The 72,089-nt window shown below is 35.3% G+C and overlaps 4 protein-coding genes across 4 annotated transcripts; 1 reads left to right on the top strand and 3 right to left on the bottom strand.

The window, feature by feature from the left end:
* Window positions 1-28,470: 28,470 nt before the first annotated feature.
* LOC133332521 (NPC intracellular cholesterol transporter 2) lies at window positions 28,471-39,141 on the bottom strand. Its single transcript, XM_061540925.1, has 4 exons — window positions 39,071-39,141; window positions 28,931-29,038; window positions 28,641-28,810; window positions 28,471-28,569 (listed from the first exon to the last, which is right to left on the bottom strand). The coding sequence occupies exons 1-4, from the start codon at window positions 39,099-39,101 to the stop codon at window positions 28,471-28,473; spliced, it is 408 nt and encodes a 135-aa protein (XP_061396909.1). The 5' UTR covers window positions 39,102-39,141.
* Window positions 39,142-43,703: 4,562 nt separating this feature from the next.
* On the bottom strand, window positions 43,704-47,559 carry LOC133332415 (exocyst complex component 5). Its single transcript, XM_061540821.1, has 6 exons — window positions 47,519-47,559; window positions 46,504-47,450; window positions 45,204-45,800; window positions 44,935-45,127; window positions 43,996-44,313; window positions 43,704-43,802 (listed from the first exon to the last, which is right to left on the bottom strand). The coding sequence occupies exons 1-6, from the start codon at window positions 47,549-47,551 to the stop codon at window positions 43,704-43,706; spliced, it is 2,187 nt and encodes a 728-aa protein (XP_061396805.1). The 5' UTR covers window positions 47,552-47,559.
* A 1,028-nt stretch (window positions 47,560-48,587) lies between these two features.
* LOC133332510 (ADP-ribosylation factor-like protein 6-interacting protein 4) lies at window positions 48,588-49,013 on the top strand. Its single transcript, XM_061540914.1, has one exon. It carries the CDS (start codon window positions 48,588-48,590, stop codon window positions 49,011-49,013), a length of 426 nt encoding a protein of 141 aa, XP_061396898.1.
* A 15,050-nt stretch (window positions 49,014-64,063) lies between these two features.
* On the bottom strand, window positions 64,064-65,779 carry LOC133332499 (uncharacterized). The gene has a single exon (XM_061540903.1). The coding sequence runs from the start codon at window positions 65,777-65,779 to the stop codon at window positions 64,064-64,066; it is 1,716 nt and encodes a 571-aa protein (XP_061396887.1).
* Window positions 65,780-72,089: the final 6,310 nt, after the last annotated feature.

Raw genomic sequence — 72,089 nt, 5'->3', positions numbered from 1 at the left:
TAAACAGCAGCAGCAGCAACAACATCACAGCATCACCAGCAACGCCACAAGCTATAAAATTGCGTGCACGCGTCTTTTAATGCGGGTCACGATCACGACCACGAACCAAATATTGTGAATATCTATATTTTTTGTTGTTGTTGTTATTATTGTTGTTGTTGGTTGGTTGTGGTTTTCTTTCTTTTATTTTTCTGGTTGATGTTGAAATTTTTTCTTTTTGTTTGTTTTGCATTCTCGTCATGCATTATTTGTTGTTGGTTGTTTTTTTTTGCCACAACTCTGTCGGCAAGAAACGTTTTATATGTGCGAGTGCGCGCGTGTGTTTTTTCATGTGTATTTTTTTCTTATATGAATGATGATGACAATCATTACAATTTTAATGAAGATTTTTCGAATATTTTGGGCGTAAATAAATTGTCACATCTTTAGTGCGAGGCGGCTGAAGTCGACTAAAGGATGTCCCTTACATTGTTTGGGGGGATATTAAATTACCGTAGACAATTTTTTATTTCAAAAATTTTAATAAATCTTGGTTATTGAAATACAGTAAAACCTTTTAGATGTGAACTTCTGATAATTATCCCTTTAAGATAAAGACGACTTTTAATAAGATTAAATAATTTAAGCAATTCTTAACTCAAATTAAACAATAGATTAAATCAATTTAAACAATTCTTTTGAGCTATAAAATCTATTTAATAATATTTTTAACCATATGTTTATATTGGCCCTAAAACGGATTTATTTTCATGTTCATGTAGTCGAGCCATCATGAATAATGTGCATATGTGACGTATGACTAATGTAATATCTAGAAAAATTATAGACATATATATTATACGCACCATGGTTCGGCATAGATTTAGTTTTTATTTGAGAGAAAACATACCAACAGTTTATTGCACAGTTGATCATTTTGGAAATAAGCCTGGATTTATAGGGAATTTTAGGAAACCTATTGAAGGTCATTCTATAGGCGTGGCTATATAAATAATTCTTTTTAAAGGGTCAACTCTTCTATAGACTATAGTCAGGTCATAAAAATAGTTAAGGGCATAAAATAGGCAAAGCCTTTTTAAGGATTTAATATATAGTCTATGGGTTGCTTACGAATACGTGTCTACTATAAGCGTGGATTAACAAAAAATATATTTTTAAAGGGTTTTGAGAATATTTTTTTTTGGATCGTACATAAATTCATGCGTATGTGCACGAATTTATTTACCTCAAAAGTCAAAAACATGTATGTCAATGCATTGCGCATCAAAATATAAAATTTGAAAATTTTCAACATTGACATTTTTGCCGAATTCAATTGGCACAGATGCAAAAAAGGTCTTTGCGTATTCGGGTAATACGGACGTCCAAAATCCCTATAAAGGTGAAAAGGGCGGTATTTTAGTATGCAAAGCATGGAATTCGGTTCGAGCCTTTAACAATTGTAATTTTTTAGAAGACTTTAACAGTACGTTTACATTTAACCGGATTTCGTTAACCCAGTGGGTTTCAATTGTCATTTCCTTTCCATATATGTCAAATAAATCCTCATAAAGTAGGTTAACCCCGGTAAAAAGTTCTAATGTACAAGGAGTTTAAGTGTCAAATCAGTACATTTTTAATCATTTTTATACCCTTCACCACACTGTGGTACAGGGTATTATGTCTTTGTGCATATGTTTGTAACAGGCAAAAGGAAACGAGATAGACACATGGTTCCTTTTGAGAATATGCATAGAATCACTTTCTAAGTCGATTTATGCATGTCCGTCCGTCTGTCTGTCTGTCCAAAGTACAGGTCGCATTTATGATCCGAATTGGATGAAATTTGGCATAGGTCACTTATTCGGCCCAAGGACGAACCCTATTGAAATTCGGAAACATCGGTTCAGATTTAGATATAGCTCCCATATATATATTTAACCGATTTAATGTAAACGGTCCCCATATATCTTTCGATTTGCACGAATTTTGGTACAGCCTAATCATTTAGGTCTAGAATGATGTCTGCCAAGTTTCGTGAAAATCGGTCCAGATTTAGATATAGCTCCCATATATAGTTTCGTCCGATTTCATGTAAATGGTGCACCAAAGTCCCTATATATCTTTCGATTTGCACGAAACTTGGCATAACGTACTGAATTGAGCCTAGAATGATGTCTGCCAAGTTTCGTGAAAATCGGTCCAGATTAAGATATAGCTCCCATATATAGTTTCGTCCGATTTCATGTAAATGTTGCCCCAAAGTCCCTATATATCTTTTGATTTGCACGAAATTTGGCACAACGTATTGAATTAAGCCTAGAGTGATGTCTGTCAAGTTTGGAGAAAATCGGTCCAGATTTAGATGTAGCTCCCATATATAGTTTCGTCCGATTTCATGTAAATGGTGCCCCAAAGTCCCTATATATCTTTCGATTTGCACGAAACTTGGCATAACGTACTGAATTGAGCCTAGAATGATGTCTACCAAGTTTAGGAAACCTATTGAAGGTCATTCTATAGGCGTGGCTATATAAATAATTCTTTTTAAAGGGTCAACTCTTCTATAGACTATAGTCAGGTCATAAAAATAGTTAAGGGCATAAAATAGGCAAAGCCTTTTTAAGGATTTAATATATAGTCTATGGGTTGCTTACGAATACGTGTCTACTATAAGCGTGGATTAACAAAAAATATATTTTTAAAGGGTTTTGAGAATATTTTTTTTTGGATCGTACATAAATTCATGCGTATGTGCACGAATTTATTTACCTCAAAAGTCAAAAACATGTATGTCAATGCATTGCGCATCAAAATATAAAATTTGAAAATTTTCAACATTGACATTTTTGCCGAATTCAATTGGCACAGATGCAAAAAAGGTCTTTGCGTATTCGGGTAATACGGACGTCCAAAATCCCTATAAAGGTGAAAAGGGCGGTATTTTAGTATGCAAAGCATGGAATTCGGTTCGAGCCTTTAACAATTGTAATTTTTTAGAAGACTTTAACAGTACGTTTACATTTAACCGGATTTCGTTAACCCAGTGGGTTTCAATTGTCATTTCCTTTCCATATATGTCAAATAAATCCTCATAAAGTAGGTTAACCCCGGTAAAAAGTTCTAATGTACAAGGAGTTTAAGTGTCAAATCAGTACATTTTTAATCATTTTTATACCCTTCACCACACTGTGGTACAGGGTATTATGTCTTTGTGCATATGTTTGTAACAGGCAAAAGGAAACGAGATAGACACATGGTTCCTTTTGAGAATATGCATAGAATCACTTTCTAAGTCGATTTATGCATGTCCGTCCGTCTGTCTGTCTGTCCAAAGTACAGGTCGCATTTATGATCCGAATTGGATGAAATTTGGCATAGGTCACTTATTCGGCCCAAGGACGAACCCTATTGAAATTCGGAAACATCGGTTCAGATTTAGATATAGCTCCCATATATATATTTAACCGATTTAATGTAAACGGTCCCCATATATCTTTCGATTTGCACGAATTTTGGTACAGCCTAATCATTTAGGTCTAGAATGATGTCTGCCAAGTTTCGTGAAAATCGGTCCAGATTTAGATATAGCTCCCATATATAGTTTCGTCCGATTTCATGTAAATGGTGCACCAAAGTCCCTATATATCTTTCGATTTGCACGAAACTTGGCATAACGTACTGAATTGAGCCTAGAATGATGTCTGCCAAGTTTCGTGAAAATCGGTCCAGATTAAGATATAGCTCCCATATATAGTTTCGTCCGATTTCATGTAAATGTTGCCCCAAAGTCCCTATATATCTTTTGATTTGCACGAAATTTGGCACAACGTATTGAATTAAGCCTAGAGTGATGTCTGTCAAGTTTGGAGAAAATCGGTCCAGATTTAGATGTAGCTCCCATATATAGTTTCGTCCGATTTCATGTAAATGGTGCCCCAAAGTCCCTATATATCTTTCGATTTGCACGAAACTTGGCATAACGTACTGAATTGAGCCTAGAATGATGTCTACCAAGTTTAGAGAAAATCGGTCCAGATTTAGATATAGCTCCCATATATAGTTTCGTCCGATTTCATGTAAATGGTGCACCAAAGTCCCTATATATCTTTCGTTTTGCACGAAACTTGGCATAACGTACTTAATAGAGCCTAGAATGATGTCTGCCAAGTTTCGTGAAAATCGGTCCAGATTTAGATATAGCTCCCTTTTATGTTAGTCAGATTGACATCAAATTTTGCACACCGTACAAAATTGAGCATAGAATTACGTAGTTGCGTTTTCTAGAAGTACAGACATAGCCCAACGGATGTCCTATTTATATTTGTTTGAAGTCGATTGACATACTTTATGGATAGATCTAGGTAGATTTACATTTAGATAAATATCACATATTTTTTGTCATCCAATTTTATATTAATAGTCCTGTTTAATATAGTGGTGAAGGGTATTATATAGTCGGCCCCGTCCGACTTTACTACATTCCTTACTGGTTTAAATAATAGAAGCCTTTAGATCATATCTGAAGCCTTTTTAAAGAAATATTTAAACAGGTATAACTATTATTTAAGAATATTTATTAAAATTTGAGTATGATTGGATTAAAAAAAAACGTACTTAAAAACCAGTGAGCGGAGCAGTATAGTCGGACAGGGTAAATAATATGAAACCTTACACTGAATGTTAAATTTCTGCGGGATTTATATTCCGAGCCTGGGCAATACTTTGTCATATGTGCAACCTGTTAACCGATTAGAGGTCAACAGTTCATCTGTCTTACACTGGCATATTTTCCGAAGTAATTGTGTTCAGAGTCAACATTTACCCTATGATATTCTGCTTTTGTTATTTTTCAGATAGATCGATCATGATAAAAACAACCATTCTAATTAATTGGCCAGATCGCCTTTTCTGTATTAAACTTCAAAACGATCAGTGTGGCATTTTCACCAACTAGTATGGTAATGGTAATACCAATATACTAAACAGTATCTGAATAGGTAGATTGGTATTAGTTTAAAAGTCAACCACTCCTCTTCGATATACTGTAAACTTTCCCGGTTTATACACTCCATAAAATTCTATTTTTTTATTTTTCACACAAAAGTCCATGATTTTTCATTAGCCAAATTTTACGTGAGAAAAGTTTCGTGATGTTTGGGTCATAATTGTGGCCTATAGAGCGACTAGAAGTGCAGAAAAAATAAATTTTTTGGTTCAATAATTACCCAATAATTACCGAACCGAACATACATGCAGAATTTCGTGGCGATTGATCCATAACTGTGACCTGTACCGTGTTTACAAATTATAATAGAGAGAGAATCAAGGACCAATATTTCGCGGCATAACAAACTTCTGGAGCCACACACAGGCTTAACAACCTCACAACATAGTTGTGTAGGGTATAAATACTAAATGAACATACAGTCTAACACCCATATGTAGTCCGTCCAATTCCTGGTTTCTAAAAAAAATAATAATAATTTTGGTTTTCTATTTAATTCAAATATACACAAATGCAATAATGTCCTTTTAAAATTTCAAGTGAAAATCTGAACAAATCTTGAAGTTATGTCAGATTTATTGTGTCAGCATCAAGCGACGCTAAGGGTGCTTCTCAAACTTTATGTCCGCAATTTTCTTTAATTTTGCGATGTTAATAACACTAGTTCATAATTGAGCCGGGCATGTACTTTTTCAAATGCCGTTGGAATTTTTCCAATTGGACGTTCCAAAGAAGTACCTTTCGTTAATTACGAGAAACTCATAAAAAAGAAATCGGTAAGAATATATCGCTCATTTGCTCCATGACCGGTATAAATAAAAACAGAGTGTTCAAGAGATATTCATCTGAATATTTTACACACCATAAAGTCTGATATATCAAACACTATAATGAAGACACAATTTGTTACCTGGATCTTTGGTGCAATAACGTAAAATCGGAAAAATATATAGGGGAGCTTTATCTAAATCTAAACCGAATTCCACAAATCTTTGTCAGGGTTTTTCCTCAGGCCAAAAAACGATATATGCCAAAATTCATTCCATTCCATAATAAATGAGCCTTGTACGTTATTTACAGAAATACAGCGATATGTGGACTGAAAGACGGAGAATTATACTAAATACATTCTCAAATATAACTTCTGGGTCTGGGTCCAGAGCCACTTTTTAAGAAATTTCACTCTACCGAAAATTAGCATTTCTTATTTAACCTGCATAGATGTTTTTTTATATATGTATTATATCCTACACAACTATGTTGTTAGGCTATTATAGCTTTGTGTGGCCGTAAGAGTTTGTAACGCCGCGAAATATTGGTCCTATACCCAACATTTAGTATACCGATCATCATATATCGGCTAGTTGAGTCAATCTTGACATATGAACTCATTATAATTTTTAAACTCTGTGCAGGTCACAGTTATGGACCAACCGTCACGTAGGACCGCTCCTGGCCAGAGAAGACCGCTAGTGTTTTTGGCATTGATCCATTAATAATTTGGGGATGACATTAAACAAAAACTTTATGTTTGTCTGTTTTTCTGGACGCTCTGGAGACCACAACCATGGTCCGAACATCACAAAACGGAACAAGTATGTCTCTTTTCATGATAATCGTCATAATAGCGGATCATATAAACCCAGACTTTTGTGTTAAAAACCTACGGCTTATATATTTACCGGAGTGCTGTAGTTGCCCTTATGAAATTGATACAAATTATATTACCTGTTAGGGGACTGATATTGTTTAGTATTACCATTACCAAACTAGAGGGCATAAATATTTGTGACCAAAAAATGGACCGACAAATTAATTTTTGTGTGGTTTTTCGAGTCGTTCTATAGGCAACAATTATAAAACGAACATCGCAACATGTCATACGGAGAAGGGTATCTGGCCTACTAATAAAAAGGGCTATTTTAATGTAATTTATTTTTAGCCAAAACTAAACTGAAATTTGTTCATTTTTCGATAATTGATTTAATTATGCTCATTCGTTTTTTGAAAATATCCTTAAATCGGAATACAACATTTCTCCTCAAAATAAGTATTAAATCTCAAGCGGCATAATGAAAAACACATGCTATTTTTTTTTATTTGCGATTTGTTGAATAAAGTTGTTTATAGTGAACAAAGAAAAGAGTTTCTTATAAATACGGCGGGCAGAATTTCCCCGAAACTAAACATTTTAACGATATTACAAAGAATACATATCTGGGTCTGGTATGAACTAGGATTATGGTATGAACATTATTTTATTTATTTTTTGTTTTTGAAAAATCACATATTTCCGACCACAGATCAAGTGGAAAATTAAGGAAGATTTAGTATTGGATTTGATTGAATTATTGTGGTATTAAAAACACACGTTTAAAGCTAGACAAGCATTCTTGCCATTGCTTGATGGTGATGCTTTAGATCGGCTATATATTAAAATGTTTTTCAAAATGTTCACGTGTAATTTTAAAGGGACATTCTTGGGTTAGTATAGGTTTGCATTAAGGGGACCCCCCCATTCTCGGGGTAAAAATTTTTTTGATTTAATTCGAATCTACACTAATTCAAGATTGTCCCTACAAAATTTCAAGTGAAAATATCAAGAACTCTTGAAAATATAGCCGATTTATTGTGTCAGTATCAAGTGACGGCTAAAGGGCTTCTCAAACTTTAAACGCGTTTTTCTCTTTTGCGTATGGCGGGCACAAAATTTTTACACGTTTCTCTGTGAGTGTATAGCTATCGTATGAACTAGGATAAAGCCAATCGGTAAAGATCTTCCTTATTTTTAACTTGGTTTTTGGTCAAAAATCGGCGATTTTTCAAAAATATGTTTTCAAAGGTCCGCCATTTTGTTAATTTTAGAGCGAAGTCAATAATCCTATTTCATACGAGAGCTAGACATGTACTCTTTCAAACATCGTTGGAATTTTCAGATTCCGATGATCCAGTGGGGAGTTATAATGCCCGCCATAAAAAAGATTTTTTTAATTACAAAAAAACAACAACAAAACAATAACAAAATTGTTCTGTAAATTATTTTTCTTCTCTTTTAAATCTTCAAATATATATGTGCAAAGTTACAAACCTTCACAAGCATTGGTATTGATTTACCAGCCCATTGAAAATCTTGAAAAATTAAAATCGAGAATGGGTGGGTTCCCTTAAATAAAATAAAAATAATGATTTTATAAAAACAAATACATCTTTTTTTTTAGAAATTGTTATTTGTTGTTCAATGCTTATTTTTTACGAGACGGCGTACAACATATTTCCTCAAAAAATGTTATCTAAGGATGATATAATTACTTATAAAATTTTTTGAGGACATATGTTGTACACCTTCTTTAAAGATTTATGTATGTCAAAACATCATTTCAGGACATTGTCAAGAATAAATGAAATGAGTATCCTTTGGGAAATTATTCATATTTTATTATCCTTCTCACACAACAAGGTTAACGAAAAATTAGGGGAATAATAAAATTTAAACTGGAGTTAGACACTCTAGTCTACAGCAAACTTATAATTTTAGCCTGCCAAATACTTTGTTCATGTCCTTGACTTTCTTATGTAGTGTTATTTTTTATTATTTTACAAATTTTAAAATCCTTGACCTGAAAATCCTTTTTTATTTGTCCTTCGACTATAATCCAATAATTGTTACCTTAATTTCTTTAATATTTCCTTCGCGTTCGCTGTTCACCGTTATCCTTTTTTTGTTACTTCAAACTAGCACAGGACTTTCACTGATTTCACAGACCGATTCACCACAAACTACCGTTGGTAAGTTGTTGTTGACAAATATACACGTTTAAATTGTTCTCCTTAAAGAAAAAATATTTGTTTTATTTTTTTGGTTTTGAAAAACCGACGCACCAGATATCACTTTGCTGGGAGGGCAGCCTTAAGTGACAGCGATAATGTTGCGGATTGTTCTCTGTGATACTCGAGAGTTAAATATAGTGTCGTCGTCGTGTAAAATGTCAAATGTTCTTATATACATATATACAGATGTTTGTATTATTGTGTTTATTGTTTTCACTAGACACACACACCGTTCGTCAGCTGGGCAGCCAGCCAGCCAACAACTATCCAGCCAAGGTGTGTGCATGTGTCGGCGTTTAACGCCACAATAGGCTGTGTCAAACATACACCGCATACACGTGTGAGTATGTCGGTGTGTGTGTGTGGATATGTTTGTGTGTTTGTTTTGTAAGTCTATCATAATTTGCACAGACAGGCGACAGACATGTCTACTAGATCAACTTCAAATATTATACCCACAGCAATTATATTATATAGTGGAGAGGAGGCAACTAGAGAGTGCAAGTGCTAGACAGAGAGATAGAGAGCGAGGCCAAGAGAAAGAGCGAGAGGGAAAGATATGTTTTTTGTGTGTTATTTTTTTGTAAGGTTTCCCAAGAATATTTCAAGGTGTTACATGTGTAAGCACAAACTTAAAACACCACCCAATCGTCCAGTACATGCCCCGTCGACTTGCTCCATTGGTACCCCTCATCCTCGAACTTCCTCTGTGTGGAGTCAAAAAAAATGTAAAGGGCTCCAATCATTCATCATCGTTTGTTTTTTTTATCATCCTGTGGTGCAACAGTAAAGTAAAATGAAGAGGAAGCCCGAGTGGTGGGCAATTGGACACACCAACACTTTTTTAAAAGAGTCAATTGGTTAAAGTGTGTGTTGTTGTATTGTTGTTGCCAGTAATGTGGCGTCGTTGTCGAACAACATCATGTGACATACAACGCTTGATAACAAGAAGCCGAAGCAGAAGAAAAAAATGAAGAGAATTTCTTTTAAAAATGCAAATATTTTTGTAAACTAAACCAAAAACAATATGTTCGAAGAAGCAGCAATAACAAAAACAACACCAAGAAGAAGAACGCCAGTGACACCAGCAACAATCTTCATCATCAGTTCTTCTTTGTGTGGCAAGCACTAACAATAACAATCAGCATGATGATGCATCTGTTTATGCTTAGGTTTCGTTTGCTTGCTTGTCATCATTGTTGTTGGTGTTGTTGTTGCTGCTGCAAAAAGAAATAAGAATTTTCTTGTAAAAATACAAACATGTCGAACGTTCGAAGGAACGAAAAAAAAAGAAAACGCAGCCCAGTCAGCGAACCAGCAAGCCTGCCAACAATCATCGATCAACAGCGCCAACTTCAACGCAAACAACAACACCAACAACAAATCACACAAAAAGAAATAGATTTCAATTAAACATGCAATTTTTAAATGACACGCAACGAGCACACCGCACCGAGCCACCGACAAAAAAAAAACGTAGGTTGGGTGGGAAGTTTTTTTGGCGGAATCTTTTTTAGTTTTGAAGATAGTGATATTGCCATATCTACCGACGGGGCCGTGTTAAATATTTATTTTCCGTCCCCTATTACAACCGATAAATCGTTGGTATGTTCCGATAGTATCGGAATCCGGGAAAGAACTTCAGGAGCCAAACTTCCGCTATAAGGTGGACATTCAACATATCTAATACCAGTGAGCGAAGCTGGCCATCTGATACCCTACACAATTACCACTGTGCTCTAAGTTTCTACAGATCTATATTCCGAGCCTGGGATTTATTTGCACTCTCATGACGGATTAGTGGTTAACAGCTCCTGCGCAGCATCTTATCCAAATCATGGTAAATTGGAAAATTAGTTATGTTCGGCCTATAATTGTGGCGTCTAGAGCGACTAGAAACCAGACAAAAATAAAGTTTTTGGTCCATTTTATGCCCGAAATATCATCGGATCATCATCGAAAATTATAAGCATCGCCCTTGACTATAACCGAAAGTTTCCTAGTCATCGGCGCTACCTTTCCGTCCTATAGTGTGAATATACTCAAATAAGATTTGAATAGGCAGACCCCTGTAAATGTGCACGTATAACTCCCACATCCGAGTACATATAACAATATAATTGGTAGCAATTTTAAGGTTAAGTGATTAACCTTAATTGATTACCCTTTTGGATGTACTCCGGGATCTATGTCTTTCAGGAGTTTGGGTCCATTTGATTCGCTAAATATTGACCTATCTTCATATAAAAGTGCATGCTTTTTCTTTGTCCAGATTCCCTCGTGTAAAATTTCAAGGTGTTCGGGTCATAATTGTAGCCTTTAAAGCGGCCAGGAAAACTGACCAAAATTAAGTTATTTACCCATTTCATATTCTACATTTTAACCGATCATTGCCAAAGATCTATTCTACATGCAAAATTTGACGATTGGTCCATTTATCGTGTTTACAAATTATATTGAACAGACGGACGGACACACACAGCTAGTTGAGATTGGTATACTAATAAATGGGTCTATAACCAATATTTCGCTGCGTTACAAACTCTTAGACCCACTTATGTTAATTCCAGGACTCATCGGTCTTCTGCGCAGTTCTTCCAATTTGAAAGACAGTGTTCCGAGATGCTGTCTTCCACTTGACCTAGCCAACGTAGTCGCTGCAGCTCGATACGTCTGACCGAGAATGGATGGTACAACGCATGGTTCATTCGACGGAGATATTCACAGTCGACGCAGTTCGCCCTTTAAATCTTTCGCAGAAATTTTTCCTCAAAGAGCTGTCTCATCTGCTTGCTCAAGTACCATAGCTTTTGATACATACACCAGCACAGGTAGTATCAGCGTCGACACAGGCGAGTAACATATGCTGTGTGGTGTACTGAGTGCAATCTACGTTCACCTTTGCATCTCGTATGACCTTTTTCAGCTGGATGTTTAAAGAGTCACACGACAAAGTGTCAACTTGTCTGAACCCTCGTTCGATATTAAAGGTCTCCGAGAGGCCTGTCGATGCGTTTTTCGTGGGTCTTTTCCAGTATTTGGTGCAGAGTTAACCCTCACAAAGCTATAATATTTTACGTGAGCTATATTATAATTTATACCCATCTAAAAATTTTGTGCACTGACATTTTTAACCATGAAATCGAAATGCCAAACTCCAGAAATGTTGGTGGGAAATGCGTATGGGATCGTTCGATGATAGGGAATATCAGTTTACTACTCCTGGTAACTTCCTGACAAAATATTGATTTAGTAATAGCCCAGACCAACAGCCCACGAGTCATAACAGATCAACGATGCCAATGACACGCATAGAGCAAAAAGGGAATATCCTACATTATAATCAGAATAAAAGCATCGTACGAGAATGCAGAACGCTCAGTTATTTGCAAAGGGAACATAAGCCAAAGGTTTCCCAGCAATGAATGTCTTCAAGTCTAGTCTTCTCTCAGAGAAGAACATGACTACTTGACCATTATGTTATCACAAGTTGAATGTACTCAAAATTAAAAGATCTGGTGTTTCTCTTATGGGGACCCCCCCATTCTCGGGGTCAAAAAAATTTTTTTTATTTAATCCGAATCTACACTGGTTCAAGAATGTCCCTACAAAATTTCAAGTGAAAATCTCAAGAACTCTTGAAGATATAGCTGATTTATTGTGTCACCATCAAGTGACGGCTAAAGGGCTTCTCAAACTTTAAACGCGTTTTTCACTTTTGCGAATGGCGGGCACGATAACTCAAAAACTAATAACCCAATCGATTCCAAACTTTTAAACGTTTCTCTGTGAGTGTATAGCTATCGTATGAACTAGGATAAAGCCAATCGGTGAAGATCTTCCTTATTATTTAACTTGGTTTTTGGTCAAAAATCGGTGATTTTCCAAAAATATTTTTTCAAAGGTCCACCATTTTCTTAATTTTAGAGCGAAGTCAATAATCCTAGTTCATACGAGAGCCAGACATGTACTCTTTCTAACACCGTTGGAATTTTCGGATTCCGATGTTCCAGAGAGGAGTTATCATGCCCGCCATCAAAAATAAGGACTTTTCTTTGATCACAAAAAACAACAACAACATCTTTTTTGTAAATTATTTTTCTTCCTTTTTAAATCTTCAAATATATATGTGCAAAGATAAAAACCTTAACAAGCATTGATATTCATTTAACAGCCCATTGACAATCTTGAAAAATTAAAATCGAGAATGGGTGGAGTTCCCTTATGGGAGTTATTTTTTACAACCGAATTATAAGCAATTTCGTATTTAGAAAAATCTCACTATCAAAATTTATTAATATTGACTTATGTTTCGGGGTTGGACCCATAAATTGGTACCACCATTAGTCGGTATTTTGGTGAGATTTATGGAATGTTTTTCAACCGAATTGGCTCAAATATATTTGTAATTTTATAAACTCATTGTAGAGAAAATCTCCCTACAAACATTTTTTTATAATTCGGTATTTCGGATTTTAGGCACGTTTTTTAACGGAACTGTCTCTAATTTGATATTTTTGATTTTCATTGATTGTCAAACCGTCCTACCATGGCGTAGCTCCACGTAAAAATTCCAATTGATTTAAAGTATTTTCAATATTTATATCCTCAGCTAATCAGGGTATATACACTTTGGCACGGCAAAAATGTGTCGTTTCACACAATTTGGAGTCGATTTACATATATCTCTTTGTCTGCCTGTCCAGCTGGGAGTAACCGATGTCATCAAACTTTGCATCTCGTAATATTTGTTCCAAACTTAGTTCAAGTTCGAAGATGGCCAATATCGTACCACTCCTTCTAGAAATTTATTTTATAATATCATGCGAATGGACTATCCGATGTGAACCAAACTTTGTACATCCTATTATCTTTACCATTGGTCCATTTCTTCTTTTATAAATCGAATATTAGGCGAAAAGAATTGTCCCATTTGAAATAAACTTCGCACAACCTATTATCTTTACCAGTCCGAATTTGGGACTAATTGGTCCACTCCTTCTGGTACCTCCCCCACAAAGGTTCAATATCTTATAAAATTGTAAATGTAATTTGAAGCGAATTGAATAACCTGTCAACATGAAACCGAAATCTCTTGTGTCCAAATCCGAAGACCGACTATCACTTTTTTACTTGTTTTATTTTATTTCTTACCAATTAGTGTCACTTAATAACTTTCTATTTCTTTTAGTCCGGTCAACACCTGTTCTACGGTGTTTAACTCGACAAAGACTGTCATTTCATGTGTAAATGGGGGACTGAGGTAAGTCAATGTAACTACATTGTAAGAATAGTTGTTAATATGTTATTGTGTTAATATGCTTGGTAATAATGATACCATTTACCGCAGTATAAGCAGCTTTTGGTCAATCACAATGGCAATTCATTCGGAAAATAATATTTGTTAATTTAATATAACAACAACAACATCGAGGTGTTGTAAGTACAACTTCCGCAAACAAATTATGCAGGTCGTTAACTATTCAAAGTGGCTTAAAATAGGATGGTAGAAAATAGAGGAACTAATCTGATCCAAATGTTGGATATTTATAATATCAGGCAAAACTATTTCAAATTTTATTTAAACTTTTCACATTGGGAATGAGAATTACTGATGGAGTACATGTGTATCAAATCCGAGGCGTGGATTTTTTAAAGATTGTTTTTTGAGGGATTATCCGAGGCGTGGATTTTTTAAAGATTGTTTTTTGAGGGATTATCCGAGGCGTGGATTTTTTAAAGATTGTTTTTTGAGGGATTATCCGAGGCGTGGATTTTTTAAAGATTGTTTTTTGAGGGATTATCCGAGGCGTGGATTTTTTAAAGATTGTTTTTTGAGGGATTGTTTTTTAAAGATTGTTTTTTGAGGGATTATCCGAGGCGTGGATTTTTTAAAGATTGTTTTTTGAGGGATTATCCGAGGCGTGGATTTTTTAAAGATTGTTTTTTGAGGGATTATCCGAGGCGTGGATTTTTTAAAGATTGTTTTTTTAGGGATTATCCGAGGCGTGGATTTTTTAAAGATTGTTTTTTGAGGGATTATCCGAGGCGTGGATTTTTTAAAGATTGTTTTTTGAGGGATTATCCGAGGCGTGGATTTTTTAAAGATTGTTTTTTGAGGGATTATCCGAGGCGTGGATTTTTTAAAGATTGTTTTTTGAGGGATTATCCGAGGCGTGGATTTTTTAAAGATTGTTTTTTGAGGGATTATCCGAGGCGTGGATTTTTTAAAGATTGTTTTTTGAGGGATTATCCGAGGCGTGGATTTTTTAAAGATTGTTTTTTGAGGGATTATCCGAGGCGTGGATTTTTTAAAGATTGTTTTTTGAGGGATTATCCGAGGCGTGGATTTTTTAAAGATTGTTTTTTGAGGGATTATCCGAGGCGTGGATTTTTTAAAGATTGTTTTTTGAGGGATTATCCGAGGCGTGGATTTTTTAAAGATTGTTTTTTGAGGGATTATCCGAGGCGTGGATTTTTTAAAGATTGTTTTTTTGAGGGATTTTCCGAGGCGTGGATTTTTTAAAGATTGTTTTTTGAGGGATTATTAGAATTAGGTTACGTAAAAGTTTTACTACTACACTCAAAATCAAATTGCACCAAATTTAGTACAGTGTACGAATTTTAAAAAACTACCCCCTATCTCAGTTGTACATTCCAACAGTAATAATTTTTTTTTCAAATTTCAGGATCGCATCCCTATCCGTTCACACAAATCTAAATTGTACCATATTTAGTGCCATTTTATAATTTTCGTACACATACGAATGAATTACCTAAACTCCCTCAATCATGTATCTAGCATTTCATTTCTGTCTGTTCAACCGAATCAAATTTTTACCAATTTTAGTACCATTTGGTAAACATACATTCCAACAGTAATTTTAATACCAAATTTCTGGATTCCAGCTTTATCCGTTCATACAAAACAATATTTTGTACCAGTTAGTACTTGTTGTTCCTATAAGTTCGAATTTACTAAACTAACTCAATCGTACACGCCTACTGTAATATTAATTCCAAAATTCTGGAGTCCAGCTCTATCCGTTCACGCATAAACAAGTTGTACAAAATATAGTACCATTTATTACACATAAGTAATATACTTCCATATATCAATTCTATATTCCAACAGCAAGCATTATTCAAAATTTTAAATTTCCAGCTCTCTCCGTTCACTCAAATCCAAATTGTACCAAACCTAGTGCCGTTTAGTACTTATCGTACACATAAATACAAATTTCCAAGGATGTTTCTATAGCTCAATCTTCAAAAGTAATCTTAAATCCAAATTTCAGGTTTTCAGCTCTATCCGTTCAAGCAAAATCCAAATTGTATTAAATTTAGTACATTTCGTACCAATAAGTACGAATTTCCTAAACTACCTCAATACTGCACTCCAACAGTCCTTTTCATGTAGTCATCTAGATCCAACTTGCATCAAATTTAGTACCATTTAGTACGTTTCGTACACAAAATAACGATTTCTTAAAGCTACCTCAATCCTGCACTCCAATAGAAGTCCTAATTCTATATGCTCAACTAAATGCAAATAGTACCAAATTTAGTAACGTTTAGTACTTTTCATACACATAAGTACGAATTTCTAAAACAATTTCCATACATCAACACTACATCCAAAACTGCATTCCATATACAATTTCAAAATTCTAGCTATGTATGTTCAATATATATACAATTAGAACTAAATTTAGTAAAGTTTAGAACTTTTAGTACACTTATAGGTCGAATTTCTTAAAACCCTTTTGTACATTTTTCTAACATTACATCAGTGACCCACATGTACCATAATGGTACATGTACCATATTTGGTACATTTTAGTACTTCTCGTACCCTTCTATTTCGGATTTCCAAAAACTCAGCCTTATTAAAATTTCAAGCTTCTAGCTTCAGCCGTTTCGTGTGGGCGATGATCTGTCAGTGACTCACTCACTTAACACTAAGCTCTTATATATATATTAAGATTTAAACATCTGCCTTATGGCTAATGAGGGTATATACACTTGATTTCGGCAAAAATTTGTCTCATCGAAATATTGGTTTTAGACCCCATGTTTCATTGGACCAAATCCGTTTCAGACAATTTAGAGTCGATTTACAAATGTCCGTCTGTCTGCTGGCCGGCTGGTGGGTACAATAACTCTCGAAGAGAGTAGCATATTTCACCTAAACATTGCAAATCGTACTATTTATTTCAAACTCTTTATGGTACCACAAAAAGGGGTCAAAAATTTGCAAAAAAAAAAATTAATAGAGGTTGATCCATTATTTTAAATATTAAATAATAAATCAAATTTTAACTATTTTTAAACCGATTTTATTATGTCAAAAATGGACCTCGTTGTGATCTATTATCCCTTACCATATTTACAAAAAAATATCTCACCCAACCTACGTAGCCACTTCCGAACAGACCAAAAAATGAATGAGTGGTGTTGTCGTTGTCTTTGCACTGCATTAAAGAAGTACACACATTGCTGTTGCTGGCGATGATGATGTTGTTGTTGTTGCTGCTGCTGCCCGGGCATGAATCACACACATCGAATAATATGAAAAAAAGATATTGAATTGTAGTCAACAACAACAACTAAACTATAAACACTACATTTGGGGAAATTGGAACACCCACACACGCACTTCAAAATAACAGCAGCAACAACAACGATAACAGGGCCCAAAAGCGTACGCAATGCACCAACGCATGATGAGAGGAGTTGAGTTGTTGATGTCGTAGTCGTCATAGTGGTTGTTGTTGTTGGTCCCCTAAGTATTCACACATTTGCATACGGCTGAATAAATGTTGTACTCACTGCCTTACATTTGTCGGATGGGCTAAATGTTTATACAAGTGTGTGAGTGTGTGTGTGTGTTTGCATATGTTTGTCTATCTTGCTTGCTAGGTTTGTTAGCAAAAGTGCGTAAGCAAGGCGAGTAGAAACAGAAACAACAACTACAACAACAGCGCCATTGCACTACCGCCAAGTGTGTGAGTAAGGGCCCCAAAATGGGTGCGTGCAATAGAATGTGCGTACATCACCTCGATGCATGTGAGTGTGTCAGTGTGTGAATACGTGAGTGCGTGTGTGTTCATCCATTTGTGCGTATTTATTACGCAGTGTTTGCAATGCAATCAGCTTAGCTGGCATTTTGTCACTATTACAGTATTTGCGTGTTATTAAGACCCGATAATCGTGCGCCTTGAGCACTCAACAAACAATAAGCTCGATGCACGATGTCTTTTAATAACAAAACAAGCACCAGCACAACCACAATTACACTCACACACACAAAAACCACAAACTATGGCGACGTCGAACAACCACTAAGTTACCCAGCTTTCCTTCCATCCACACATCCAGTTGGGGAAACATTCATCCAACCATACATCTATCCATCTACCTATCGTTGGCTGTTGGCATCTCCGCCACCACTTAACCCAAAGATCAGTCATTGCCGCCAAGCGCGTAATAATCACCCATAGACCCCAATTCGGAACGGAATTCAATTAGAATTAGAATTAGACAATCGGCAAACGCACTTTTGCGCCTGGCCTGACTACCTTTGGCTGACTTGCCAGTGGCTGCTTGCGTTTTTGTTAATAGCCTCCATTCGTTCGGGTGATGGGATGGCTGGCTGGTTGGTTGGTTCGATGGATGGTTGGATGGCGGATGAATGAATAAATATTTGGATGGATTGCCAATACAATCCATTGATGCGATTCATGATAATTGCCATGAGTAGTGTTAACGTGGGCACACAGTGGTGTGGGTAATGCGATTTTTGTGGTAGGCTGTGGGGAAATGGATAAAATATGGATGAATGTGTTAAGAGTTCAGGTGAAACATACTGCAAAAAACGGATCCGAAACCACTGTGATAAAAAAATATACCTTATATAAGGCTCCAACTTTAGCTTGGTCCGTTTCCTAGACATAGCGATGGCCTTCCACAAATGTACAGGATTTTCCTTAATCCGAAAGTAGAAAAAAGTCAATTGAAGGATCATAGATAGTGTCCTAAGAAGCACAGGCACCCTGCAAATTAAACAGAAGCACCTACCAACTAAAAGACAATAAAAACCTTTAGTTGGACCCTATTTATAGGCTCAGTAGGCTCAATGAATATTGGTTTTAGACCCCATGTTTCTTTGGTCCAAATCCGTTTCAGACAATTTGGAATCGATTTACAAATGTCAATATTTAGAAAAAATTTGTAAATTTAATTTGAAGCGAATTGAATAACCGATTCAATCAACATTAAATCCGAAACCACTGTTTAATAATAAAACTGTGTGCTCATAGAAGGGTATATATCTCTTGTAACTGTTTTACTTGTTTTATAAGGAAGTTTCTAATCACAATTTTAGCGAATTATGTTGTTTCCATATCCAGAAAATACAACAAATTTAAGGTGTTAGTTCTAATGGTGGACCGATATTGATAATTTTGGTATAGAAATTTTAAACTAAATATACTAAAAATATAAATTTGGTTGGAGTGAATGCCCTAGGTACCAACATTTGTATGATGTCGTTTTAGGGGTGAGGATAGGATACAAAAATTTCAAATTATAATCAGTTCCGTTAGAAAAAGTGTGAAGAATCCTAAGCTATATGGGCTCCATATATATCTAAAAATCCGATATATGAACTTATGGCTTACTTAGGACTTAGGGCTTTTTACAATTGTTCATTTTTAGGAGCACAACTCAAAATATTTTGAAATTTATAATAGTACCCAATATTAAAAATAATTCCAAATGTATCTCGAGAGCATAATCTTCATAGGTCCAAATTAATCTGCTCACTAATAAACAAACATTCTAAATCCATCTAAAAGGAAGAGGAACACCTACCTCATAGTTAATAGATCTTCAGTTTTTCTTAATAAATAAACCCTTGAAACCATACTCTATGAAATTTCATGCTTCTACTGTTTATAAAATATTTGTTTTAAATATGTATCCTTTATACAAATACTTTTATAAATATCCTCGTATTTATCCCTTACAAAAATATTAATACCCTACACAACTATGTTGTCAGGATATTATAGCTTTGTGCAGCCCCAAGAGTTTGTAACGCTGCGAAATATTGCTTCTAGATCCAACTTTAGTTATACCGATCGTCATATCTCGACTGAGAAGATTTAGACATGTGTGCCCGTCAGTCCGTTTGTCTGTCAACAACTATTTGTAAACGCGACACAGGCCACAGTTATTGACCAATCTTCACAAAATATTGCATGTAAGATGGGTTCTGACCAATGAAGACCATTATTGTTTTTTGATAATGATCGGTTAATATTTAGGGGATGAAATTAAAAAACTTTATTTTTGTCAGTTTTTCTGGTCGCTCCAGAGGCCTCTATTATGCCCGAACATCGTGAAATTTTACAAGGAGAAGGGGATCGGGCTAAATATTGCCTGTTTTGATAAAGATGGGTCAATATGTAGTGGGTCAAATGGACCCTTTTTTGTGAAAAATTACAAAATTTGGCGCATATGACGCATACATAAGGACATAGACCCAAGATGTTGTTAATATATCCAAGAGAAGTGGTTGACCTTAAAATTGATACAATTATATTGTCGTATGTACTCGGATGTGGAAGTTACTCTTAAATATTTACAGGTGCTTACGTATTCAGATATTATTTAGTAACTCATTACCACACTAGAGGCGGAAATATAGCGTTGATCTTTTTGACATTTTCCATGAAGTTGCAGTTATGGTCAAGGACAACTCTTATAATTTTTCGTGATGATCAGATATTAATTTTGGAATGAATTGGACAAAAATTGTTTTTGTTTTGTTTTTTCGAGTCTATCTATAAGCCAAACATAACAACACAACCCACGGTGAAGGGAATCGGGATAACTAATTAGAAGGGCTGTACTGAATATTGGTAATATTCGGAAAATATGTTACTGAAAGGAAGAGGTGATGTTGGCCTCTAATCGGGCAAGAGGGTGCCCATATCACGAAATATTGTACAGTTGTGTAGGGTATCATATGTTCGGCCCCGCCCGAATATACTGCTCTGCCCACCAGATTTTTAAATATCCAAGCTTTTATCCTTTATAAAAATATTTTTAAATATACCGGCTTCTATCGGACTTTGAAAAATATTCTTTAACCAAACAAACCAATCTACGCTTCAGTAGGAGTTTGAAAATATTATTTTAAAATATATTCTTTAAAAAATTCACGCTTCTATAGGACCTTGAAAAAATATTATATTAAAATATATCCATCCTATAGAAGCTTGGAAAAAAGGAATATATATTCCTTAACAATCCAAGCTTCTATAGGATCTTGAAAAAATATTCCTTTAATATATATATATTTTTTTTTTTTTTTTTGAAAATCAACTTTCAAAAAACAATCTTTAAATTTTTTGAAAAAATATTCTTAAAAAATCCACGCCTCTATAGGATGTTAAAACCAGTGAGCGGAGCAGTATAGTCGGACGGGCCGACCATACGATACCCTACACAACTTCCATGAAAATCTAACTTTTTGTGGTTCTATATTCTGAGATTTGGCAATATTTGGCGATCTTTGCACACTTTTGACTGGCTAGAGGTCAGCAAATATATGAATACGTAAGTACCTGTAAATATTTAAGTGTAACTCCCGCATCCGAGTACCTACGACAACATAATTGGTATCAATTTAAGGGAACCCCCCCATTCTCGATATTAATTTTTCAAGATTTTCAATGGGCTGGTAAATCAAAACCAATGCTTGTTAAGGTTTGTAACTTTACACATATATATTTGAAGATTTAAAAATTAAGAAAAATAATTTACAAAAAATTTTTGTTATTGTTTTGTTGTTGTTTTTTGTAATTAAAGAAAAGTCCTTATTTTTGATGGCGGGCATGATAACTCCTCACTGGAACATCGGAATCCGAAAATTCCAACGGTGTTAGAAAGAGTACACATCTGGCTCTCGTATGAACTAGGACTTCGCTCTAAAATTAACAAAATGGTGAACCTTTGAAAAAATATTTTTGAAAAATCGCCGATTTTTTACCAAATCCCAAGTTAAAAAATAAGGAAGATCTTCACCGATTGGCTTTATCCTAGTTCATACGATAGCTATACACTCACAGAGAAACGTGAAAAAATTTGAAGTCGATTGGGTTATTAGTTTTTGAGTTATCGTGCCCGCCATTCGCAAAAAAATGTTTAGAGAAAAACTCGTTTAAATTTTGAGAAACCCTTCAGCCGTCACTTGATGCTGACACAATAAATCGGCTATATCTTTAAGAGTTGTTGAGATTTTTATTTGAAATTTTGTAGGGACATTCTTTAATTAGTGTAGATTCCAATTATATCAACAAAATTTTTGACCCCGAGAATGGGGGGGGGGTCCCCTTAAAGGTCAACCGCTCCTCTTGGATATACTATCAACTTCTCGGATCTATGTCATTCAGTCGTAAATATATACGCTATAGAATACAAATTTTGTAATTTTTCACACAAAAGTTAGGGTCCATTTGACCCGCTAAATATTGACCGATCTTTATCAAAACAGGCATGCTTATTCTTTGACCCGATCCCCTTCTCCATGTAAAAATTCGCGGTGTTTGGGCCATAATTGTGGCGTCTGGAGCGACCAGAAAATCAGACAAAAATTTAGTTTTTGTTCCATTTCATCCCCTAAATATTAACCGATCTTTTCCAAAAACAATATGGGTCTTCATTGGCCAGAACCCATCCTACATGCAAAATTTCGTGAAGATTGGTCCATAACTGTGGCCTGTATCGTGTTTACAAATTATAATGGACAGACGGACGGACGGACGGACACTCATGTCTAGATCAACTCAGCTAGTCGAGATATGACGATCGGTATACTTAAAGGTGGGTCTAGGACCAATATTTCGCGGCGTTACAAACTTTTGGGGCTGCACAAAGCTATAATACCCTGACAACATAGTTGTGTAGGGTATAAAAATATTTTTTAAAAATATCCACTCTTCCATAAGTCTTTTAATAAAATTCTCTAAAAAATCTACGCTTGTATTGGCCCTTAAAAATGTGGTTCTATTGGTCCTTTAAAAATGTGATTCTATTGGTCCTTCTATAGATCCTTTAGGACCTTTAGAATCCAGTATTCTATTGGTCGATTCAATTAGTACTTAAAAAGCTATCTTTAAAATACACGTTTATATAGGCTCTTTAAAAAATAAACGCATTGGTCCTTTAAAAATAATATGTTAAAAAATTTTGAATTCGGATTATTCTCCCGAAGGAACTTTTTAACGTAGTTATATTTTTGGTAAATATTTCGCACGAATCGGGGAGTTATTCATAACTTAAATTTTGTTGGGTAAGGGGTCTATGGACAGGCACACATTTCCGGGAAGACCGGCTTAAATAAAAAGTCGTGATTTTTGAATTAATGATGCAAAACTATATCAGACTTCATGTTGTGTGAAAAAGTCATATGGATATCCCTTACACATTCTGATTGAGAGGCTGTAGACGTTCCTTCGTTACTTGTAAGGTGTGAGTCGATTTAAAATATCTTCTCCTATTAATTTTTTTTATTTATGCCAGTCTTCCAGCAAATGAGTGATATGTCATCTGTTGAATATTTCGACCGATTCCATCCTACTTGTTTCTAATTCACCTCAACGTCATTATGCGATGAGTGTCGCAACATTAAACTAGCCCCACATGTAATATGTCATAAAGGTCGGCATATCAATGTCATTTGATAAGCATAAACGGACACATTTAATACCTAAGGTACGTTTAGATTTACGAATCTCGATCGATCTCAAATGTCAATTCCATTACGTATACGTCAAATATAATCCACTGGATTTGTGAACTGGATTTACGTGACGTATGCGCAATGGAATTGACATTTGAGATCGAGTGGATTTAGTAGTCTAAACGAAGCCCTAGATCTCTCTACAAAAACTGTGGGTCTTGAAAACTCAACCAAATACGGAATACCTTCTAGAGAGATTCCAAATAAATCAAAACCACTGTTTTGTTGCAACGTTTCGACGGCTATATAGAGGGGTTTTCGGATGGGAAGGGTAAATTGATAGATAAATGCATTTGGATGCATGTACGACATGATGAGGATGATGAAACATTCAGTTATTTAAAATATTTATTCGTTTGAAGCAGTCAGCCAGCCAACAATCGAACAACCCAAACAGCCCAACCTGCCTAGGACAAGTAGCCAAGGCAAGGAGGTAGGCTGTTGTATTGGTTTGCTTCTTCGTGTTGTTGTTGCAGTTTTTTTTTTTTTTGGATATCTATCCAAGAGCTTTGTTTTAGCCGTTGACATTGTTGTTCTTGTTGTTTGTGACACACACACAAAGGGGGGTATTGAAAATGCTTGGAGTGTTCAGCTGGTGGATAGGCCCATGTGTGTATGTGCGTGTGAGTGTGCGAGCTTTTGTTTCATTTGTTATTTTAAGGATTATTACACTTAATTAAAACTGTTAGGCTTGTTTTGTTGTCACTTTTGTTTTCCGTTTTTCTGTTTATTTATTTATTGCTGTTGTTGTTGTTTTTATTTAACACTTCAAACCTCTGAGCTTCCTTGCAAATTGCAATTGCAACTTGGAGTAGTTGCTGAATGAATGACGCAAAACGATGGCAATGCAATGTCGTCGCGATGAGTGAGTGAGTAAAGGTGGTCTTTAGTTTAGTGCTGTGTTATTTGTTGTTGTTGCTGTTGTATTTATGTGTGGCACTACTTCTTTGGCGAAGAGACCTCAACATTCGCACCCACAACTTAAGTGTTTGTGTCTGTGTCACAACGACGACACATGATGATGTTGTTTGTTGATTGTTAGTCTGTCTGTTTGTCTGTCTGTCCGTTTGTAAGTTGCTGTTGTTGTTGCTGGCGTGTATACTACCCCCTCGGAGGTTTTCTTTGGTAGTCTCAATGGCCCCCGATAGTGTGTCTCACTGTCGCTCTCTTAAGAAAAAATCAATAAATTGCGTTCAATTTAAATGTGTTCTATGCAAATTTACAACAAGAAACCCGCCGTAACACTACCGCACCGTAAACGAACCGTACCACACAGCGTAACGCACCGCACCACCCGGCACAATACAACATCAGAACGGGCGAACGAATGAACGGCACTACTCAGCACTGCATCATCGCCATCGCAATCACCATCATCCTCATCGCCAACATCAGTCGTTAAAAGGCATTACACATTTTTTGTTGTTTCTTTCCTTTTTTATTGTTGTTGTTGTTGTTTTTTTTTTTTTGAAAACTGAAACGTTTTATTTTGTTGCGAATTTATTGTTGTTGTTGCCGTTGTTGTTTATTTACGAATTATTTTTGATTTACAGCAATGCAAGTGTTTTGTTGCAAATTCAATAAACAGACTTTTCGGTTTCTTCGTATTTCTTCAGAGCTTAAAATGCGTGCCCACCGAATAAAGTGAGTGTGTTAAATTGGTTTGAGAGTGTGTCACAATGTGTGTGTTTGTGTGTCTTGTACTATTTAAGAAACCTCTTCTTCTTCTGCTGCTGTTGCTGGTTTGCCGCAATTAGATCGCCTTATTATTTGTTGTTGTTGCGATTCTTTGTTTTTTTTTATTTTGGGTTTGTTTATCTTGTATTTTTTTGGTTTGTTTTTATTGTGTTCTACTTGTCACGAACGTTAGTTGTTAGTTTATTTCGTACACTTTCGTTGTTGTCGTCGTCGCCGTTATTCTTCTTCACTTTTTTTGGGGGGTACTTGCAACCAACTAACCCGTTCAAACACGACCAATTTGTTGCTCCTGCGAAAACAAACTGATCGATCGCAATTTTCAAACGAAGCACTATTGCTGTTGCAGCCACTCGTGGTGGCATTCGTGCTGCTGTTGTTGACGTTAACGCACACGTCATCATCACTACACTGCACAATGAAAACATAAAGGCACCATTCAACCAACCAAGCAGCACACATGCACGCACACACAGAAACACACAACTGAGACGTTGACGTTCTGCCAACTGCACAACACAACGCAGCACACTCATGTAAACAAAAAGCCGGCATGAATGGTGCTGCTGCCGCCTTCGGGTGCTGATGTTTTTGTTTTGGGGAGCCACATGGTCTGCTGTTGTTGTTATTGCTGCTACGGTTCAAATTGTTGTTGATTCCCATTGCTGTCGTTGTTGTCATCGTTGTCGTTGATTGTCACTGCTATTTGCCGATTGCTGTGTTGTGTGTGGGGGGTTCTTCTTCGCTTCATCCGTTTTGTTTGTGGTGTTTGTTTGATTTTTGGAAAACAACTGTTAACAACAGAGACTAAACTCCACTGTTGTTGCGAAGTGTGGGTGTATGTGTAGAAATTTGTGTGCATTAACGTATGTGAGAATTGATGTGTAGGGTTTAAATGTTAACTTACAGTCATTTAATTTGTAGGCCATTGAAACGTTTATTTTTGAAATGTTATTTCAAAATATAAAATATTTTGAAATGTATTAAATTGCAATTAAAAAGGCCTTAGACAATTGCTTGAAAGCTTTACGAAGTGGATAATAAAAATTTGAAGAGTTGAATAAATAAGATAAGCTAAACAGCCAATATGTATCTAGGAAAATTGCATAGTGATGTACGCATTATTCCATATTGTTGGAAATCCGTACCAATAAGGAAGTAAAAATCAGCAGAGGCTTTTGGGTTCTGATTAGTTGAATTTAAATGAAAAAGTATTCAGGAAAAACGGAAGATTACATCCAAACTGGACATATATCGTTGATTTGTTATAAACACGTTCATATTGGGTTTAACAATTTTACAAATGTTGACCATGGTGGCGAAGGTAGTGGAGTAATAGGTTACTTCCCTTAAATTACTGATACATTGCTAATATTTTTAGAGAAATTCTGGTTTATATCTAAAGCGGTGCAGGGTGTCCTATATTCGATCTCGACGAAATTTTGTTCATTCCTTACTATTTTATTTTTTGGTTTACTGTCACTCTTTTCCTAAATATATAAAAATCAGAAAATTAAGGTATTAATACTAAATAAACCGGTGAGCGGAGCAGTATAGTCGGACAGGGCCGAACATATTATTCCCTACACAAATACCACTTAACTTTAAGCTTTTATGGATTTGTATTGCGAGCATAGATAATATTTCGCGATATTGGCACTCTCTTGACCAATTAGATTTACTGCCAGACTCACTGTGGCAGACTCCTTCTCAATTCGTTCGAAGGTGGCTGTTACTGCTCGCAATTTTCGACCCATTATTTCGATGTCAGAAATGTTCTTTCCAGATCCTCAACACGCTGCATTTATCAAATTTAGTACACAGTAGCACGAACTTCCGAAAACTTAACCCAAACCTACATCCTCACAGTAATCCTAAATCCAAGTTTCTGGATTCCAACTCTATCTGTCCACCCACTATTCAAATTGTACCAAATTTAGTACACAGTAGTACCAATTTCCAAAATTTTCGATATACAACAATCCTACACTCCAACAGTGATCCAATTTTCAGGATTCCAACTCTGTTGATTTACTCACAATTTAAATTGTACCAAATTTAGTACAAATTTCTAAAACTTTTACATATCTCAACCATACACCTCAACAGTGATCCTAACTCCAAATGTCATGATTCTAGCTCTATTGGTTCACCTAAAATTCAAATTGTACCAAATTTAGTATCATGAAGTACCCATAAGTATTAATTTCTTAAACTGAATCCTGACCCTAATCCCACACCCCTACAGTGATCCTGACTCCAAATTTCATTGTTCCCGCTCTATCGGTTCAGCCAAATCCAAACTGTACCGATTATAGTACGATTTAGTACTTTTCGTACACATAAAATAACAAAATTCCAAAACTACGTTCATATCTCAATAATACACTCCGACGGTAATGTTATTTTCAAATTTCAGGATTCCAGCTGGAATTGTATCTCCAAATTTAATTTGTACCAAATATAGTACCATATTGTACTTTTCTCACACTTGAGTAAACGCTTCCAAAAGCATCTCCTTAAATAGGCCTTACATCACAGCCCTTATTCGCATTCTAAATTTCAAGTTTTTAGCTCTATCCATTCACATGTTACGAAATTGTACCAAATTTAGTAAATTTTAGTACTTTTCACATAATTATAGTTCGAATGTCCAAAAAATCTTTTGATATTCTACAATCCATCGGTGACCCTCATTTAAAATTTAAGAGTTCTAGCTCCACCAGTTCGCCAAATACAAATACATTTAGTACTTTTTGTTCTAGTACGAATTTCCAAAAACCCAGCCTTAACTGTCACCTTTGGACCAAGAGTGACCCTCACCTAAAATTTTAAGATACTAGCTTCAGCCGTTTCGTCTGGGCGTCGATGAATCTTTAAATCAGTCAGTCCATCATTTTACTCTTTTATTAGTATAGATAGATTGTCATTGTTGGATGTCTCTTCATGGAGGCTGAATTTTCCGAAGGTGGGGGCGATCCAAGGCTGACCTACAGTCATGAACAACTCCACACTTTGTACTTCACGATATTACACCACAATTTATGTTTTTCTGATGGATGTGGATAGCCTTTCGCCCTTTCTGTTCCCATAGAAATGAAAAATCTCAAATAATTATGCTTAATTTTTTGTATATATTTGTCAACATTTATATTCCTTCGGGCATTTGTATAAAAACGGGAACTTTAAAACAAATCACATCCTGATTGTATTCGTTTTCAGCCTGCCACATCATTGTACCGCGTACCTGTAAAAGATGGAAATCAAATAAATAAATCAATATCCAAATATTCATTCCGCTGGAAATGTTTAACATACCATCGGCAGGGTATTGTTGACATGTACGACGGCATAATACGTTTTACCATCCGTATCATTTGAAATGCATTCATGATCTCCGTCACAGGGATCCGGGCTAATGTGAGCATCCGTTTTAATGGCATTAAATATCCAACGCACTTCGTGCTTCAAATATGTTGTATTATTTCCTGGGAAGAAATAAAGAACAAGTAGCGGTAAGAGAAATGGGATGGTGTTAGAGTTTTATTAGCAAGGAAAGAAGCGACGAAATTGGGTTCTAATAGTAGGACTTATTTAAATTTACTTACCATCGTCATCGAATAGCACATTGACTTTGACCGTAGTTCCACGATACATAACACATGGTATGCTATTACAGCTGGATATACTCAAATACAATATCAAATAACGTGAACCTGAAATTTAAAAGAAAATGTTTTCGGATTATAAAAGAATTCAGATGAATGTATATAAATGTGTTTTTAATACGAAAAATATATAATTCGGATGACCTTCCTGATTATCTATCCTACAAATTGGGAGAAAATCCTCTGGCGAGTATATTGGGAATGTAGTAGAATAGATTTTGGGTGACGTAGGGGGTGATAGATACCAATCAATGACTCTGATGGGCTTCAACATGGCAAAGCCTAGGCTTATCTTACCTCTCCGTGATATCGTCTGGTTAGTTAGTTATAGCTTTGGCGGATGTACTCAAGAAATACAAAGCCGATAATATTGCCTAGTAAATCAGATGATTACGCCCTGTATTATAGTTGCCATAAAATAAGAGGTGAATTTGACTGCGGATTTATGGTTAATAGGAGAATAAAAGACTTCGTCAACAGATTCACTCAACTAAATGAGCAAATTGCTATAATCCCTATAAAAGCGAAGTTCTACTCCATCAGTCTTATTTCCGCCCATTCTCCGACCAAAGACAAAAGTGAACAAACCAAAGACATATTTTACGATCGCCTAGAAACAGGATATGACCACTGTCATGTCCATGACATTAAAATTCTGCTAGGAGATTAAAAAAATCGGAAATCGGAAGGGAAAATAGTTTTGGTCCCACCGTCGGGAAATTCAGCCTCTATGAAGAAACATCTGAAACGGCATGAAGTTATTTGACTTTGCGGCAGCAAAAAAAAATAAAAACATGTTAGCAGCACCAGATAAAAGCATCTCGATATACACAAGGTCACCTAGGTATCTGCCTATCAAGCAACGAAAAATTAAACTGATCCTGTTGTGATAAACGGAAGGCATTCATCCAGTGTTTTAGACGTTCGATCAATCCGAGATGGGAATATCGATTTAGATCACTACATTGTAGCAGCTAAGATTCGAACTCATCTTATTGTCTCAGCAAAGGTGCAATCTAACATAACACGGAAACTCGACGTCGAAAAGCTGCAAACACAACAGGTAGCAGAATCACCTCAGAATCAGACTTCCTCAAAAGTCGACTTCGACTTTTTAACTTTTCAATACAAGCAGTCGACTAATCGAATAGTCGATTTACATATCCCTAATCGACATAATGGATCGGACATTGAGAGCGGTAACAGCCACTTTTGAACGAATTAAAAAGGGGTCTCCCAAACTGAGACTGGCAGTAAATGGCGAGAAGACCAGACTGATGGTATCAACGTGCAAAACGTCCAGTTGACTCGGATCAACTGCGTAACTTAAAAACTACAGCTTTGAGATAGTCAAAGGGGTCTCCCAAAGTAAGACTGACAGTAAATGGCGAGAAGACCAGACTGATGGTATCAACGTGCAAAACGTCCAGTAGACTGACAGTAAATGGCGAGAAGACCAGACTGATGATATCAACGTGCAAAACGTCCAGTAAACTCGGATAAACTGCGGAACTTGAAAACTACAGCTTTGAGATAGTCAAAGGGGTCTCCCAAAGTGAGACTGACAGTAAATGGCGAGAAGACCAGACTGATGGTATCAACGTGCAAAACGTCCAGTAGACTCGGATCAACTGCGGAACTTGAAAACTACAGCTTTGAGATAGTCAGCGAGTTTATATACCTCGGTACCGACCTAAATAAAACTGATGACATCACTTTTGAAATCCGCCAGACCAAATTCACACCCTACAAGACGCTGTACTACCCGTGCTGCTGTATGGATCCGAAGCATGGGTACTTGCGCAAGCCAAATCTACGAATTTGTCATCGAGTTCTGTTTCGTATAGAGAAACATTTCGATCGTTGTAAACGTGTGGATCACCGCATATGATCTTAATTTATTTTGTCTACTACCTTTTTTTTACATTGCTGTAAAAAATATGGTAAGAAATTGGAAGCAAAAGAGAATGTCAAAATAAGTTTTTGTAATCAACTTAAAATATATGTGTACAAATATATTATGAATCCTAGTATTTTTTGATTGATTTAATCGTCTTCTGATTCAGAGGATGTGTACAATGTGGCATTAATAAGGAATTTAGTTTTTTTTTCTGCTAGTTTTCGATAACATACTACCTATCGTATACAACTTTGAGTAGAGACAATTCGATAACGACTGCGGTGATCCGCTTGAACATTGCTATGGCGAAGTACTCGATTTCGACAGATGAGACAGCTCCGAATGATCTACGGCTCGTTCTGCGTCGAATGATGTAGGTGCTATACCATCTATACACGGACCTTGACGTAGTCAAACGCATCGAGCTGCAGTGACTATGGTGACAAATTTAAAAGCGAACCATATGATGGATCACGCAGATGGGGAAGGTCACGAATTCGATGGAAAGATCAAGTGGATGGACATATCAAAACATGGTCTTTCAAATTGGAAAAGCTTCTTAAGGTCGACTTATGGATCAAATATCCTGTCACAAGCCAGCTATGTAAGTAAGTTATATGTACAGTATTTTTCGGTTAATTGAACCTACGGTTAATTGGTTTCCACGCTTAATTGAACCACATGATGTGTCAAAAATATTTAATTTCAAAGTAAGCGGGTTCGGATAATTGGTTCCTCGGTTAATTGAACAAAAATTTGTGCAAATTTTGATGTGCAATTAACCGAAAAATACTGTAGTATGAAATTTCAAAATTAATTGTATATTAATATGAAATGAATAGATTTTCAAGATTAGCTTCATAAAGTATGGAATATTACATTGTGTGAGACGTACTAGAGGAGACTTTTATATGGATTCTATGTCATGGTTAATTTCTGCCAGAAACAATGAAATATCAAATTACAGACTCTCACTTGCTAGTTGATGGAAATTTTGGCTAGTATCTTGAAAATAAAGAAATTCTCATCAACTGGAAATATCGAATACCACAGCAAACAAATACCGAATATTAGGAATACAATTATATTTATCCAAGTAGTGTAGTGCGTTCATGATGTTATCTACCCCACAAAAAAAATATCGAAAGTCTGGTACTTGAAATTTTACGTTTTACATTTATGTCAATTACCATCGGGTATTAAATGATACTTCAATATGTCACAATAATAAATATTTGAACGAATGCTCGATATAAATTAAAAATGTTCAGACAGTTATATAGACACGTTTTAACTTAACTGATGGTTGCATTAAAAATTTGAAATTAAGTGAATAACCTCAATTTTTTAATAAAAACTTTGTTTTTTTTTAAATTGAATTGCAAGAATATTTTTTGCATTTTCTTTGCAGTTCATTTCCTCATCGATCCAGCAAGTCATTGATCTATTGGCCCAATTTCGATTTCAAATAATTTATATTTTCATTTTACGGTGTTGTTGTTTTTTTTTCTTCTATTTTGTTTTGCAATTTGTATACGGATGTTTGTTTTAATTTCTTCAAAATTTCCTTTAATTACAATTGGCACGTACATGATTTTGCTATTTTTTGTTAGAAGAACTTGTAATGATATAGGTTTTCATTTTTTTTTTTTTTTTTTTTTGCAAATATATATGTGTGTGCATGGACTCATTTATGTAGATAGGATTTGATTACTTTGTAATAGAATACAAAACACGAGTTTGAAATCCCATAAAAATAGGCGTGCGTGTAAAGAATATTTGCCATTTAATGGCCACATTTACAAACATACAAATGCCATACATTTTAAAATTAATTGAAATTGAAAGAAGCGATACAGTTTTTATACCCTCCACCATATGATGGGCAAACCAAATACCTAAAATCGATCGGGAATTTTACATGGCGCCCAAAGTGAATATTAAATTTCGATTCGTTTAAAAAATGTGTCTAGCTTGATCGAGACAGAACATTTGTTCCATAATTCGACCTTAAAAAAGATTTCCAGACGGGTCGGTCTTGTGCGCATCTCCTCCAAATTGAACCACCATGTTCCGAGATGGTGTCTTCCACTTGGTCTTTGCATCGAATTCGTGGCCTTCTCCTTGGACGTGAACCATCAGTTGACTCGCTTTTATAAGCGTTTTGAGGCATATCCATTCTTCATGTCGATGTTTGAGAATTGATGGTATAGCTCTTGGTTCATTCGACGACGATATTCACCGTCGACGTAGATCGGACCATAGATCATCCGCAGAATTTTTCTTTCAAACACCCCAAGAACTGCCTCATCTGCTTGCGCAAGTACTCATGCTTGCGATCCGTACACCAGCAGCTGCAGTTTTCAAGTTCCACAGTTGGTACGAGTCTACTGGACGTCTTGCACACTGATACCATCAGCCTGGTCTTCTCGCAATTGCAATTTCTGTTTACCTTTGCATGTCGTATTACCTTTTCCAGCAGGTTGTTAAAAAGATCACACGACAAACTTTCACCTTGTGTGAATTCTAGTACGGTATTGAAGGACTTGATCCTTTGGTCCTTTTACGACTATATCTGCTGATCTTGTGCCAGTTATAGTCATTCTGCATAGCCGTCTTAATTTAACTGGAATGCCGAATACAGACCATGTAAGCACTTCTGAGCGGATATGAGCAGTCGAATGCGGCTTTTTTTATAGTCGACGAATAGTTGGAATGTGTCAATGTATTTTTCGTGGCCCTTTTCCAGGATTTGGCGCAGAGTGAAAATCTGGTATGCAACCGCATTGGTATAGCCCGATAATGTCCTTGACTATTGACTTCAGTCGTTTACACAGTACACTGAATAGCACTTTATATGCGACACTGTGAACGGGACACAGGATGCTGAGGTTCCAATTCCATTCCATTGGGCATTAATTGCTCTAGCCAAATTGTACTAATCAGCTGGTTTTACAATCTATACCGTCATCTCTAATTTGTTCTGGGGTATCCTCCTCAACGCCACTATTTGATATCAGAAGCTTTGCAAAAATAATCCTTCCAGTTCCCTCACATGCTATCTCTATCGGTCACCAGGCTTCCATCTAAATCTCTACAGGAGGAAGTACCTACATCATAGCCTTCGGTTTGCTGTTTTACTCGTTGGTAAATTTTTTTCATATGACACCACTTTCATTTGAATAGCAACACTGTCGTCAGCGCCATCTATTGACGAACAGCTTTAGAAACCTATAACTTCTGATCAATGGCATTTCAACGAAACTTGTGTCATATAAAATTGTAAATAGTCTACTTTACTATGACCAGTAATATTTATGACCGGTATTATTTGTTAAACACAAATGTTACAGGGAGAAATTAAGGAATACCTCAATACAAAAATTTAACTATGTAGAACACAGTAGGATAATTTAAATTAGTATATAATTTTGTTTCTTTGGAATAGGACAACACTTTCTTAGCAATATTATGATTATCAATTTTTTTATTTAGTAACAAAGACTTTTTATTCCAACGAATTTTAACAGATAAAGACGAAAGCGATAATACCGATCTAACCGTGTGACTATTTTTTATGATGGTGGGAAAATCGAACACTATAATCGAAACGCTTTCGGTTTAGATTAGGCGCAACTGACAGCTGTGCGGTGATTACTTAGTCATCGTTCGTTATAAATCAAAGTCAGCCCATTAAGAAAAAAATCACGAAAATACCCACAAATAAAAAAAAACTTTGTGATTATGTATTAATCACAGATATCCAGATATGAATATTGGTTTTATTTTATTGGGGTTCTCATTACTTGTCTATATATTTTTATTATGTACCGCCACTTATTTTTTTATTTTGTTGGTTTTATTTTTGTAAATATTCTTCCACTCAACATAATCGGATATTTTTAACAAAACTCAAAACCAGGGGAAAATTCTTATCGATTGGATTATAAAGTTGAATGATTTCTTCATTTTGAAATATTTGTTGTTATTTTGTTTAGAATTTTTTTTCATTCACTTCACAATAAATAATGCGCCATAAAAAAGAAATATTTTGGTAATAAAAGAAACAAACAACAGTAACAACAATTATTGGGGGGAAAATAAATCACATCGAGAGACATGGAGGGATTTCAAATTATGCAAAAAAAAAAAAACTAAGTTAATATAAGTAACGTAATTTATGGGTAAACTTGTGTATCGACAATTAAAAATTATGTTATAAATTACAAAAAATAATACAATTTAAACTCAAAAAGAAATATGAGAAATAACTCAGTGACTCTAAATAATTTTTGGGGCGTATCCATAACCACGACCTTTCCCATAAATCAGTTTTTTTTTTTTTTTTGCAAATATAAAATATTTTTTTGCAACACAATCTCTATTTTTGCCTCAATTGCGTCACGTAGCATGTATTTACCCCCATATTTGAAAGGACCACATACTGATGATTACGTCTTTGACACATATAAATATCAAACGACAGCCAATTTTTTTTTTTTTGCTGATTAGCAATGGCAAAATTTATATAGGGGGCTTTGAGGGTCTACTACTTCTTAGAATGCTAAATTTAATACTTAAGTCATGAGCACGTCATTCGTTTTAGAAGTTATATATAGCTTAATTAAATAAAAAAGTGAAAATGATATTATGTTTACTCAGTTTAATAATACAACAACAAATAATTAGAAGAAATTAAGGAAAATGCAACTCTGTAGTGGTGTCTTATTATGTCATGTTTACATGTGTAAACACATCTTTGTTTGGTACAATAAAAATGTAGTCCATATGGAACAGCTGATATCTTGATTATCTGTCAAAACACTTATTTTTAATTTGAATTCGCCGCGCAACGCTGACAACCATACAATGCAGACAAATTAATGCTGTTTACTGTATTATTAAATTAACAATAAAGCAGCATTTTTATAAAAAAATATTATATTTATAATATTCTTGCGTTTTCTTCACCCATTTTAATGTTTATTGATACAAAATCAAAATAAAATTCACATCACAATTAATTAGCTTGAAAACAATATTGTTGATTAAATATAAGCTGATAGTTCAAGAAAATTCTTACTGTGTAACTTTCCTTGTAAGAATTTGCAAATACTCGGTGACACAGCTGTCAAATCTTCTCTCTCAATTCACTCTGTTTTATTGGACGTACAGCATTTTGTAATAATTTGTACAAAGTATTGAACGAACCTATAATCCACTGGGTTTTTAAAGAAGATTAGCTTGACGTATACGATATGGAATTCACGTTTGAAGTCGATATATTTAGTAGTTTGAACGCGCTCCTATTGTGATTCCAACCAAGGCTCATTAATAAGGTTATCCAGGGAGACCAGCTGGTTTCTCAAGTTTACTGTTAAAATCCATTATTGTGAATTGGCTTCCATTATGAAAACGAATACAAAGCCTAAATGTTTGACATTAACTGTTTTTTGCTCGCTGAATAACCTTATGAATAGATATTGCTTTATCTTAAATATTCCGAATTCTAATGTGCTTCACACCAAGACCCATTTATAAGGTCAACTAGTAAAATCAGCTGGATATCATCTGCTTCTCAAGTTTGCTTTCAAAATCCATTATTGTGAATATATTTCCATTATGGAAATGTAAACAATGTCCACATTTTTGACATGAGTCATGAGAAAAAGCAGCTGACTTTCGCTAGCTGGATAACCTTATTAATACATTTTGATTCCAACAGGACGGACTGTTGGACGACGGTCAGAAAGACAGTGCAGTGCTGCATTCAATGCAGAATTTTATTCTGTTTAAGAAGTATTTCTCTTAAGGTTTATGGGGTATTTGGGTATAAAAATATATGTGGGTTTGTTTGCCCAATTAAATAAGATAGAAATGACGCGAGTTTCAATTAATATAAAAAAAAACTTATATTTAAATTTACTTTGACAAAAATATGAAATAAGAAAGTTATCGATATGAGTTGTGTAGGTGTGAACTGCATCGCTGTCGACAGGAAATGAGATCGAGAAAGTTATCGTTTTTATGCAAATGAAAAAATGCATGTGCTTGCGCAATATCGGTTATCGTTTGTCTTTGGTAGCTGGAGGTTGTCACATATATAAAAACTAGATAATAGAGAGGATACATTTCTATTATATAGCTTTGTGCAGAGCCAAAAGTTTGTAACGTCGCGAAATATTGGTCATAGACCCACATTTAAGTATGCCGATCATATGTCGACGATCTAGACATGTGTGTCTGTCTGTTTGCCCGTCCTCTGTCCATTATAATTTGTAAACAGGCCACAGAATACCCCTATTGATTTTTAAAGGTAGGTTAATATTTAGGGGGTGAAATGGACCAAAAAAAATTTTTTTGTCTACAACTATGACCCGAACATCGCAAAATTTTGCATGGAAATGGGAATCAGGCCAGAGGAGCTAGAAGGCTTTTTGTCCCTTGACATATCCTGGGAAGAAATCTCAGTCAAAAAACCTGTCACATAGACCTAAAAACGATTGAGAATGTTGATAAAGCTGTGGACAATGTCACAGATTCTCTTCTGAGGAGCCATAAGGTTTCTTGTCCTTTTACATACCCTGGAAGGAAATCTCAGCCGGTATGGTGATCAAAAACCTGACATCTTTCAGGAAGGCTGCTAGGATAAACGTAAATCTTGGGTTCGCTATAGCGAGCGAGTCAATCGAAGGAGTAAACGAAGCGGCCAGATTTCGCAGAGTAATATCTAAAGATCCAAAATCTACAGGTAGTATTAAGCGAAGCGACGGAACGTAAATCATTAACCCACTTCCCTGGTTGTATGGACCATAACAAGGAAGTGCGGTGTGCACATTGGCATATGAGTTGAACCAAGGAAAATTTTGCATGGAGAAGGGGATCACGCTAGAGAATAAGCGTGCCTTTTTGTGATAAAGACCGGTCAATCTTTAGCAGGTCAAGTGGACCCTGGCTTTTGTGTGAAAAATGACAAATTTTGTATTCTATGGCGAATATATTTACTCCTGAGATATTGAAACCCAACTTCTTGTTTGGCTGTAATTTCAATTCTAATTTATTTATGAAATATTCTGACTTAAGAACTACATAAACTAATCTAGCTTAGCCTAATCTTATACACATAACAGCTATCAATTCTCACATTGCACGTGGGGGTTGTGTTCATTTGTCGAAATGATCGCTATGATATTTCATATGAAATTCCGGTTATGGTCCAGGACGAATCGTATAATTTCCATTGATGTTCAGATGATATTTAGGGAGTGCAATGAACCAACAACTTTAATTTCACAAAAGTCACATGAAAATCACAAAATTTACAGTCAGAAGAAAATCTGACCAAATTCTTAGACCGGCCGTTTAGATGGTGATCGGTCAATAATCCGATAGTCAAATCTAACAAAATCTAAAGTGACCACATTTTTATTTTATGGCGCAACTATTACCCTCGCCGAAACAAGATTTGGAAAATATGCCAGGGTTGGAAAGTGGAAGTGGAAATATTGCCCAGGCTGAGAATATAGAACCGCAGACAGTAAGATTTCCGTGGTAGTTATGTAGAGTATCATATGGTCGGCCCCGTTAGTCTACACTGCTCCGCTCACTGTTTTTTTTTTTTTAATATTTTTTTGAGCAGTAAATTCCAAATGAAAATTGTCAAAAAAAATCATAGAAGAATTATTCTTTGGAAAAGTAAAAGATAGATTTCATGATCAAATTCCTACCTAGCTAGGTATCTATATTTTTGTATAGTATATACTAATCTTCTGCTGCCAAAAACAAATTTTCCCACAATAGAAAATCTTAAACCCCCCAACATAAAGATTGTAATTATGGACAAATAATAAAATATCGAAATAACAACAACAAATTAATGCGGATTTTTTTACAACCACAATGTCGTTTGGTCAATAAAAAAAAGAAGCGTAGCCGTATTTTTTTATTGCCAGCCAATTAATATTTTTTTAATTGCTTTTGGCTCCCAAACAACCGAAACCGAAGCAGCCAACGAACGAACAGTAAGTCAAAGCTTATCGTGTTTGGGATTTGATTTTTTATGGGTCATTTTCTCTTTCACTTCACAAGTTTAGCGGATAAGGCGTCATATACAATATCGGGATTATAATTAGGATTGGAAATACAACAACTACAATAATTTGTTGTTTTTTTTAACTTACCACAATCTTCAAAGGGCAACGAACGGGCCATTAAAATTTTCCTATAAACGGTATTGGCATATCCGCTAACAGTTCCATTCGATATTAGCCCGCTATTGCAACAGGCAATCCAAAACGAAAGTAACAACAAAATTTTCAAATAATAAACAGATTTCATGCTCGTCAGGGTAGGTGGCGATGATGGTTAGCTTGCATAAAGACTTGTCCGGCGAATTGCAGTAGGTATTCAAATTTATACGCAAATTTTTTTGGGAGGACCGTGCAATTGATTAGAGAATTTTGATTTATGAACTGTTTTGATTTCACTGGGATTATATATATTTTGCTTGCTTTCTTTTTTCAACACTTTTTTTGCAATATTTATTTTTTTTTGTTTGTTTTTTTTTTAATTTATATTTTTTTTTTATAAAAAACTTTGCAAATAATTTTAATGCGATTTTTTGTTATTTATTTGTTTGCTTGCTCCAATTTTAAATATAGAAACGTATTGCTGCGATATTTAACAAGAATGGTCGCGAATCAACTGGCTTAACATTCAATACTGATATGGGCCAAAAACGAAATAAATGTTTCAAGTGGCTTATTGGGCTAACAGCACAGCACACCCCCGACCCGGCCCGGCCCACCTTTCTTTATATGTGATTTAGTGGCGGAGTGGTGTGGTGTTGCGGTTGCTGTTGTTGGTATTTTTTTTTTCCAACGAAGGTATGTCATTAAGTCGCGTGGTATCAATCGACGTCACCGTTTCAGCACCTAATCGCAGCTGATTTTGTTGTTCTTTCTCTGGAATGTCTTGAAGTTTTTGTTTATGTCCCCCCTCCTCGTTACTCCCAACCGCGTAGCTTCTCTGTTTTATGTTTTCTAGTCTTCGATCATTTGACTTTATTCCGATAAGTAACAGCCACTCAAGTCGGTTTTTCCGCGCAGAGATATCGAGGAACATTCATCGACATCATCAATTAAAATAACAAAATTTGCAAACCTTTTGGCAAAGTCACGTAAAGAAATCAAATCATCATTCTTGATTTAAACAAAAAAAATCGAATCGATTGTTTTCGGAAAATTTTGTTGTTAATACCCAACCGACCGCCGCCGCCGCATTTTGGTAGCATGTGAATATAGGTGATTAGTCAGTGTGTCGCCAGAATTTATATTTGATTAGTTAGTTGGTGGGAAAAGTTCCACAGTAATCTAATATAGACAGATCGCATATTTTGTTTGTATATAACAAGAACAATGGGGGAGAAGGGGCGGTGATGTAGGGTTGTTAAAAAAAAAACTGATTAGATATAGAGATTTAAAAAATCTTAAACATTTCGTAATAATTTTTTCTTTGTTGTCCATTGGGTTACAACATCAGCAATGGTGATATGACGAGAGTCAGACTACATAGGGGTAGCTCCTGACCCACCCGGACCGGATGTATGCAACCTGTTGGAGGCTATAAGTAACATTGGTGACTTAATTATTTGATACGATGCCAATGTCCAGCACTTCCACTGCGGTAGCAGTTACACCAATCCAAGAGATGAGTCCATATTTGATTTTATACTTAGATATAATCTTGGGATATACAATAGGGGCAACACAGCAACGTTCGTAAATCAAATGAGAGGCGAAGACATTGACATAATCCTCACAAACGTGGACAACTCTGGGTTTACGAACTGGAAAGTATATGAGAAATGCTCCTCTTACCATAGGATGATACTTTCCCAGATTCCTATCTCCAGAGAAAAACAGATACTTTACAGCACCATTGTCATTTGACATACCCTGGGAGGAAATCTTCGCCGGTATGGTGGTCAGAAAACCTGGCATCCTTGAGGAAGGCTGCTAGGCTAAACGTGAGTTCTGTGTTTGCGAAGCGACAGAACGTGGATCATCAACTCACTTCCCTGGTTGTATGGACCATAACGACGAAGTGCGGTATGCACATCGTCATACGGTTAGAACCAAGGAAGAGGCGAAGTTGATAGAAAACACTATAAGAAACCAAAAGCTGGTATGGACAATAAATAGCTTTCAAACCTACATCAGGTCCAGAGGGCATAATACCGGCACGCTGATGATTTTTGGGGCTTGTCTGTATTTATCGCATTTACCAAGCCTATGGAAAGAGGTAACGGCGACTTTCATCCAAAAAGGCTGGGAAGCCGAGTCATACGAATCATACTTTTTACTTAAAACTTTAGAAAAGTTACTAGACTCTGAAATTTGGAACACTATCAACCCGAATAAAATTAGCAAATCCCTGAATACCAACATCAAAGACAAATCAGTGGACACTGATTTACATGAGGTGGTCGGACATATCGAAAAGAATATGGAGACCTCCGGCTACACATTGTAGTCTTGCTAATTGATGGCAAGTTTCTGCCGACTATTTCTGATGGACACACGTCAATAGACTTTGCGTAAACCTCACGAAGACAGAAATTGTACTCTTCACTACAAATAGTAACATCCCAAATTTCATTCTCTTTAGAAGCATCCTCGACCACAAACTAACATGAGAAATGAATTTTAAAGAGGGCCTTATAGGTAAGAGTTGAGACTAAAACCAGAGATCATACACTTTATGTGACGGTTGTACTCCCCATTCTTACACATGCAATCTTGAATCTCCAACCACTGGATTTTCTGTGCAGACCAATATCAATTCTTGGATACAAAACAACGTCAAATATTATCACCCATAATCGCATCAATAAATACGTCAATATATTAATGGATAACAACAGCAACAAAATAAAAAACAAATCACAGCAAACAAATAACAACAACGATTTATATCCCCCCACGATAACCACACGAACTTTATGACACATATCAAAGTTCGATAGAAACGATGAAAAATGAAGTAAGCTATTCTATCCGATAAAAAAAATCAGATGCCTCTTTTTGGAAAGAAATTCTCTTCGCCTATGGATTTTTTTAATTATGGAATATATTTTGTGTCAAATTTTATAAGACGAATTGACATGAAAGAACATTAACAGGCCGATGAATTCATGATTCCACTCCAGTCAATAACAAAATGAAACTCGTGCTCTGGTTGCGGAAAATTTCCTTAAAGAGATTATAATTTCAATAATAAATATAATAATATGTAGAAAAATTATTTGCAAAAATAGTAATTTTATCTTTTGTAAAGAATTTATTTGAAGGACCAACAGATCAGGACCAGCAGACCTACAAGCGTGGATTTTTAAATTAATTTTTGTCAAGGACCAGCAGAATTTAAAGCGTGGATTTTTATAAGGATTTTTGTCAGGGGCAGAATTTTTGGATTGTCAGGGGCCATCTGATCTATAAGCATGGATTTTTAAAAGAATTTTTGTCAAGGACCAGCAGACCTTTAGGCGTGGATTTTTAAAATAATTTTTGTCAAGGACCAGCAGACAAATAAGCGTGAATTTTTTACTTATTTGTAAAGGACCAGCAGGCCTGTTGGAGTGGATTTAAAATCATTTTTGTCAAGGACCAGCTGACCTATAGACGTGGATTTTTTAAATCATTTTTGTCAAGGACCAGCTGACCTATAGGCGTGGAATTTTAATATAATTGTTCTCAGGACCAGCCGACCTATAGGCGTGGATTTTTGAAATAATGTTTGTCAAAGACCAGCAGACCTTTAAGCGTGGATTTTTAAAATCATTTTTGTCAAGGATTGACAGACCTATAAGCGTGGACTTTTAAAGGGTTTATGTCAATCACCAACACACCTATAAGAGTGAATTTTTAAAATAATTTATGTCAAGGACCACCTAACCTATAGGCGTGGACCTACAGACCTATAGATGTGGATTTAAAAAAATAAAATTTTGTCAGGGACCATCACACCTATAGGCGTGGATTTTAAAAAATTGTTAGGGACCATTAGACCTAAAGGCGTGGATTTAAAAAAAAATGTTGTCAAGGACCATCAGACATATAGGTGTGGTTTTTTAAAATATTTTTTGTCTGGGACCATCAGACCTATAGGCGTAGATTTAAAAAAAAATTTTGTCAAGGACCATCAGAACTATAGGTGTGGTTTTTTAAAATATTTTTTGTCAAGGACCAGCTCACCTATAAGCCTGGATTTTTAAAAGAATTTTGGTCAAGGACCAGCTGACCTATAAGCGTAGATTTTTAAAATAATTTTTGTCAAGGACCAGCAGACCTATAAGTATGGATTTTTAAAATAATTTTTGTCAAGGACCAGCAGACCTATAAGTATGGATTGTTAAACGAAGTTTTTCGAGGACCACAAGACCTATAAGCGTGCCTTTTATTTTCCTTGAGAGTTGGCAGACTTATAAAAGTGGATTTATTTTTATAAATTTTACCTACCTATTTCAAAATACTTGCAGCTTTTTATTATGTTAACTTTTATATATATATATAAACAAAAATTGTATTTTTTCTGTACATACAATGCCATTGTATTAGGGAATGCAATTTATTTTTTTATAATATCAAATAAACAAGTTTTTGTTTAACATAATACAATCCAAGATAAATAAATAAAAAGTATATATTAATAAATTATAATAAAAACATGTCACCATTTATATCTTCATATTTGCTGGATAACATGATTGATGGATGTGTCTGCTGTCAGTCTGCATTTCACCACTTTTGGGGTTTATTCGATAATGCCCCTTAAGTTGTTTGTATTTTTTATGTCACGAAAATCAGCACGTAATTGAATGAATTGACGTACTACCGATTTGTCCAAATAGTTCTAAAAATAAATCAACGACAAAACAATGGAAAATCCCATTAATAACAAAATAATACAATGCCATGAGAGATTAGTAGTATAATGAGTAAGAAAGCGCGGAATATTAATTGATTAAGGCGGAGAAATATGGCAATGTAAATAATGATATTGTTTGTGTTAATTTGTTTTTGTATTTAAAATAACAGGAACTCACCAATGTTTCTCCCGTACACACTTCCAGTAAATTCTCCGGTTTTACCAACAATAAATTACACAAAGCGTGTAGTATGTCAAATAATTGTGTTACCAGTGGACTATCCAGTTCACGTATACACTTGCGATATTCGTTCACGTCACAAATGGCGCACATTGCACCCGCCGTATTAAATTGCATTGTCTGCAAATGATCGTAGATGACACGATGTAATCGAACACCGAATTCATTGAGTATTTGTTTTTGATTTTCACCATCGAGACATTTTTTAATTTGTTTAATGACGGGGTGAATGTTTTGAACGACATGCGAACAGGCCTGAAAAAAAAAACATACAAAATTAAAAAATCGTTATATATGGAAGTGTACATTTAATTATTCGAAATAATAGAATTGTGTTTGGGGTCCAAAACGACCCAATCTCACATGACTATTAAGGGGAGTACTAGGAGGATATATATTTTTATATTAAATTTGGCAATCCGAAAACCTCGAATAATAATTTTTGTGAAGCAACAGCAGACCTATAGGCGCGGATTTTTAAAATAATTTTTGTCAAGGACCAGCTGACCTATAGGCGTGGATTTTTAAAATAATTTTTGTCAAGGACCAGCTGACCTATAGGCGTGGATTTTTAAAATAATTTTTGTCAAGGACCAGCTGACCTATAGGCGTAGATTTTTAAAATAATTTTTGTCAAGGACCAGCTGAACTATAGGCGTGGATTTTTAAAATATTTTTTGTTAAGGACCAGCTGAACTATAGGCGTGTATTTTTAAAAAAAATTTTGTGAAGGACCACCTGAACTACAGGCGTGTATTTTTTAAATAAATTATGTCAAGGACCAGCTGAAATATAGGCGTGTATATTTAAAATAAATTTTGTCAAGGACCAGCTGAACTATAGGCGTCGATTTTTTATAAAAAAAATAATACTTACTGCTGATGTTATTGTATCAAATTCAAAATCCGGCTTATTGTAATCCGTTTTCTTTTGTTCATTGGTTAAATACAATTTAACCCAACCGATTACAGCATTCAATGTACGGTCTAAACCCTGATCAAGTTTAGTCTCAATTTGTTCCATCATTGTGCGTTTTTTGAAAATATATTCCGAATATTTGGGGGTATTACTAAATAAAATTAAAAAAAGTAAAATAATTTTTTATTATTGATTAATCATAAATAAATTGCAGTTATAATACTTACATTACACATGGTACCACCGATGTATTACACTGATCCTCCAACAAATGCACAATAATATTTGTTTTCTGGACAACATCGAAAAAATACAATTGCGGAAATTGTCTACCCGTATCGGCAATTGGTATAATATTTAAACCCAAACCCAAGGCATAAATGGCATGTTCATTCATCAAATACTTTAGAAGAATATCATTTAATTTTATGATATTACTGGGTAAATCCGATTCGGAGGAGAGAACACGACACCGTTTAAGTGAGGCATTTGCATCTTGTAACATTTTAATGGCCAATTCTTCGGACAGGAAAGTTTCACCACCATAATCCTCAACTTGAGCTATATTGATATTGGCTTTGGTACGTATCAACTCTTGCATATCACGTTTTAATTCCTGAAAACGTTCAGCGGGTTTTTTTTGATGATTTTTACTGGCATAGAATTTCTCCAACTCGGTGGCACATTTACGCGTAAGAAATTGTGATTCAATTTCCGCATAGCCTATTAAATGTTTTTGGAATATTTGCTGAGTCAATTTATTGAGTAAATCATCATCCATTGCTGACATGTAATGCTGAAGTTCGGTGGAGAGTTTGAGGGTGCTGAAATTTTAGAACAGAAAAGACAAATTATTTTTTATTAAGGGCTATCAGACCAAAAGGCGTAGATTTTTTAAATAATTGTTATTAAGAGATATCAGAACAATAGGCTGGATTTAGAAATAGCTTTTATTAACGACCATCAGATCCATAGGTGCGGATTTTTAAAGTAATTTTTATTAAGAGCCATCAGAGCCATAGGCGAAGAATTTTTAAATAATTTTTATTAAGGGCCATCAGAACCCTAGGCGGGAATTTTTAAATAATTTTTATTAAGGGCCATCAGAACCCTAGGCAGGGAATTTTTAAATAATTTTTATTAAGGGCCATCAGACCCATAGGCGTGGATTTTTTAAGTAATATTTATTTAGGGCCATCAGAACCCTAGGCGTGGATTTTTAAAGTAATTTTTATTAAGGGCCATCAAAACCCTAGGCGTGGATTAAAGTAATTTTTATTTAGGGCCATCAGAACCCTAGGCGTGGATTAAAGTAATTTTTATTTAGGGCCATCAGAACCCTAGGCGTGGATTTCTAAAGTAACTTTTATTAACGACCATCAGATCCATAGGCGCGGATTTTTAAAGAAATTTTTATTAAGGGCCATCAGAACCCTAGGCGTGGATTTTTTAAATAATTTTTATTAATGGCCATCCATAGGTCTTTATGGACATGGTTTTTTTTAAATAATTCATGTGCCCACTTACCGTGAATACAACTCATACAGCGTTTTCAAATATTTCTCCTCATCACGTTTATCATCCAACTTCGTCATGGCATATTGATGTAATTTCAATTGATATATATTCAGAATGAATTTCGACATCACCTGTTGGGGATTTGAGAATACCTTCTTGATAATTTCATAGTGATGTTTACACATTGGTACAATGCCAATGAAAATATCCTTGCCACCGTATGGAGTCATTTGACTCTGTTCAATATAGGCATCTATGCACTGAGCATAACCCTTAAACTGTGATAGGATCTGGGCTAATTTCTTCATTTTTTCAATATCTTCACTTTTTTGTGCCGTAGCAAATTCCTCGATGAGACGTCTCTCCACTTCATCATATTTCTTTTCAATTTTCCTCTTGGAATCGACAAATTTTTCTGGTGGCAAATCCTGTGCAATGGCATAGAGTTTTTGTATAACATCGGCTGCTTCATAGAGTCGTGTGGGATCCGTGAAGATATCATTTACAATTGGTCCGGAAATTAAAAATTCGGTCATGTAATTTAGTAGCGTTTGGGCTTCTACCGTACGGCTACGTGGTGTATTGACATTTTCCAATTGCTCGCCCAGATGTATTATTTTACCAGCCACAGAATTAATTTTCTCATCCAATTCCCAAAATACTCCGGAGGCCAGTTGATGGCGTTCCTGTAATTTTATTATATTCTTTGCATGGGCTTCCTGTTCCTGTTTCAGTGCCACCTCTAGACGTTCGCACTTGGCCTGTTGTCGTTCCTGCAGAATTTTCAAATCTTTAATGGTTTGTATGAATGTGTCATGCAATGCCGTGGGATTGAAATCTTTAATTCCAGCTCCGATGATGCCATCCAATTGTGATTGTTTGCCGCTGCTGTTGTCACATTCGTTATTTGTACGCCAGGTTAATCTTTCGACAAAGCCACTAACTTCAAAGGGTTCCTAGTGAAATGGGGAATGCCTCAATTAATTTGGTTATATCGAATGTGAATCTCATTGCCTCTACATACCTGTTCAAATTCTTCCATATATTGGGAAAGCATTTTCAATATTTATTTTGTATTTGTTTCAGAAAAGATTAGTAATTCTCTCAATTGATAGGCGTTTCGATAAGAAAAATATTGTGAAAAGCAGTGGCCAATAAAAAATTGGATAAAAGCAAAACTGCAATGTTACGAATGAAAGTTCAAAGTAAATTCAAAGTGTTTAGAATAAGAGCAAAACGGAATAAATAACAGCTGTTGGTGCTTCTTAAATGATGACGGAAATATGATGGCAACAGTGGGCACGAGTTATTGAATCGGGGGGATAAAATATATATTAAAAAATTATTACAATACTAACAAAAATATAATTTTTAGAACAAAATTTTTAAATATTTTATTTTTTAGATCTGCAGCCTCGATATGTTCTAAAACAGAGTAGTTAAAATTTTTACGAATTTGCCGTATTTTTACGAATTTTCCTTAATTTTTATTAAGACCGCTCATACCCATAGGCGTGGATTTTTTAAATAATTTTTATTAACGACCATCAGACCAATAGGCGTGGATTTTTTGAATAATTTTTATTGACGAACATCAGACCAATAGGCGTGATTTTTAAAAAAAAATTATTGACAAACATCAGACCAATAGGCGTGATTTTTAAAAACATTTTATGAATTTTTAGAATTTTTCGTATTATGTGTGTTCGGAGATCGGGAACAGAACGAATACGAAATATTAATCGATTAGTCAAATATCGATTTCACACCCCTATTTTGTAAGGAGAATAAAACAGCTGATTGGTTACCAAAACAACATCACAATATTGTCACTATGCCTCACACTCATTCGTAAACATTACCCATTTTGTTTCGATCTGGGTTCTTATCACACATTCTCATTTGTCAACGGCAATTCGTAGCATGTGGAACGTTTTCAATTAGATTGGTTCATTCGGCTCAAGGCTCACCAAGGAGGCTTCATTCAACGAGGTGATATCGAATTGGATTCGATAATAATTAGGATTATTTAAGTATTAAAATAATAATAATATATTTAAATATATATATTTATTTTCTATTTTTATTTCAGCATGGGAAAATCACATAAATCCGAGAAAAAATCCAAAAAACATAAGCACAAGGAACATAAGGAAAAGAAGAAATCCCATAAACACAAGAAGAAACATTCAAAGTCAAAGGAAGAGGAGAAAGGGGATAAGACAAAAGACTCCATGCCAGCAGCAGCAGTAGATGACCATGAAGAAGACTTTGCCATACCATTAGATTTAATGAATAGTAAATCACATGCTCCCGAAACCCCCGAGGAATATCAAAAGCGACAAAATAGAATTCGCCGGGAAGTAGATCCCAGTACCGGTAGGGTACGTTTAATTAAAGGAGATGGTGAGGTACTGGAGGAAATTGTAACCAAGGAACGACACAAGGCCATTAACCGGGAAGCAACACAGGGAGATGGAGCGTTTTTCCAAGAGAATACTCTTGGAAAATTAAAGTGATGGTGGAATAAAAAAGACATTTTTTATTGTTTTTATTTTTACTCTATCTAGTAAACGATTTTCTTTAATAATAATCATAATAATATATAATTTTAAAATACTATTTCATTTAAGTATGTATGTACATAGACGTTAAGGAATGATCTTATTTTATTTTAAAAATATATATGTATATGCTAAAATATAACGCAACAAAATATGTTTTCTTCTTCTCATATAGATATAATATAATAATTACGGAACTTCAGATAAGTTCAACTAGGTATATAAAAATAAGTTTAAATATAATTTTTGTTTTGAATACAAGAATATAAACATGTTAGTTCGGGGTGACTTAGGTAAGAGAAGGGAGGGAGAGGTGTTCGAAGGTAAAAGTCATTTAGAACATTTGATAGAAAAATGTTGTTGCACCATCCTGCCATGTCGGATCTTCGCTAACCTTGGCACGACACATGGGACAGGTTTGTTCACGCTTAAACCATGTATTAACACAATCATCACAGAAAATATGACTACACTCCAATACAACGGGAGTTGTATAGGCATCATGACAAATGGGGCAAACAGTACCGGCCGCATCCAGTTCATCTTTGGTTGGCTTGCGATCGTAATCCTAAAAAAAAAGAATTTAGTTTTAGAATAAAATTAAAATAAAATTTGAAATTCAAAACTATTTACCATATTGCGTATGAAATTAACCAAAGCCTTTTTCAACGATTTACCACGCTCAACAAATTCAAAGCCTTTAGCACCCAAATAGAATGAGGAGAACAGTATACCGGATATCTGAAATTGGGGGATTATTATTACAAATTGAAACCTTTTGTTTTTGGGGGAAAAAATACTTACAATTTCCAAACCTGTATACGATTCAAATAAATATGTTAACCATTGTCTCATTGGAACCAATGCTCTATAAAATTGTGATACATATTCTATTAGAGCATATAGGCGAGCCTGAAAGTATATAAATATAATTGAATGAGAAAATTAAAACAAATTTTATAGACCCTAAGGCGTGGATCTTTTAAACAATTTTTATAGCCTCTTGATAGACCCTAAGGTGTGGATTTTTTAAACAATTTTTATAGCCTCTTGATAGACCCTAAGGCGTGGATTTTTTAAACAATTTTTTTAGAGCCTCTTGATAGACCCTAAGGCGTGGATTTTTTAAACAATTTTTATAGCCTCTTGATAGGCCCTAAGGCGTGGATTTTTTAAACTATTTTTATAGCCTCTTGATAGACCCTAAGGCGTGGATTTTTTAAACTATTTTTATAGCCTCTTGATAGACCCTAAGGCGTGGATTTTTTAAACTATTTTTATAGCATCTTGATAGACCCTAAGGCGTGGATTTTTTTATAGCCTCTTGATAGACCATAAGGCGTGGATTTTTTAAACAATTTTTTTATAGCCTCTTGATAGACCCTAAGGCGTGGATTTTTTAAACAATTTTTTTATAGCCTCTTGATAGACCCTAAGGCGTGGATTTTTAAACAATTTTTTATAGCCTCTTGATAGACCCTAAGGCGTGGATTTTTTAAACAATTTTTTTATAGCCTCTTGATAGACCCTAAGGCGTGGATTTTTTAAACAATTTTTTATAGCCTCTTGATAGACCCTAAGGCGTGGATTTTTTAAACAATTTTTTATAGCCTCTTGATAGACCCTAAGGCGTGGATTTTTTAAACAATTTTTTATAGCCTCTTGATAGACCCTAAGGCGTGGATTTTTTAAACAATTTTTTTATAGCCTCTTGATAGACCCTAAGGCGTGGATTTTTTAAACAATTTTTTTATAGCCTCTTGATAGACCCTAAGGCGTGGATTTTTAAACAATTTTTTTATAGCCTCTTGATAGATCCTAAGGCGTGGATTTTTTAAACAATTTTTTTAGAGCCTCTTGATAGACCCTAAGGCGTGGATTTTTTAAACAATTTTTTTAGAGCCTCTTGATAGACCCTAAGGCGTGGATTTTTTAAACAATTTTTTTAGAGCCTCTTGATAGACCCTAAGGCGTGGATTTTTTAAACAATTTTTTTAGAGCCTCTTGATAGACCCTAAGGCGTGGATTAATTCCGTCGATCAACTTCGTCTGTCAGGAAGAGGTCCTTAAGATAACTATCAATCAGCAACCATTTATCCTCACTGATAATTCCAACGGGGACGTCGGGGTCAGCCCGATCCATGACTGATATAAGACTCAAAAGCAGATCACACTTTCCAAAATTAAAATAAAAAAATTACTTTTTCTACTAGATTCCTGAATGTCATGGAACAGAACAATGATGCTATTATAACCTAATTTCATCATAAATACATATTTTTGTAATGTAAATTATTAATTTTCACAAACGCACACACGAATGATCATTACGACGTGTTTTGTTCTTCTTGTTTTTCTTCTTTTACTCACCCTCGATTTATGACGTATTACACGGGCAGGCAACATTGTGACAAATATCTTCACCAATTGTGTCAACAACTTCAATATCAAATCATTAACAGCTATATAGTAGAGCAGAACACCCAATGAGATCGATGGTGGATTAATCAGTAGACCAAATGGATCCGGTGTTGATGGAGCCAACAGGAAACGGTATGTTACGATACACACCACCAGAATTGTATCGCGTGTCAGATCAGTATAGGACTTTTGATTGACTTTGGCTATTTGCTCCTTCAGCGATTTGTTGACTTGAAACATGACCGCTTGCAACACGATCAAATCGAGAATACCCAATAAATGATCATAAATGAACTTGACCAACAGTATGCATATGAAAAGCAAATAGCGGACGAAGTGCGGAAAATTTTTATCAGTCATTTCATCCATTTCGATTGTGGGTGCATTGCTGCATTGGTTCGTCGCTCGTCGTTGTCACCTTTGTTCAGGTCGTCGTCGTCCGTTACCGCTCGACAATAATGTTGTCCGTTATTACTACAGTCGTCACTATATACTACTATTATTACTACAAATTGTTTGTTTGTACACTTTTTTGCCACTTTTGTTCCAATTTGCTTGTGGTGCTATACCCTATATCAATGCCTGATAACGAGAGAATATCTGATAAAGCAGGAATTTAAAGCGAACTAGCAAATATTTACGAATGAAGTGGTGTAATGGACATCGTCTGAGACAGCCGATTGTTAAGAAAGGAAGGGAATGAGAGATCAGTAGTCTTGTGTCGTTCGTGAACGACCTAGTTCAATTGAACGAGTCAGTCCACTGAACGAGTGAACGACATCGTTCAATGTTGATTATTGTCGTTCACTGAACGATTCTCTTTACAAAACGCCGTCACTGAACGACTTTGCTCAATGAACGTCGTCGGTCACTGAACAACATTAAATTTTACTCTGCACCTTCTGTTTTGTTCACAGGTGCACCGACTTTGACAAACTGAACGACGGTAATCAAGAAAAATTTCATAGAAAATCTGTTAAATTGAAATAAGGTACGTGTAATAAAATGAACAATCCGGTCTTATTTCATGAAATGCGGAGCTCAAAAGGCGAAATGCAAATACTGCAGTAGCTAGGTATAGTCAGTATATAAATTTAAGCAACATTTAAAAGCAAAGCAATGTGCTGCCTTACGTATTGAACTGAGTGATCATTTGAACGATATAAGGCAACTGAACGAGGTGAACGACCTAGTTCACTTCTAAAAAATTACCTAGTTCGTTCGATCACTGAACTGAACGAGATTGCCCAAGACTAGAGATCAGACAATTGAACTCAATTTAATTTGTTCAAGTGAACGATTCTCTGAAATGAGCGACGGAACTAGACAAAGAATTAATATTAACAATATATTTAAATTTAACGCAACTTCATTGTATAAATGTCAAAAAATCTTCAAAGAGGGGATTAACCAGGAGAAAAGTTCTTGATAGATCATAAGGCGTGGATTAATTCCGTCGATCAACTTCGTCTGTCAGGAAGAGGTCCTTAAGATAACTATCAACCAGCAACCATTTATCCTCACTGATAATTCCATCGGGGTCAGCCCGATCCATGACTGATATAAGACTCAAAAGCAGATCACACTTTCCAAAAATAAAATAAAAAAAAATTACTTTTTCTACTAGATTCCTGAATGTCATGGAACAGAACAATGATGCTATTATAACCTAATTTCATCATAAATACATATTTTTGTAATGTAAATTATTAATTTTCACAAACGCACACACGAATGATCATTACGACGTGTTTTGTTCTTCTTGTTATTCTTCTTTTACTCACCCTCGATTTATGACGTATTACACGGGCAGGCAACATTGTGACAAATATCTTCACCAATTGTGTCAACAACTTCAATATCAAATCATTAACAGCTATATAGTAGAGCAGAACACCCAATGAGATCGATTTTGCAAGGACATTTGTACCACCCAACGGATTCGATGTTGGATCTGCAGCAGGTATATCAACAACATCTTCAATATGTTTTGAGGCAATTCCAGGTGCGAATGTTACATCCATTAGACCACCACCACTATCCGCCTTATTGTGAGCTGCAGACGAAGTGAATGACAAATCAAAAGATAGCTTCTCCCCCGGTGGATTAATCAGTAGACCGAATGGATCCGGTGTTGATGGGGCCAACAGGAAACGGTATGTAACGATACACACCACCAGTATTGTATCGCGTGTCAGAGTAGCGTATGACTTTTGATTGACTTTGGCTATTTGCTCCTTCAGCGATTTGTTGACTTGAAACATGACCGCTTGCAACACGATCAAATCGAGAATACCCAATAAATGATCATGAATGAACTTGACCAACAGTATGCATATGAAAGGCAAATAGCGGACGAAGTGCGAAACAATTTTAACAATCATTTCACCCATGGCATTTGTATCGGGATCATCCATTTCGATTGTGGGTGCATTGCTGCCAGCCAGGGAGGCCTGCCGCTGCGGCGGCAAACGTCCATTATTTCCTGAGCCGCCACTGCCACCGTTACCAGTAGCCCCATTACTTTGTCGCCGACTACCGGCTGTTTCTAGGGGATCGCCTGTTACAGGCGATGTACTACCCGTTGGCGATGAAGTGCTATCCGCCACACTTCTATCATCCAAACGAGAACTTTGTCGTGACAGCCTTAGTCCTGAGGTACTGGTAGATTGTGTTTCAACGCCGCCGCCGATGCCACCTCCCAAATCTACTTGACTATTTCGTTGATGCTGATGGTGATTCGGTATTTCATGATCTAGGGAATTTGAATTTAGCAAAAAATGAAAATGTTCTTCAGGTGTGGGATTATCGTTTGTAGGCAAAGTATTATAGCGGAAATTACCCGAAGCTGAAGGCGTAAATAAGGCCCTTAGAACATCTGTTCGCGGTGTAACGGGTGATGCCAATACATCGTATAGATTTTCACGCCACGATCTGGGTTGTGAGTCATTTACAGTCATCGGCAGTCGAGGATCTCGTCCCGCCGCCGCCGACGTCGAGGATGAGGAGTGTTGACGATGAAATTGATGCCTAGCATCGCGTAACATTGTAAACAGATTGCGCAATCGTTGCCTTTCATCCAAGTGTGGATTATTGCCCTCCATCCCACTAATAGCACCACCAGCTGCGCTTTCAACTGGCGAACTACTGCTGTTATTCAAATCCATATTAATACGCGTCGGTGCATGACTACTTTCCCTGCGAATCGACAAATGTAATTGCCTTTGTTGACTTGTACTTGGACCCATGTCCTGTTCGATGTTAATAGTGGTGTCATCCGTTCCATGGCCATGTGATTGATCCAGAAGCATTGCCATTTCATCATCTGCCCTTGCAGCTGAATTGTAAACACTGCTGCTGCTGCGAGTCGAGTTGTTTGTGTTGTTATTACTCATGATGGTACATTGGTTCGTCGCTCGTCGTTGTCACCTTTGTTCAGGTCGCCGTCGTCCGTTATCGCTCGACAATAAAGTTGTCCGTTATTACTACAGTCGTCACTATATACTACTATTATTACTACAATTTGTTTGTTTGTACACTTTTTTGCCACTTTTGTTCCAATTTTCTTGTGGTGCTATACCCTATATCAATGCCATTTTAGAAGACGATTGACTTCGACCACTTTCTTCTATGTTCTTTTATTTTTTAGAATGCATGATAACGAGAGAACATCTGATAAAGAAACTCAAAGCAAACTGGCAAATATTTACGAATGAAGTGGTATAATGGACATTGCCTGAGACAGCCGATTGTTAAGAAAGGAACTAGGCAAAGAATTAATATTAACAATATATTTAAATTTAACGCAACTTCATTGTATAAATGTCAAAAAAATTTCAAAGAGGGGATTAACCAGGAGAAAAGTTCGGCTTAAGTCTAGTTTAGGGCCCCCTCCCGGATTGTTTTGAAATTTTTACCACATGTAGTCCTTGGGGCCCTGATTACAGCAGTATACTTTTTTTCTTGCGGAAATCGGTATTTCCGGAGATATGGGCCTCCAAATTTCCGTTGGGACCCTTGTATTTTCACGTAATTTTTTAAAATTCACTAAGGCAATATGGGTATCATTTTAAAGCATTTGAAGCCCTGATTACAAAAATATATTATTCGTATTAAATAAGTCCATACTTTCTGAGATATAGGTCTCAAAATTTCGGTAAGTACCTTCCATGTTGTTATTGTGTAATATTGGTCATGTATTAAGAGTAAAGGAATGGTGATACAATGTTTATTAACATAAAATTCTGTCGCGTAGCCGGTGTTGCTATCTGTCCATAGGAGAAAGTCTTAAATTCCCGGCCGAAGGCCGGCTACCCACAAAAACTATTCTAATTAAAAGGAGATTCTGTCGCGTAGCCGGTATTGGCATCTGTCCATAGGAGAAAGTCTTAAATCCCCGGCCGAAGGCCGGCTACCCACAAACACTATTCTAATTAAAAGGAGATTCTGTCGCGTAGCCGGTGTTGGCATTTGTCCATAGGAGAAAGTCTTAAATCCCCGGCCGAAGGCCGGCTACCCCCAAAAACTATTCTAATTAAAAGGATATTCTGTCGCGTAGCCGGTATTGGAGAAAGCCGGTCCATAGGAGAAAATCTTAAATCCCCGGCCGAAGGCCGGCTACCCACAAACACTATTCTAATTAAAAGGAGATTCTGTCGCGTAGCCGGTGTTGGCATCTGTCCATAGGAAAAAGTCTTAAATCCCCGGCCGAAGGCCGGCTACCCACAAACGCTATTCTAATTAAAAGGGGATTCTGTCGCGTAGCCGGTGTTGCCATCTGTCCATAGGACCTATATCTCAGGAAGTATGGACTTATTTGATATATATATATATATTATATTTTTGTAATCAGGGCTTCAAATGCTTTAAAATAATACCCATATTGCCTTAGTGAATTTTAAAAAATTACGAGAAAATTCAAGGGTCCCAACGGAACTTTGGAGGCCTATATCTCCGGAAATACCGATTTCCGCAAGAAAAAAAGTATACTGCTGTAATCAGGGCCCCAAGGACTACATGTGGTAAAAATTTCAAAACGATCCGGGAGGGGGCCCTAAACTAGACTTGTTCCAAAAGTTCTAATTTACATTTTCTAAATGACATTTTTGAAGAATGTCGACTTACCACTTTCTTCCGATGAGAGCTCAACGCACGTTTAGACTATAAATTTTACCGTAATAATATGCAGTATAGTACATTTACATTATACGGGATTTCGTTAACTCAGCGGGTTTAAATTGTCAATTTCATTAGATATATGTCAAATAAATTCTCATAATTCAGAAGTAATGCAAAGTTTCATTAAATTAGAAACTAATTCCTTATATATTTTTAGGCAAGTTCCAGATAGAAGGCAATGTATTGATGCAGGAAGCTTAAATGTTCCCGAGGAATATACCAAATTAGTTTTTCTTTTATTGATCATTTTATTTTTAATATTAAATGCAATACAAATAATTTTGTTCATCCTTCGTTTGTTGTTTATTTTGGCGCAAATCAAATGTTTTCTTGAATCAGCAGTTTATTTGCTAAATCTTACTAAATGTTGTCTGTTTACTTTTCTCAGTATTATCGCAAAAGAGAGTAAAAAAGGCTTACTCTCTGAACTAGAACTTACTGAATTAATGTTACTGGAAAAGTAACTAGACACACCTATTGTGGAGAGAAAAACATATGTTTTTATTTTGATAGATCACCTTAGGTTCGTTCGTTTACTTTCCCAGTAACATTTAGTCAGTAAGAATTTGCAGAGAGTAAAAAAAAAATCGTTCTCAAGAGAAAAAAATTGCAAAAAGTAAACAAACAACATCCAGTAAAAAGTTTGTATCTACACAGCTGATTAAAACAACAAAAAATTTGGCGCAAGCAAAAGATCAGAATTTTTGTTAGAAAAATTGATAACAAGCGGAAAATTGAAGCTGTTTATAAATTCTTGCGTTTAATTCATCCTTTTATTGTTTAATAATACAATACATAAAATAAAATTCACAAAACAATCAATTTGCTTGAGAACATGTTTGTTGTTTATTAACAAAACATAACAAAAGAGCTGATTAAATATCAGCTGATGGTACAAGAAAATTCTCACTGAGTAAATTTTTCCTTGCCAGAATTTGCGAATACTCAGTAACACAACTGTCAAATCTGCTCTCTCATTTCACTCTCTTTTACTGGAATTTTGGGTAAACGAACAACATTTTGTCATAATTTCTAAAAATTTTTGTTATTTCAATTTTGTCTTGTAAATGGCAGTGATCATTTGAATGTAATTTTAAAGTGACTATTTATACTCTTTCGAGTCGAGCTTAATGACCTATGTTTTGAAAAGGAAAGCCAGGAGAATAACCTACGTACCCACCATTATGCGAAGCGTTTCGCCTGCTTTTATTTTACCCTGATGCGAAACTTGCATATGCGAATTAAATTAAAATTTGTCAAGGTTCGACAATTGTCTTCATTCTAGAATCAGCCCTTTTCAAAGCAGATTTTTGTTGTAGCGATGGATTAATTATCGACCCAGAGTGAAGACAATTGTCGATTGTGGTCGATACTATATAATTTTGTGTCTAAGTTTTCATACGATTAAGTCCAAATTGAAAGCATTTTGACAGGAAGGGTGGAATCATCTGACCTTATCAGGCCATGAAGAATAGAGAATATTGCAAAAATTAAACGAACAATATCCAATAAAAAAGATGTATCGATACAGCTAAAAATGCATCATCTTTATTATAAAAATAAATAACAAGGGAAAATATGTTATTTGTGTTATCTATTTTCATTTGTACATGCTTGTCCTTGTCCATTTTTACAAAATCAAAAAAAGTTTATCAACATTAAAGTTGTTGGTAAAGAAATGTTTACAAATTATAACAAAACAGGTGATCAAATGTCAACTGATGTTACTAGACAATTTTTACTGGATAAATTATCTAAGTAAGAATTTTGCGTAAAAGAACAACATCCAGTAAAAATTTGTACAAATTATTGAGTAAACGAACATGCCTAACGTTGGACAATAAGTACAGCTGACTACAGTAAAACTGGCACTCTTATTTCGCTCTCTTTTATTGAACTTTGGAGTATATAGACAACATGCAGTAACATTTGATATACAGCCTTATTCTGGATGTCAATTCCATGTGAATTTACTCGCTCTTCCCCTTCGACTTATTCTGAACAACATCTTCCTGTGAATTTTTTCGCATTCTCGCTTTCGCCTTATTCTGAATGAAGTTCGAAAGCGAAAAAATCCGCTTTGGGGAAAAATTAGGTATTCTGAATTACAGGGAGTAGGAAATTTTGTGCGAAATTTTTCGCTAATAAATTTGACTACAAAAACATAAGTAATAACTATTTTTATTAAAAATATTTACATAATACTTATTCTATGACGATTTAGAATATTATAAATGATAGTAAACACACTTTTAACTGGAAAACAACCAATAAAATGTCATTGGAAATCCTATTGATAACGATGCTTGCTGAACCAAGTATTGCCAAGGAATATATGAAGGCAACAAGGAATGTTTATTTTGGGTGAGGATCTGTCTCTCAAGAAAAAAATTTTAAAAATTATGGAAACACCAAATTTGCCTTATGAGCCGCTTAACAGTGAAAAACTTAAATAAAAATTACGAAAGAACAAAAAAATATATATTTTTTTTAAATTATCGTAATCATAACATAACAGGCCAATTTAAGAATCTGGGGAAATAAATATCGAAATTTAATAAAAAGGCACACAATTATGTAGTGAAATAATAAACTGAATTAATTAATTCAATCGCATATTTCTTTCCATTATTCGTTGTGTTTTTGCCATCATAATTGTTCTTTTATTTATAATCTTGTTGTAGTTGTTGCACCAAATTGCATCAAAACAATGAACAGCTGTTTCACATGCCATATTGTAGGTTGCCATATTTTTAAACTTTAATTTATTTTCTTTTAATTACAAAGCTATTATACAGCGGATTATTGATATTTCACATTTGTATTGTTATAAAGTTTAAATAACAATAAAAAGTAAACATTTTTAATAAAAAAAATCAATAAATAAAATATTGAAAAATATTACACAATTAAATTACAATAGGGCAACACATATTGCAACTTAAATTACAATATGGCCACAGTCGTTAGAACTTAAATTACAATATGGCAACACAAATCTTTTTTTCAACCACCATTTTCGAAAACTCGAATCTGCATCTCGCATTTTTTGCGTCTCCCTATGCATTCAGAATAAGGCGAGAATGTGAAAGCGAAATTTTTTTTGCATGCGAGATATCTCCCAACGAATATTCAGAATAAGGCTAATAAATTGGCAACTTTGCACATCAAATTCAAGTAGAAATTACACACTTTGACGGTTAATCGAAACATCAACTGCGCTAAATGGGCTACCTATTTATTGTGCCATGATACTGAGAAACATAACAGTTAAATCTGCTCTCTCAATTCACTCTCTTTTACAGGACTTTTACGAAAACGAATAACATCCAGTAATAATTTGTGCAAATTATCGAATATGTCACTCTTACAAACCGAATAACAAAATAAATCTACCCTCCATCATATGCAAGTGGATTTAATGAAAACTCCCATAGAAACCATTAAGCTCCTTCGAATTTCCATATACTTTTTCGAACAACTTAGCAACTAAATTTTCAAATAAATTGTATTTACGCTCAGGCATGATTCAGAATCTTCTCTATCTTTAAAAGTTTTATTTATAGCCAAAAACAAACAAATCGAAGATAATCAAGGTCAAGCAATTTTGACAACAACAAAATATATATTTTATTGTTTTTTTGCAAAACATTGCAAAATTAGAGATAATAATTTTTTGTTAGCACAAGCATGAATTAATTGAAATAGGCATAAATTATTACCATGAGCTTGAATTTGAACTATGAATATTTTGGAAAATGAAGAAAGCAACAAATTACAAAAAAACGAATGATGACAAGTGGTCATAATGATGGACTGGCTGGCAACACCTTCCGATGTCCTTTTCATAGTAAATATTTTGTCTGTTGGACCGGCCATTCATAGTCCTTATCACCCGTTGCCATGAAAACGGATCACGCACACACACATGCATGTACAGGTGTATATACATTTTACACGTGCACTTTTATTTGAAAAATGAAAACAAAACTATAGATCAACCACAATAAAATGTGCTGAAAATGTAAACATTCATATGTACATATGCACACATACACACACACATAATATCAACAACAACAACAAAAGGACATCCACCTAAAAAAGCACCCCCCTGTTTAATTGTGGCTAAAACGCATTTGAATAAAGGTAATGCATTTTAGTTGTAACCAAGTTGTCCTGGCGTTTGCATAAAAAGAGTGTAAACCTATTACCAAAAAATAAATAAAATGTTCTAAACCAGTTAAAACCAAGTTTACCAGAATTAAAAAAATAAAACACACAAAACAAAGAAATATTCTTTGAAATAAAAATGAACAAATTTATTTGGTGCGTAAATAAAATGTATAATATTTTTACTTAATTCTAGCTTAATAATAATGGTGTAACTCATAAAAATAATATTTATAATAATAATAATTATTAAAATAATCATTGTTTAATCACTTAATCATCACCTATACATATGCATTGCGTACATACACATATGTAAATCGTTATTTGGGGGAGTGGTTTTTTTTTTAGCGGAGGGGAGCTATTTGTTTGGTTAAAAGTATCATGTAATGTCGTTCCGACCATTTACACACATTTACATGTAATCAACAACAAAAATAAAAAATGCAAAAATAAACAAAAAACAATCAAAACAAATATCAAATATATCAGTCTATATAATTCTCTCTCTGTGTGTGTTTGATATTGCTCGCATTGATATACTCTCTGTCTCTCACTCTTTCTCTTTAAAAATATATTATATTTTCACTACTCTCTTCTCTCACGGAAATAGTCTTTCATTTGATCTTATATACTGTCAGAGAAAAAACTTAAACATTTTTGTGTAAATTTACACCGATAATGTTTTATGGAAATAGTCATTTATTTGACATACATTTAAAGGAGATGACAACTTAAACCATTCAATTCAAAAATATATCATCCCATAATTTTAAACGAAATCACGAAATATCAAAAGTTGGAATTTAAAAAATGTTCCATTTACATTAGATCTTTTTGCCTCTATGAGGATTTATTTGGCAAATATGTAATGAAATTGACAATATAAATTTAGTGGATTTAATAAATCCAGTGAAATGTAAACGTACTATTACTGTATTCAACATTAACCTGGTGTTTTCATTTATTTTTTTTTAAAAATTTGGGAGAGTAAATACGATTTTTTTTACTTTTCCAGAGAGAATTTAAAAATGTAAAAATTTGCAGAGAGTTTTCTTTTTTTTTAAGTTTAATAATACAAAAACAAAAAAAAATCACAAAACTTTTTGCTTGAGAGCAAATTTGGTGATTGTTTACAAAACATAATAAAACAGCTGATTAAATATCAGCTCATGGTACAGGAATATTTTTACTGAGTAAACTTTTCCTTGTAAGAATTTGCAAATACTTAGTAACACAACTGTCACATCTGCTCTCTTAATTCTTTTACTGGACTTTTGGATAAACGAATTACATTTGTAAAAATGTGTACAAATTATTGATTAAAGAAACTAATCAAAGCATGAACTCAATTGTCATCGGCTGTCTTGTCGCTTGTTAAAACGGATTTTTATGAGGATTTATTCACATATATGCAAAGGAAACAGATGTTTTGTTTGTGTGGCAAATGAAAAAAAAATTCTGATAGAATGTTGCCAACTATTTGAAATATTATAAGGAAAATGTTGAAATTAATGGTCGAACAAAAAATCAAATGATTATATGTTTGATAAATAAAAGTAAAAGATGTATGTATAGTACCAATTTTGACAGACATAAATAATGTCGTATGACAGCACATATGACATTAAGGGCTCGTGTAACAACAAATTTAATAAAGTCAAGCGAATAATCAGCTGTTTAAAGTCTTATGTCTTTGTTTACGTTTTTATAATGGAAGTCAATTCACGAAATTCATGACACAATGAATAGGTAGTCCATTTAGCACAGCTGATGTCTTGATTAACTGTCAAAGTAGGTAATTTCTACTTGAATTCGATGTGCAGTGTTGCCAACCATTTGAAATATTATATGGACAAATTTGACAGATAATCGAGACAAAAACAAAGGTTTTTGTTTTGATACATCACCTTATTATTACATCATGGATTTTATCTAGTAATGTTTCCCATGGTTGGCAACATTAGACGTCGAATTCAATTAGAAATCGGATAGCCAGCTGGGCTAAATGGAGTGTCTATTTCTTAAAATAATATAAAGTTGACAGTCAGCGGTTTTTTGTTTACGTATATGAACACATTTCAATGGTTTGACAATTTATGTGTCAATTTTTCAATCGATATTTTCACAACTCTAATAGGAATTGCTCTTTATTAGGTAAAAAATTCATAAAAATATGTTGTTTTCAATTATAATAAGAGTACATATACATTGTACTGAATTTCGTAAACCCAGTGGGTTTAAATTGCGTATATGTCAAATAAATCCTCATAAAGTATTTATATTAAATTTTCAATATTTTAACTGTTGTCATATTTATGTTACTGGACTATTTTCAATTTTAACTTATCTTTAAGTATTTATTATCTCGAGCAAATCGAGTGGATTTAATTTCGTATGGTAAATGGAGTTAATAGTACTTTTACATTGTACAGGATTTATTTTAGATCTAAATTGTCAATTCCATTACAAATATGTGAATTAAACCCTCATGGAGGAGGCAAAAGTTTTAATCTACAAGCCGTTTAAAAAAAAAGTGGCGCTTTTTTCCTCTATTTTCTATTACTTAAATTTGACAATGAGCTTTACGTTTAAATATAATAATTTTCCGATAAATCTAAATTTGTTTGTCATTTACTTAACATATATGTCAAATAAATGGTATTTCCGTTAAACGTTCGATAGGGATGCTATGTTTCAGAAAAATCTATTTTTTGATTCTCCATTTACAAATTTGAGAAGTTTTTCAGGTTTTTGAGTACTAAAATGAAGAGTATAGAACACGGATTGCTCAATAATTTCAAAGTCAACATGATTCGAAAATTTGTTTATGGGGAATTGGCAAGACTTTGTTTCATAATTTTATCGGAGGATACAATTTTCGAACTATGTTTGTTCCAGAACCTGCAGAATGTAAAATTTTACTGATATCAAAAAAAAAATTAGTAGATTCTTGTCAGCACGGAAACAGACTGATATTTAGTTTTTAACACAGTAAAACGATTAAAATTTTATATAAATTAGCAGATTAAAATGACATTAATAGGCATGAAATTTAAATCCTACATGCCGAGTAAGAGCATCCGTTCGTCTATATCTTCCTTATACTTATTCTAGCGAGCAAATACACACAAATTTTACGTTACATTACCAAGAAGTAGAAGAGTGGCTTTCGTTTATGTGTTTTTCTGCTTGCAACAACAACTTCGAAACCTAAACCAATTGAAAATATTTCAATGTAACGCTGTGGAGAGGTGAGCCGCCGTAGCAGCTTTTGGTGTCGTCTTACGACGTCTCTGAAGAAAACTTTTAACCGATTCCAATGGCAATTGAAAATGATAATATGCACAATAGGGCAATGGATCCCAATAGGCAAACAGAGCTTCACGTTTATCTAACGCAACTGTGTCCGATGACCATTGGGCGCCAAAATATGCCAACGAAGATGCAGCGCCCGACGTTTCATCTTCTTCTGTCGGGGATGTGTTGAAATTCAATGGTCTCATATGAACACATTTCATGGTGCGACACAAGATCTGAGCATGTGAACGATTATGACAGATATAGGGTAGTGAAACACCCAAACGAATGCCCAGCGGTAAAAATTGTCCCGTCGATTGGCATTTAATGAGACGGAAACTAATGTGACAATTGATGGGTCGTTGGAAACGAACCTTACCAAAGAAAGTCCTCAGCCAGTTGTCAATGAGCTGGGTATCGCTGGCTGTGACTGGTATCAGATTTTTGGTATCACTATCAACGCGACAACTTACATTGGCAGCCACTTGGCTGGATTTAATTGTGGTACAGGTGACATAATGTTCGCCGGGTACATCGCGTACCACCAGCCACTTTTGACGTTCGTTGATTTCATGGGAGAAACGTAGATCACGCAGTTGGCGTGGTAGCATGTATTTAAATCTCTCCAATACACCTTGCATGCCCACAGCCAAGAGAATGTGGCGGAATTGACTAATGAAACCTTCTTCATATAACTCCCACAGTTCATGGGCCGCTGATAGAGCTACATAGGGTGGTACAGCAATATTCTGTGAGGCACATCTCTGATAGAACTGCAAGCAATCGTCGAGTATGAGGGTTTCCTGGACACCGGTCATAAATGTTGCACAACCCAACAATTCCAAATGCGGCTTGGCCACAGCATCATAGTACGCCGGACTTGTGGCACATACCGGAATATAAACTGAGGGTTTCTCCCTGCGTACGATATGACACAGGGCTGTAATGTAGCTGTCGATATTTTGCGGAGTCGGTTTGGGTACAGTGTAGAATTTGTCAACGGCTGCTGAGAAGCGGGCCAGACCGAAATGTCCCTCAAATTCAAAGACCACAACTCGCGCTCCGGATGAAGAATAGAAATTCCTAGCCAAATGTAGAGTTTGTATTGTACTGCCACAGCTAATGAGTACGGTACGCTTCGGTACCCCAGCTCCTTGCGAGACGCCTTGTGCAGCAGTGCCATTATCGAAGTTGAAAATCCATTTGAAGAATTCCACAGGTATTCTTATGATTTTCCAAAATATCCACAACACAGCGGAGAGCCAAAAACTGGGAGCCGCAATGGACAAGGGTATGTAGAGTAGATAGCGCAGCAATAGAAGAACTAAGTTCATAAGCAGGTTCGGCCAGAACCATAGGATCTTTTGGAAACGTGTTGCTATTGTTTGTGGACCGGTGGCGTTGGAGGCGGATCGTTGTGTTTGCTGCTGCTGTTGTTGTTGCGGTAGTAGTTTTTGATTGATGCCGGTATTTGAACGACTTAATAGGGTGGGCGATTGTATGGCCACACTATCTTCATCTTCGTCATTGGATTCCTCTTGACTGGGATCCTCGGGTATCAAGTCCAATGAGTTGATGCGTCGAAATTTTGATCGTGCATAACGTAGCTGACGGGCGTAATCTTGTTTTGATTGGAAATCTTGTGTCATTTTGTGTAGGTGTTTCTTATTGTGTGTTTATTAAATGTGGGAACTTTTTGGTAACTGTTTTTCTTTTTTTAACTAAAATATAGATTTTTTTAAATTTTCGTTTCTTAAATCTAATTGGTTTTCAAAATTATTTTTCTTATTAGTATTTTCATTTAATTTCAGAGAATCGTTTTCATTTAGTCTCGATATTCACTAATCCGTATTATCACTCGCGCTTTATTCGTTTCGTCAGATCTTTTGTACGGTTCGCGTTCGATTGATTGCCATTTGCTCCGAAATCTAAGTACAAAAATTATTATCATCATCTCATTTAGTCGGCTCGATCCTACAAATCATCAGAAGTAAACGTGCAAAATATTTACTTTATTTTGCTATCTCCTCCTCGGCATCGTCGTCGCCGCCACCGTCGTCGTCGTTTCTTCTTCTGGTTGTCAATACAGATCTGGATGAATCTTCGTTTTCGATTTCATTTCAATTTATTATCGTTGTTGTTGTTATTGTTGCTACTATTTGTGTTTTTAATGTGTTGCATATATAAATGCTGTCATGTATTATTGTTCGGATTGTAATTTAACTGGCGGAACATCGCCAAGTCCAGTCCATGGACAGTAGTTGAGAAATGAATTTTGGCGTAGTTAATTAGGATAATGCTATGGATTACTTTGTATAAGTTTACAATGGTTTACATCATGACGCAACTGTATTCGGTGACCATTGGGCGCCAAAATACTTCAACGAAGATGCAGGGCCCGACGATTCATCTTCTTCTGACGGTGATATTTTATGGCCTCATATGAACACATTTCATCTTGTGCAATTGTATTCGATGACCATTGGGCGCCAAAATACTTCAACGAAGATGTAGCGCTATACGTTTAATCATTCGGCTAGTTGCATTACAATCGGACGTCTGACCAATAGTAAGACTCCGATACTCATTCAAAAAGTTGATTACATCCAAATACGTGTGATCGATTGGTACCGGCACCTTGGTGTAGGAGCGTAGGTAGGTAGTATCAGCGTCTTGTAGAGTGTTGGTTCTGTCGAGAAGTGACCTTGTTTCTAAATTGCTTACTTAGACCATAGTAACATCTGTTGACCAACACTCTTCTTTTCCGAATCTCAAAACTGATATCATTTGTTTTAATTATGGTATACCGAGGTAGATGAAATCTCTGACTGACTCAAAACTGCAGTTTTCAAGTTCCACAGTTGTTCCGAGTCCACTGGAGGTCTTGTGCGTTGATACCAGACTTCACTTTGGCAGATTCGTTCTCAAAATGTGGCTGTTACCACACGCAATTTTCGACCAATTTTGTCGATGTCATCGGCGTAGGAGAGTAACAAGTGCTTGTGTGTTAATTCTGTGAATGACTCCGATAGGTTATTTCGGACTTTAACTACTGACCTTGTACCAGTTAAAATTATCCTGCATAACCGTATTAATTTTGCAGGAATGTCGAACGTAGACATGGCTTCAAACACTTCTGAGTGGATTGGGCTGTCGAATGGGGCTTTATAGTCGACGAATGGGTGGAATGTGTCGATGTGTATTTCGTGAGTATTTTATAGGATTTGGCGTCATTGACCATTGGTTTCGGTCGTTCACACAGCACGGACACAGGACCCTGAGGTTCTAATAATTGGACATGCATTCCTCTAGCCAAATTTTACTAATCAGCTTGTGCATGCTCCTGATCAGCGTCTGACCATCGGTATTGAATAGTTCGGCTGTTAACCCATTGACACTTGTTGCTTTATTATTCTTCGTCAAATCTAATTGGTTCTGGGTATCTTCTTCGCCGTCAATATTTGATACAAGAAGCCTTACAAAATGCTCCTTCCAGATTCTCAAGTTTTTCTTCTTCATCTCTACAGGAGGATGTGTCTGCACCACAGCCCTTGGTGATTTTATTAAGAGGACTTGGAAATATGAACGCTCAAGCAACAGATAGGACAAAGTTGTCATTTACATAAAAAATATTTATTTTAAACAGCTGTTGTAATGATCAGCTGTTATTGGTGAAGGAATCACTTTAATGTGCCATGGTTGCATTCAAAACCTGATAATAAGGTCATCCAATGAGACCAGCTGGATATCAGCTGATTTTCAAGTTTGCTGTCAAAATTCATTATTTTTCAAAATTTTGACATTAGACATGAGAAAAAACAGCTGACTTTCGCTTGCTAGATTACCTTATTAATAGATCTCGGTTGCATCCAAAGAACGAAGGTTTGCCACAAATTTCTATTGCACCCAGTGTGCAAATTAAAATAAAGCCTATACTGCGAAAACGTATAGCATTTTGTTAATCTCTGTTTCGGCTGGCCCATTGCTCCTCAGTTCGATTCGATCAGTATTATCACGTACTTTGATCCTCTTTTTGTTTTTGTATTTGTTTTTTTTTTCTACTTTGCCTATGCCCCAGCAAAATATATAGTACCTCGGAATGTATATGGGTAGGTATGAGCGTGTGTGTGTATGTCGGTGTTTTACACAATATAAATAAACAATTTGAAATACATTAAAATAATTCCATAATATAAATAATATTCTGCAATAACAACAGCAACAACAATTAGAAGATGCAAATATTTAAACTGATAACTAAATTTCAACCGGCGTCTTATATTTATTTCTCTTTTTTTCAATTTTTTGTAATAAAAATGAATACATATAATGTAATATGTAATATATATTAAGCCTATCGGTCCAGACATATAAGTATTGAATGTAAAATAAAGAGTTCTGACCGAATAATGCAAATTACCATTAAAGGTATTTAATATTTTATTACCAAAGAAGAAGAAGAAAGGGAAACATTAAATGAAATTTCCACTTCACTCGGCGTAGGAGTGATCATTTTAATTGGATTTTTATTGTCATTATTTAATTTCATGAAAGACTTTAATTTATATATTTTTTATGATTGTATTTGTGTGAATCACCTTAATATTTCATGACGGTCTGTTTTAGATTTCTTTGGACATTGCATCAGTTTAATATGCGATGAACGTGTGGAATTTTTGTAGACAGTTCAATAATTCCATTTCATGGGGGAAAATAAGTGGAATTATTTACAATCGGCCTCCAGACAGTGGGAGGGCATACTTAAATATACGTAACTTTAACGTAATAAAAATCAACGAATTCTGCGCCACCAATCAAGCCCCCTATATTGTCAGAACTAATGTTTATAGAATTATATATTTGTGTACCACCATCACATTTGACATTTCATACCCAAATCCAAGGTACAACAAAACAATTTCAAATCAAATCATAGTTCAATATAACAAAGGTGATTTCAAATAATCAAAGAAATGCTCACAAGATAGGTCCCCAAGTCAAGAAATTATTTTGTAGCGATAAGAAGAACATCATCAAAATTTTGCAAAAAAAAAACAGAAACACGAGAAACTTAAAAATTCCCATGTATTATTTCATATGGTAGCTGCTAAATATATTAAGTGGTTTGATAGATATCGGACATGCTCAAAAATCGTGGATTATTTACTTATTTACATAGCTGTCTTATGACAGAACGGCTGTTCCATAGTCGACGAATATGTGAAATGAGTCGATGTGTTTTTCGTTGATTTTTTCCAGGCGCAGAGTGAAAATCTGCTCAATGGTGGATTCGCCAGGCCTGAAGCCGCTTTGGTATGGTCCTATAATAGCACTTTATATGCGTAGGTGACTTATTCCTCTATAGTTGGCATATATCGTATTGTCTCCTTTTTGTACACGGGACACAGAATGCTGAGGTTCCAATCATTGGGCATGCATGCACAAATCAGCTGGTGTATGCTCCATTGGCACCTGCTGCTTTATTGTTCTTCAGCCGGTTAATTGCTACTCTGGCCTCATCTTGACTAGGTCGTATACACTCTATACCGTCATCTCTTATTGTTTCTGGGTATCTTCTTCACCGTCACTATTTGATAGCAGAAGCTTTTTAACATGCTCCATCCAGATCCTCAGCACGCTATCTGTATCTGTCACCAGGTTTCCATCTTCTTCTCTACAGGAAGATGTGCCTGCACCAAAGCCTTCGGTTTGGTGTTTTACTCGTTGGTAAAATTTCCGGACTTCATTCTGACTGCTGAACATCTCGATTTACTCACGCTCACGTTTTTCATGTTCTTTCTTCTTTTTCGGAAAATACGTGTTTTCTCTCTCCCTTTATCTCGATCATGTTCCATCGTGGATTAAGATACAATAAATCTCGATAAACCGGACCTTGGTACTCCGGATCATCCGGTAATCCAGACTGCATTACACAACTTATTGTATATTCTATAAGGCGGATTGCTTGACTCCTTTGGCTCATCCATAACATAAAAAAATCCACTAATATACTCCAGTCATGTCTGCATAACTATGCCAAATTTAGAACAAAAACAAAACAAACTAATAAACTGACAAATTGTGAATATTATTTATTTTCACTTGATAATTGGTAGCTACCAATTATAACTGACATACATATCTACCTACAGACATAACATGACAAATATTTAAGAAATAAAAACGAAACTTACTTTTCAATATGAGCCAAATAAATTTATGCAAATACCAAAAAAATATTCAATACCCAAAAAAGAACCCCAAAATAACTTCACCACTACCACCACATAGATAGTCATGCGGTGGAGAGGAACATCAACAAATATGCTCCCCCCATTGCATGCATATTTGCTATGGTCGAATAATTTTTGACAACCCCCAAAAACAGCCCAAATTAGTGTTAAGCAGAACAATATTTTGTTCATATATTCCAAGGCGTATTTAATAAGGTGTAAGTGACAATCATATGGTTTCAAACTTTTTTCCTTATTGTTTGTAAAGTAAATTGTCAAAAACATTTTCAATATTACATTTCGATTTCAAAAATGGTCTTTAAATGTAGTATTTTCTTAAAAAAAAAAAATTAAAGAAAATACGCTCATAGAGGCGGACGGAAAGGAAACCTATGCTTAAATCAGTTATAACCTCGTTAGCCGATTGGTCCACATATTTTATGTTATGTGTGGAAATCTGTCCATGAATCCCAGCTACTCCTGAAATCGAGATTATGTTAGCCTATATTGGAATCGGTCCCTTGGTGCTTGTCACAATCCTCGGCGGAGGTTAAATACGCCTATAGAAAGATTTTATACGGTTAACACAATGTCCATGATTTAGTCTTTGGCCGGGGATTGAAATTGAAGGACATACAATTTTCTTTAAGAAGGCAAAATTTGAAGCTACTCCATAAAAAATAGATTGTAATTCACAAAATAAACAACATCACAAGGAGCCATGGGCTGCAAGTGGGAAACTGAATATTAAAATGGAAACTTAAAATAAATTAATAATTGTTTTTGTTTATTTTTGTCAAAAACTTATTGTCAGCATTACAATTTAATTTCTATAAAAACAATGTTGTTTTTGCAAAATATTTGTTGTTGTATCTGACGCATACACCTTATTAAATACACCTTGATATATTCGTATTATTTGTTTGAAGCCTAGTTTTAAAAAGGTGGGGACAATTAGCAGCTAAACGATTAATATCGTAAAATAAAATCTTTAATGGAGAATGCCCAATCCAATTTGAAATGCAATTTTTCGAGATGTTGCCTTCTACTTGATCTTTCCATCGGATTCGTGAACTTCCCCTTTTGCGTGAACCATAACTTGGCTCGCTTTTATATGCCTTTTGACCTGGAGCATCTTCATCCATTCTCACAAGATAGCCTAGCCAACGTAGTCGCTGCAGCTCGATACGTCTGACTATGTCGATGTTCGGGAATCGGCATTCACCATCGACTCTGATCGGCCCATAGATCATCCGGAGAATTTTTCTCTCAAACAATCCAAGAGCTGCCTCATCTGCTTGCGCAAGTACTCATGCTTCAGATCCATACAACAGCACGGGTAATATCAGCGTGTTGTAGAGTGTGAGTTTGATCTGGCGAGAGGTGGCCTTGCTTTAGAGTTGCTTACTCAGACTGCTTACTTGAACTGCTGACATTGTATCAGTTAAAGTTATCCTGCAGACATGGCTTTAAACACCTTTGAACGGATAGGGCTGTCGTATGCGGCTTTATAGTCGACGAATAGGTGAAATGTGTCGATGTGTTTTTCGTGTTTTTTGTTAGGATCTGGCGCAGTGTGAAAGCCGCATTGGTATGGTCCAAAATGTCATTGACCATTGGCTTCAGTCATTCATATAGCACGCTGGATAGCACTTTATATGAGATGGGAAGAAAACTTATTCCTCTATAGTTGACACATATCGCCTTGTCTCCTCTTTTGTGTACA

The sequence above is a fragment of the Musca vetustissima genome, unplaced genomic scaffold, assembly GCF_032173495.1.
Source record: "Musca vetustissima isolate MV318-11 ecotype Yass unplaced genomic scaffold, APGP_CSIRO_Mvet_v1 utg6459, whole genome shotgun sequence".
Taxonomy (NCBI): domain Eukaryota; kingdom Metazoa; phylum Arthropoda; class Insecta; order Diptera; family Muscidae; genus Musca; species Musca vetustissima.
This window is presented reverse-complemented; position numbering and strand designations above follow the sequence as displayed.

Coding starts and splice junctions, on each gene's coding strand:
- LOC133332521 (XM_061540925.1), bottom strand. CDS start 39,101: ATGGCCCGTTCGTTGCCCTTTGAAGATTGTG. Junction 29,039..39,070: donor GTTGCCCTTTGAAGATTGTG/GTAAGTTAAAAA, acceptor TTTAAATTTCAG/GTTCACGTTATTTGATATTG. Junction 28,811..28,930: donor TGTGCTATTCGATGACGATG/GTAAGTAAATTT, acceptor ATTTCTTCCCAG/GAAATAATACAACATATTTG.
- LOC133332415 (XM_061540821.1), bottom strand. CDS start 47,551: ATGCTTTCCCAATATATGGAAGAATTTGAACAG. Junction 45,128..45,203: donor TCGGTGGTACCATGTGTAAT/GTAAGTATTATA, acceptor AATTTTATTTAG/TAATACCCCCAAATATTCGG. Junction 43,803..43,995: donor TGTGTACGGGAGAAACATTG/GTGAGTTCCTGT, acceptor ATTTATTTTTAG/AACTATTTGGACAAATCGGT.
- LOC133332510 (XM_061540914.1), top strand. CDS start 48,588: ATGGGAAAATCACATAAATCCGAGAAAAAATCCAAAAAACATAAGCAC.
- LOC133332499 (XM_061540903.1), bottom strand. CDS start 65,779: ATGACACAAGATTTCCAATCAAAACAAGATTACGCCCGTCAGCTACGT.